Source organism: Taudactylus pleione, unplaced genomic scaffold (genome assembly GCF_031769625.1).
Source record: "Taudactylus pleione unplaced genomic scaffold, aTauple2 ptg000737l, whole genome shotgun sequence".
Taxonomy (NCBI): domain Eukaryota; kingdom Metazoa; phylum Chordata; class Amphibia; order Anura; family Myobatrachidae; genus Taudactylus; species Taudactylus pleione.
In genome coordinates, this window is record NW_028285139.1 from 289,476 (window position 1) to 361,564 (window position 72,089).

The following is a 72,089-nucleotide window of genomic DNA, read 5'->3' on the forward strand; positions in this document are numbered from 1 at the left end:
ATTTCTATCCAAATCTGGACAACAACTGTCTTGCCATATGTACCATTTGTAAAGGTGAAATAAGTAGGGGTAGGGACGTTAACCACCTAGGAACATCCTCCCTTATACGTCACCTGCAGTGCGTTCATAAAAAGTTACTGTCAAGTTCAGAAACTTTGGCTAAGACCGTAAGCAGTCCAGGGACACCTAAATTCCTTTGTCCTGTTGTATCCAAGTACCTGCAAACCACACCGTCAACTCCATCCTCGTCAATTTCCTCCTTAGTCAGGATTGGAAGTAGTCCTGCAGGCCATGTCACTGGCATGACTGACTCTCCTATCCAGGATTCCTCTGGAGGATCCTGCATTGCTACGCCTACTGCTGCCACTGCTGCTGTTGCTGCTGGGAGTCGTTCATCATCCCAGAGAGGAAGTAGGAACACCACTACTTTTACTAAACAATTGACCCTCCAACAGTCCTTAGCGAGGAGGATGAAGTACGACAGCAGTCATCCTGAAGCAAAACGTATAACTGAGGCCTTGACTGCTATGTTGGTGTTAGACGTCCATCCGGTATCCGCCATTAGTGCAGTGGGATTTAGACAACTGATGGAGGTAGTGTGTCCCCGGTTCCAAATCCCATCTAGATTACACTTCACTAGGCAGGCGATACTGAGACTGTACAGAAACGTCAGAAAAAGTTTCCTCAGTGTCCTGAAAAATGTGGTTGTACCCAATGTCCACTTAACAACGGACATGTGGACAAGTGGAACAGAGCAGACTAAGGACTATATGACTGTGACAGCCCACTGGGTAGATGTATCACCTTACACAGCAACAACAGCAGCGTCACCAGTAGCAGCATCTCAGAAACGCCAGCTCGTTCCAAGGCAGGCTATGCTGTGTATCACCGGTTTCAGTAAGAGGCACACCGCCGACAACCTCTTAGAGAAACTGAGGGAAATCATCGCCCAGTGGCTTACCCCACTTAGACTCTCCTGGGGATTTGTGATATCTGACAACACCACCAATATTGTGCGGGCATTACATCTGGGCAAATTCCAGCACGTCCCATGTTTTGCTCACACAATAAACTTGGTGGTGCAGAATTTTCTGAAAAGCGACAGGGGCATGCAGGAGGCGCTTTGGGAGGCCCAAAAAATTTCTGGACACTTTTGCCATTCAGCGACTGCGTGCCGAAGACTGGAGGACTAGCAAACACTCTTGAACCTGCCCCGCCATCACCTGAAGCAAGAGGTTGTGACGCGGTGGAACTCAACCCTCTATATGCTTCAGAGGATGGAGGAGCAGCAAAAGGCCATTCAAGCCTATACATCCACCTATGACATAGGCAAAGGAGGTGGTATGCACCTGACTCAAGCGCAGTGGAGAATGATTTCCGTGTTGTGCAAGGTTCTCCAGCCCTTCGAACTTGCCACATGTGAAGTCAGTTCAGACACTGCCAGCTTGAGTCAGGTCATTCCCCTCATCAGGCTTTTGCAGAAGCAGCTGGAGAAAGTGAAGGAGGAGCTAAGACGGAGCGATTCCGCTTGGCTTGTGGGACTTGTGGATGAAGCCCTTCATTCGCTTTGCCATGATTCCAAGGTTGTCAATCTGTTGAAATCAGACCACTACATTTTGGCCACCGTGCTCGATCCTAGGTTTAAAGCCTATGTGGTGTCTCTCTTTCCGGCCGACACAAGCCTGCAGAGGTGCAAAGACCTGCTGGTGAAAACACTGTCAGCTGAAGCGGAACGTGACACGTCAACAGCTCCTTCTTCATTTTCTCCCGCAACTGGGGCTGCCAGGAAAAAACTTAGGTATCCTAAGCAAACCACTGGCGGTGATGCAGGGCAGGCAGGACCAAGTTTGGACATCTGGTCCAGACTGAAGGACCTGGCGACAATTTCTGACATGTCTACTGTCACTGCATATGATACTGTCACCATTGACAGAATGGTGGAGGATTACATCGGTGACAGCATCCAAGTAGGCATGTCAGACAGTCCGTACCTGCACTGGCAGGAAAAAGAGGCAATTTGGAGGCCCCTGTACAAACTGGCTCTATTTTACCTGAGTTGCCCCCCCTCCAGTGTGTACTGCGAAAGAGTGTTTAGTGCAGCCGGGAACTTGTCAGCGAAAGGCGTAGGAGGTTGCTTCCACAAAATGTGGAGAAGATGATGTTTATAAAAATGAATTATCAACTCTTCCAGGGAGACCAGCCTCCAGAACGTACAGAGGGACCTGTGGTGGTGGATTCCAGCGGGGACGAATTAATACTCTGTGAGGATGAGGATGTACACAACACTGAAGAGGGTGAGGAATCGGTGGATGAGGAGGATGAGGACGACATCTTGCCTCCGTAGAGCCAGTTTGAGCAGGGACAGATTAATTGCCAGCTTGTTTTGTGGGGGCCCAAACGAACCAATTATTTCAGCCACAGTCGTGAGGCAGACCCTGGCGCTGAAATTATTGGTTTGTTAGAGTGTGCATGTCATGTTTATACAACATAAGGGTGGGTGGGAGGGCCCAAGGTCAATTCCATTTTGCACCACTTTTTTTTCTTTGCATTATGTACAGTTTGGGGCCTAGTTTTTCAAACTGCCATCCTGTCTGCCTCTGCAGTGTCACTCCTAGATGGGCCACGTGTTTGTGCCGCCCACTCTTGTCGCTTAGCATAGTCATCCAGCTACCTCGGTGCAACCTTTTGGACATAAAAACACTATTGTGAGGTGTGAGGTGTTCAGAATAGACTGGAAATGAGTGGAAATTAAGGTTATTGAGGTTAATAATAGCATAGGAACAGAAAAACCCACAAATTCTGTGATTTTAGCTGTTTTTATGCTTTTTAAAAAAAAAATACAGATCCAAAACACAAAACCCAGTATCCAAAACACGGAAGGGTGGTTTTGGCAAAACCAATCCAGATCCAAAATACGAAGAAAGATCCAGATCCAAAACAAAAAAACAAAACACGAAAAGTGGCAGGTGCACACCCCTAGTACTAACCAATAAACCTTTTACACCTAAATCCCGGGTCTGACCCGAGAATAGGAACATGGTTCCAAAGAAGGTCAGACCCGGGACAGACACCTTTGACACACTGGTGCCGACAGAGGTTATTTCTGGATCGGCACCGTTTACACTGCGCACGGGTGCAGTGGAACTCTTCTGCCAGCACTTGGAGATGACATAATCTCCAAGTGCAGGGAAATCCAGATCCAGGTTGGATGACGCAGGTTACACGTTTATATACACAGATCATTCCTGTGTTAAACCCTGCAAGCTACCAGGGTTGCTCAACCTGGGAATCCAACCCTGGCCCCTTTTACACAGAGCATCAACCCGGGTTAACAGGCAATAACCTGGGTTTTAACAGCAGTGTAAAATGGGTATAAATCAACCGTGCTCAATCATGGATATCCCCAAATCCTACACTATTAGGGTGCCTTGCTGTTGCGCACACAGGGGGGGTTTCTAAGCACCCAGAACCCCCCCAGACGGGCCACTTTATTACAGAGACGGAGAAAGCCTTGTCTCTGTCTCTGCACCAGCCGCGGGTCACCCACTATTTCCTTCAGCTACCGGTTAGGGTTAGCTGTCAGCGCTTCCGCATCAGGTGATATGAAAGCCACCTGACGGGGAAGCGTTAATAGCTGAACCGGCAGCGTCCGGGCAGCGAGCTGCAATCACAACTCAGTGATCCCAGAGTGAGCGTGGGAGAGCCTGAGGGAGGATCGCTATCGCCAGCAGCGCGGCACCTAGGAGGACCTCTGAAGCTAGCAGTAGGAAAAGCTGCTGTATGCTATGTGTGTGTATTTGTACTTTGTAAGTATGCTGTGTGTGTGTATGCTTCAGTATGTGTATGTATGTGGTGTGAATGCTATGTATGTCTGTACTGAATGCTGTGTGTGTATATGCTATGTGTACGTGTGTCTCACATATATATAACCTACACACACATAAACATGGTATATATATATATATATATATTGTGATAGGATCACTGGTAAAGTGGTCTGTGGCAGGTACATTTGTCCCAGATTCCTGTCTTTTGTGTTTTAAACCCCCAGGAGAAAGTCTGCAGTGTAGCAGGCTTGAGTTTCAGCTTTTTGAAAAGCCGGTTTGGGACCTGGGGGTTGTGGGTGAGAGGAGAGGGAGGGCTCCACCCACGGCCACTCCAGGTTTTGGTTCTCGCAGCCTGGTAACAGGATTGTTAGTTTTCCACCTGAGAGTGGCCAATATAAGCCTAGTTTGTTTAGGGCTGATTGTCTCACCTGGGAGAGCAGACAGGGAGTTTGCTCAGAGACACTTGGATACCTAACTGTGAGTGTTGTGCTGTGCTTTTGTTGCTGGCGAGGGCATTAGGCCCTGCCAGGTTCTGGTAGTGAGGGAACTACCTGTGAAGTTAGTGCCCCGACAGGGCTAGGATTTTTATTTAGATTTTCTTTATGTTTCTGACATTGTACAATAAAGACTGGCGCCGACCAGCTTGTACTTGCATCCAGACTGGTGTGCTGCTTCCCTGCTGCTGTGTGTGTGTGTAAGGAAGGAGTCCTCTACCCAGGAGAGGGACCCCCTAACCTAACTGTGTCACAATATGGTGGAGAATGCGGGCACCCACCCACACTGAAGTTGCAGCGAGAGGAAAACTTTCCGTTTAAAATTTAAAGGGACAGACACCCAATTTGTGAGTGTGGAAATAACCCTGTGTCCTTGGAGTCCCATAGAGGAGGCGTCAGCCAATGCTCAGAGAGGCAAGGTTCAGCTTCCAACCTACACCCCAGGACAAAATGGAGGACATTATTAAGGCCTTGCTTCAAGCTACAGCAGTTCAGCAGGAATCTACCAGAGCTCAGCAGGAGACTAACAGACTTCAACAGGTCGCCATTGAGGAAACCCGCCAGGCCTTAGCGGAAAACAGCCAGGCCATAAGAGAGGTGGTACAGCACCTGGTTGCCCGGCCCAGAGATGTTAATACTGGTCCTCCCACCACCACTCACTCCGTACGAGCCAGTCACTTCCTCCAAAAGATGACTTCGGGCGATGATGTGGAGGCCTATCTCGCCGCATTTGAAAGAACGGCCAAAAGGGAGAGTTGGCCCCAGGAGCAGTGGGCAAGTCTGGTGGCACCTTTTTTGTCTGGGGAGCCACAAAAAGCATATTTCGACTTATGCCTGGCTGATGCCAAGGACTATAAAAAACTAAAACAGGAGATCCTAACTCACTTGGGAGTCACCACCTTTGTTCATGCCCAACGGGTCCACCGCTGGGAGTTCCATAAGGACAAGCCTCCACGTTCACAGATGCATGACCTCGTCCATCTGTCCTCAAAATGGCTACAGCCCGAGACGCTGACGGGACCACAGATCGTGGAAAGGGTCGTGATGGACCGGTACCTGCGATCAGTACCTGTGACTCAGCGCAAGTGGGTGAGCCATGCAGACCCTAAGTCCGCGGACCAGTTGGTTGAGCTGGTGGAGAGGTATGTGGCGGCTGAGGAGCTGATGAGTATGCCCCACCGAGCCCCGATGGCGCACCGGCGAACTCCCAGAGACACTGGTAAGACTGTTCCAGGGGAGAAGGGTGCTGGGCGGTGGAATGTACCTAAGACTGAGGGTGTAGAACCTGGAGACAGGCCTGCCAGGCCAGGAAGGTTCTTGCCCCGTAAACGACTAGACATTAATATGACTCAGTGTTTCCAATGTGGTGGCTTCGGCCATATTGCCGCTAATTGTGCACTTACAACTGAACCTATGCAATGTGATACTGCTCATGTCTACCGCAGGGGGTCTTTCTTTGCACAGATAGCCTGTACGGCTGACCGGCAGGCTGTGACTGATAAGCACATGTGTGTACTCACTGTAGATGGCAACCGAGTAGAGGCACTGTTAGACTCTGGTAGCTTGGTGACACTTATAAAAACTGAGCTGGTGAACCCCTTGAGGCATACAGGGAAAACTGTTGGTGTGACCTGCATACATGGGGATACTCGATATTATGTTACGGCCGAGGTGAACATCGAGACACCATGTGGCTCTGCTATAGTTTCTGTGGGTTTGGTGCATGGTCTGGTGTACGATGCAATATTGGGGAGAGACTTTGCTCACTTCTGGAAGTTGTGGGAAAGCCGTTTTGTTCCAGAGGTGAACAACCCCGATCCATTTGAGAAGGTTGTCGATGTAGTGGAGGAGGGAGTTTCTTCTGAGTCAGAGTTATTCCCTTTTTCTACTATGGTTGGTGAACTAGAGAATGCGGAACATGATGGTGGCCCGCCAACTGATGTGCCTCCCATTGAGGTGGGAAGTGTTGTTGGGCCAGGTGATCGTCTGCCTGATTTAGAGGTCAGAAGAGAGGTCTTTGCCGTGGAGCAGTTGAATGACCCTACTTTGGTAAAAGCCAGGGAGAATGTAAAAGTAGTTGATGGTAAACCCGTAGACCCTGATAGTCCTTTGTCCTATCCCCACATGGCAATGTGTCAGGATTTGTTATATCAGGTGACTAAGAAGGGGGAAGATGTTGTGGAACAACTAATAGTTCCCAAAGCCTACAGAAGAACAGTGTTGGATCTGGCCCATGGTCATATAACGGCAGGCCATCTAGGGGTAGAGAAAACCACTGAGCGAATAATGCAGAGGTTTTTCTGGCCCGGGCTTCATAAAGAGGTATCTGCCTTGGCGCATCCTGCCCTGAGTGTCAGTATCATGCTCCCAGGCCACATTTTAAGGGTCCACTAGTTCCATTGCCTATCATAGAGGTGCCGTTTGAAAGAATAGCGATGGATTTGGTTGGACCCTTAATGAAGTCTGCCAGGGGACACCAGTATATTCTGGTCATAATGGATTACGCTACCAGGTACCCAGAAGCGATCCCGTTGCGCAATACGTCAACCAAGACCATTGCCAGAGAGCTAGTTCATATCTTTAGCAGGCTGGGTATACCTAAGGAGATACTAACTGACCAGGGTACACCGTTTATGTCCAAAGTCATGAAAGAGTTATGCCGCCTGTTCAAAATCGAACAGTTAAGAACTTCGGTTTATCACCCCCAAACCGATGGGCTGGTCGAGAGGTTTAACAAGACGTTAAAACACATGCTTAGGAAAGTGGTCGACAAGGATGGTAGGGATTGGGACTACTTATTGCCGTATTTATTGTTGGCCATAAGAGAAGTTCCCCAGTCCTCCACCGGGTTTTCACCCTTCGACTTGTTGTATGGGAGACACCCAAGGGATTTACTAGACATTGCCAAAGAGACATGGGAGGGGCAGTCTAGTCCTTACAAAACGATGATTGAGTATGTTTCTCAAATGCAGGAGAGAATTGCTACCGTAGTGCCGATAGTGAGAGAGCACCTGGAACAGGCTCAACAGACACAGCAGAGGGTATACAACCGCAATGCTCGGTTACGCAGCTTTGCTCCTGGGGACAGAGTGTTAGTATTGGTTCCCACTGTGGAAAATAAACTTTTGGCTAAATGGCAAGGGCCCTTTGAAATCTTAGAAAGAGTGGGGCAGGTCAATTACAAAGTTTACCAGCCGGGGAAAAGAAAGCTGGAACAGATATACCATATAAATCTGTTAAAGCCCTGGAAAGATAGAACGGTACTGTCGGCCGTCCGAGACCCTCCAGTAAGTCCAGGGCCCTTAGTTCCCGAAGTGACAGTGGCAAAAACCCTGTCGGCAATTCAACAACAAGAGGTCAAGGAGTTTCTGATTAGAAATAGGGTGCTGTTCTCTGACGTACCTGGGAAAACCTCGGTCATTAAACATGACATCAACACTGACCCAGGGGTTAAAGTTAATCTAAAGCCCTATAGGTTACCAGAAGCACAAAGAGAATCGGTGTCAAAAGAAATTAAAAATATGCTAGAGTTAGGGGTTATTGAAGAATCACATAGTGAATGGTCAAGTCCCATTGTGTTGATTCCAAAGCCCGACGGGAGTGTGCGTTTCTGCAACGACTTCCGAAAGTTGAACAGTGTTTCAAAATTCGATGCCTACCCGATGCCAAGAGTGGATGAACTGATTGAGAGACTAGGGATGGCAAGGTATTTAACCACTCTTGACCTAACCAAAGGGTATTGGCAAGTACCGTTAACCGAGAGCGCCAAACAAAAGACAGCTTTTTCAGCGCCAGAGGGCTTGTTTCAGTACAAGATGTTGCCCTTCGGGCTACATGGGGGACCTGCTACCTTCCAAAGAATGATGGACAGGATTCTAAGGCCCCATAGACTGTATGCGGCTGCTTATCTGGATGACGAGGTCGTTCATAGTCCTGATTGTCAGTCTCACTTACCCAGGGTGCAAGCAGTGTTGGACTCCATCTATAAGGCAGGTTTGACAGCCATCCCAAAAAAGTGTTGTCTAGGCATGGAGGAAGTAAAATATCTGGGATACGCCATTGGCAGAGGCCTGATAAAGCCTCAGCTCAATAAAGTTAATGCCATACAAAACTGGCCACGGCCTCTGAATAAGAAGCAGGTGAGAGCCTTCTTGGGAATTACGGGGTACTACAGGAGGTTTATAGCCAACTTTGCCACCATGGCAGTCCCACTGACTGACCTGACCAAAGGCAAACAAAAAGTCATGGTAGAATGGAGTCCTGAGGCAGAGAAAGCTTTTCAGGAGTTGAAAGTAGCGTTGTGTTCCCAACCAGTCCTGATGACTCCTAATTTTGAAAGGGAATTCATGGTACAAACCGATGCATCAGAAGTAGGTATAGGAGCGGTCCTGTCCCAGAACAAGAAGGGTGAGGAACACCCTATTTTCTATCTTAGCAGAAAGTTGAATGTACATGAGAGAAACTATGCCACAGTGGAGAAGGAGGCGTTGGCCATAAAGTGGGCGTTAGAGGCTCTCAGGTACTACTTGGTCGGAAGAAAGTTCAAATTGATCACTGACCATGCCCCTCTGAAGTAGATGTCTGAAAATAAGGACAGTAATGCGAGAATTACAAGATGGTTCTTGGCATTACAAACTTTTACATTTTCAGTGGAACACAGGCCAGGAAGCCAGCTGGCCAATGCTGACGCGTTGTCATGCGTTCATTGTTTGGGGGCTTCAGTTGTTCCGCCCCACAGGTCGAAACAAAGGGGGGGGATATGTGATAGGATCACTGGTAAAGTGGTCTGTGGCAGGTACATTTGTCCCAGATTCCTGTCTTTTGTGTTTTAAACCCCCAGGAGAAAGTCTGCAGTGTAGCAGGCTTGAGTTTTGGCTTTTTGAAAAGCCGGTTTGGGACCTGGGGGTTGTGGGTCAGAGGAGAGGGAGGGCTCCACCCACGGCCACTCCAGGTTTTGGTTCTCGCAGCCTGGTAACAGGATTGTTAGTTTTCCACCTGAGAGTGGCCAATATAAGCCTAGTTTGTTTAGGGCTGATTGTCTCACCTGGGAGAGCAGACAGGGAGTTTGCTCAGAGACACTTGGATACCTAACTGTGAGTGTTGTGCTGTGCTTTTGTTGCTGGCGAGGACATTAGGCCCTGCCAGGTTCTGGTAGTGAGGGAACTACCTGTGAAGTTAGTGCCCCGACAGGGCTAGGATTTATATTTATGTTTTCTTTATGTTTCTGACATTGTACAATAAAGACTGGCGCCGACCAGCTTGTACTTGCATCCAGACTGGTGTGCTGCTTCCCTGCTGTTGTGTGTGTGTGTAAGGAAGGAGTCCTCTACCCAGGAGAGGGACCCCCTAACCTAACTGTGTCACAATATATATATATATATATATATATATATATACACACATAAAAAGAACAAGTTGCTGATGCTTTATATACTTTAACGTACCCAAAATTCCAGGAAGTTTGCATTGCGTTTGGCAGATAACTACATGGGATGTAGTTACCAAGTCACCAAACTTAAAGCGGACAATGAGAACGGGGAACCTGACAGGTGGAAGATGCCATCATTATAAAGTTGCAAACAAAAAGTGTGGTGGTTGCTCAGATCAGCTTAATGACTTAGCACAGGTGCTTGTAAAGGGCGGGGTTTACACTGAACATAGAAAAAAGGGATTTGCCCTCCAGCACACTGTAGCAAAATCAAAACATACTTAAATCCTACATAATAATAGAGATTCAGAGGTATTAGTTACATACATTTGCAAATATATGAATAAGCGGCAGGCCAATTGTCAAGGCTCCTCTATACTGGCGTCCCTAACATTAAGGGGTTCACTTCAGAGAAGCAGGGTACCCCAAAAATTCCAGCCAAGGACCATCCCCAGGGCATCACACGAAAAGGGGAAAAAAGGTGATGGTGAAGTGTAAAGGATAGATGTGTAAGAATAAATCAATAAGTGTTAATGAAATGCGAAAGAATTAAAATGACATAAATAATAAATAAACAATTAGAAAAGTGATAAAAATATTCTATGTGAATTAAGTGGTGATGCCCTGATAAAGGTCCAGCCAGAACAACTCTGGAGGCCCCACTCCAAAATGCTCACCCCAAAATAATTATTGCTACATAATAGTAGCACCCACTCTGGGTCATATAATTACAAATTGGTGTACTGCATAATAACAGCACATGTATAAGCTGAGAGCTAACTCACCTTGGAGGTACCCCGGAAACCTCCACATGGCACTATAAGGACCAGCACCTCTTCCTAATGCTGACTCCCTTCATGCCTCTCAGAACTGCAACAAAAAGTGTGGTGGTTGCTCAGATCAGCTTAATGACTTAGCAGAGGTGCTTGTAAAGGGTGGGGTTTACACTGAACACAGAAAAAAGGGATTTGCCCTCCAGCACACTGTAGCAAAATAAAAAAATAATTAAATCCTACATAATAATAGAGATTCAGAGGTATTAGTTACATACATTTGCAAATATTTTTTGGGGTACTCTGCTTCTCGGACGTGAATTCCTTAATGTTAGGGACGCCAGTATAGAGGAGCCTTGACGATTGGCCTGGCGCCTATTCATATATTTGCAAATGTATGTAACTAATACCTCTGAATCTCTATTATCATGTAGGATTTAAGTATTTTTTGATTTTGCTACAGTGTGCTGGAGGGCAAATCCCTTTTTTCTGTGATCATTATAAAGTTGTAAAGCCAGCACTGTTGAAATGTTTTAACTTGTTATTAGCATATCGGCATGCTGTCTATGACCTATCAGGGTCCCTATTCTTATTGTGGACCTTATGATAGGCGACAACACATAACAAACATGTTTACATGGAAAGCTGAAAGGAATCATGAACAAAAATGTGACTATAAATGTTTTATGTTTAAAGGGGAACTATCATTACTGTGCTTTGCCTTTTAATATTCTTCAACCATAAAATGAACACTAGACATTTGCACTGCTCCCCGCACCAGAAATCCTCTCTTACAGCTGTTGTTTATTTCTATGGGGTCCATCCATCATCGGGGCCGGAAGGGAGAGAATTTAGTTACCATGGCCCCCATTTACTAACAAGTTTTATCACCAAAACGAGTGATAAATTTCTCTATGTATGATAAATGATGCTCCAGCCAATCAGCTCCCAACTGTCAACTGTTAGAAAAATGACAGTTGGGTGCTGATTGGCTGGAGCACCATTTATCATACATAGTGAAATTTATCACTCTTTTTGGTGATAAAACTTGTTAGTAAATGAGGCCCCGTGTCTGCCGGGCTGCCCTGACGTCAGTGTGCAGAGTCCGGCATCCGCGTTGGCCTATGGGTGGAGCTGCTGCGGCTGAGCACACACAACAGCTCCATCTCAGCCATTTTAGTATTCAGTGCTGAGAGAAGTGTCTGCGGTGCTCTCTCTGCAGAGGAAACAGAAAAGTTTCAGGCTGTACGTGGTGAGGAGGGTGATTTCAGGTTGCCAAGCATGTCTTCACGTAGGCTGAATTGCAGCAGGTGGTGGGTCACTTTAGGACTAACCCCAACACCCTCTTTATTTTCCTAAAACTCAAATTTCCATTGACAGTGGGCTTTTTAAAATGTTTTTATATACAATATCAATTTTAGTCATTACATATAAAGCAGCTCTGTTCAAAAATGGAGCATACCTAACTTCCATCAAGATGTGACAGAGGATTTTTGGGCATTAATACAGGGGGGAGAGCAAAGCAACATGCTGCATGGTGAACAATAATCTCATTACTATGCATTTACGTCCACCCCAGGCTGTACGTCCTCCCCAGGCTGTACGTCCTCCCCAGGCTGTACGTCCTCCCCAGGCTGTACGTCCTCCCCACGCTGCAACTCCCGCTATGAGCACATCCCCAGCAACCAGCTGAGCAAAGCGCCCAAGAGCATGAAAATATTTAGCAATGATTGGAAATACTGGGATTTTTCCTCCATATTGTCATAATACACAGATTGATGAGCAGACTGACATCTTAAAACATCATTCTAAATCAGGGGTTCCCAACTACGGTCCTCAAGGCACACTAAGTCCAGGATTTAAGGATAGCCATACTTCAGCACAGGTGACTTAATTAGTTCCTCAATTACTTTGATTTAAAAATCTGTGCTCAACCATGGATATCACTAAAACCAGGACTCTGCCTTGAGGACAGAGGTTGGGAATCACTGTTCTAAATAGTAGAGAATTGTGCTACTGCACCAGCCCCATAAGTAACTGCTATTGCAGATAGTAATACAGTAAGTCCAGTTTACTACAGATCTATTAGTAATAAAAATAGGATAGACCTATATAATTCACTAATTACTCCTAAAGGTGGGTACACACTAGACCATATGTTGCCCGATCCGGCAGATCGAGCCATCATATCGTCCATATCGACAAATGTGTACCCAGTAGGGGTGTGCACCGGCCACTTTTCGTGTTTTGTGTTTTGGTTTTGGATCTGGATCTTTCTTCGTGTTTTGGATCTGGATTGGTTTTGCCAAAACCACCCTTCCGTGTTTTGGGTTCTGGGTTTTGGATCTGTATTTTTTTGAAAAAAAGCATAAAAACAGCTAAAATCACAGAATTTGTAGGTTTTTCTGCTCCTATGCTATTATTAACCTCAATAACCTTAATTTCCACTCATTTCCAGTCTATTCTGAACACCTCACACCTCACAATAGTGTTTTTATGTCCAAAAGGTTGCACCGAGGTAGCTGGATGACTATGCTAAGCGACACGAGTGGGCGGCACAAACACGTGACCCATCTAGGAGTGACACTGCAGTGGCAGACAGGATGGCAGTTAGAAAAACTAGGCCCCAAACTGTACATAATGCAAAGAAAAAAAAGAGGTGCAAGATGGAATTGTCCTTGGGCCCTCCCACCCACCCTTATGTTGTATAAACAGGACATGCACACTTTAACAAATCAATCATTTCAGCGCCAGGGTCTGCCACACAACTGTGGCTGAAATGATTGGTTTGTTTGGGCCCCCACAAAACAAGCTGGCAATTAATGTGTCCCTGCACAAACTGGCTCTACGGAGGCAAGATGTCATCCTCATCCTCCTCATCCACCGATTCCTCACCCTCTTCAGTGTGTACATCCTCATCCTCACAAAGTATTAACTCGTCCCCACTTGAATCCACCACCACAGGTCCCTCTGTACCTTCTGGAGGCTGGTCTCCCTGGAAGAGCTGATAATTCATTTTGATGAACATCATCTTCTCCACATTCTGTGGAAGCAACCTCCTACGCCTTTCGCTGACAAGGTTCCCGGCTGCACTAAACACTCTTTCGGAGTACACACTGGAGGGGGGGCAACTCAGGTAAAATAGAGCCAGTTTGTACAGGGGCCTCCAAATTGCCTCTTTTTCCTGCCAGTACAGGTATGGACTGTCTGACATGCCTACTTGGATGCTGTCACCGATGTAATCCTCCACCATTCTGTCAATGGTGACAGTATCATATGCAGTGACAGTAGACATGTCAGAAATTGTTGCCAGGTCCTTCAGTCTGGACCAGATGTCCAAACTTGGTCCTGCCTGCCCTGCATCACCGCCAGAGGGTTGCTTAGGATACCTAAGTTTTTTCCTGGCAGCCCCAGTTGCGGGAGAAAATGAAGGAGCCGTTGACGTGTCATGTTCCGCTTCAGCTGACAGTGTGTTCACCAGCAGGTCTTTGCACCTCTGCAGGCTTGTGTCGGCCGGGAAGAGAGACACCACATAGGCTTTAAACCTAGGATCGAGCACGGTGGCCAAAATGTAGTGGTCTGATTTCAACAGATTGACCACCCTGGAATCCTGGCAAAGCGAATGAAGGGCTTCATCCACAAGTCCCACATGCCGAGCGGAATCGCTCCGTCTTAGCTCCTCCTTCACTTTCTCCAGCTGCTTCTGCAAAAGCCTGATGAGGGGAATGACCTGACTCAAGCTGGCAGTGTCTGAACTGACTTCACATGTGGCAAGTTCGAAGGGCTGGAGAACCTTGCACAACACGGAAATCATTCTCCACTGCGCTTGAGTCAGGTGCATACCCCCTCCTTTGCCTATGTCATAGGTGGATGTATAGGCTTGTATGGCCTTTTGCTGCTCCTCCATCCTCTGAAGCATATAGAGGGTTGAGTTCCACCGCGTCACAACCTCTTGCTTCAGGTGATGGCGGGGCAGGTTCAAGAGTGTTTGCTGGCGCTCCAGTCTTCGGCACGCAGTCGCTGAATGGCGAAAGTGGCCAGAAATTTTTCGGGCCACCCAAAGCGCCTCCAGCACGCCCCTGTCGCTTTTCAGAAAATTCTGCACCACCAAGTTTATTGTGTGAGCAAAACATGGGACGTGCTGGAATTTGCCCAGATGTAATGCCCGCACAATATTGGTGGCGTTGTCAGATATCACAAATCCCCAGGAGAGTCTAAGTGGGGTAAGCCACTGGGCGATGATTTCCCTCAGTTTCTCTAAGAGGTTGTCGGCGGTGTGCCTCTTACTGAAACCGGTGATACACAGCGTAGCCTGCCTTGTAACGAGCTGGCGTTTCTGAGATGCTGCTACTGGTGACGCTGCTGCTGTTGCTGCGTAAGGTGATACATCTACCCAGTGGGCTGCCCTGTTCCACTTGTCCACATGTCCGTGGTTAAGTGGACATTGTGTACAACGGCATTTTTCAGGACACTGAGGACACTTTTTCTGACGTTTCTGTACAGTCTCGGTATCGCCTGCCTAGTGAAGTGGAATCTAGACGGGATTTGGAACCGGGGACACACTACCTCCATCAATTGTCTAAATCCCACTGCACTAATGGCGGATACCGGACGCACGTCTAACACCAACATAGCAGTCAAGGCCTCAGTTATACGTTTTGCTTCAGGATGACTGCTGTCGTACTTCATCCTCCTCGCTAAGGACTGTTGGAGGGTCAATTGTTTAGTAAAAGTAGTAGTGTTCCTACTTCCTCTCTGGGATGATGAACGACTCCCAGCAGCAGCAACAGCAGCAGCGACAGCAGTAGGCGTAGCAATGCAGGATCCTCCGGAGGAATCCCGGATAGGAGAGTCAGTCATGCCAGTGACGTGGCCTGCAGGACTACTTCCGATCCTAAGGAGGAAATTGACGAGGAGGGAGTTGACGGTGTGGTTTGCAGGCGCTTGGATACAACAGGACAACGGGATTTAGGTGTCCCTGGACTGCTTACGGTCTTAGCCAAAGTTTCTGAACTTGACAGTAACTTTTTATGAACGCGCTGCAGGTGACGTATAAGGGAGGATGTTCCTAGGTGGTTGACGTCCCTACCCCTACTTATTTCACCTTTACATATGGTACATATGGCAAGACAGTTGTTGTCCGGATTTGGATAGAAATATTGCCAGACCAAAGAGGTGGAATGTTTGGTCTTCTGCCCAGGCATGACCGTGATGGGCTTTTTCATCCCACGGACAACAACTGTCTCCCCCGGAGCCTGATTTAAACAAACCACATCACCATCAGAATCCTCCTCGCCAACTTCCTCCTCAGCGCCAGCTACACCAGTATCCTCATCCTGTTGTACTTCAACAGTGACATCTTCAATTTGCATATCAGCAAGTGGACTGTGGGTGCTCCTTTCAGCACTTGCAGGGGGCGTGCAAATGGTGGAAAGAGCCACCTCTTCCCGTCCAGTGCTGGGAAGGTCAGGCATCGCAACCACCACCACACTTGGACTCTCCTTGGGGATTTGTGATATCTTCTTAGAAAGCACAGTTCTTCGCTGTGCTTTTGCCAGCTTAACTCTTTTGATTTTTTTAGTGGGAGGAGGGCTTCCATCGTCATGTGAAGCTGAACCACTAGTCATGAACATACTAGGGATCGACCTTAGCCGTTCCTTGCCACTCCGTGTCGTAAATGGCATATTGGCAAGTTTACGTTTCTCTTCAGCTGATTTAAATGTCTTTTTCAAGGTCATTTTCCTGAACTTTGCCATTTGGGATTGTATGTGCCCTCTACTATGACATTGGGCATCGGCCTTGGCAGACGACTTTGATGGCATGTTATCGTCTATGTCATGACTAGTGGCAGCAGCTTCAGCACTAGGAGGAAGTGGTTCTTGATCTTTCTCTATTTTATTTTTATCGGAGAAAGTTTGGTTCTCCATTTATGTTATATCAATTTGATATATACGTGCGGCTAAACACAGAAAATATTTTTTTTTTTGGTTTGGACTGGAGTGTACTTTCGGGGGTTACAGCACCCTTAACGGTCAAGCCAGCCGGCCCTTTACTTATGACACAGGCGCACGCTTGGCACTACTTTGTTGATGCACGTGCGGCTACTGCGCACACAATTCACACAGAAAAATTTTTTTTTTTTGGTTTGGACTGGAGTGTACTTTGGGGGTTACAGCACCCTTTAACGGTCAAGCCAGCTGGCCCTTTACTTATGACACAGGCGCACGCTTGGCACTACTTTGTTGATGCACGTGCGGCTACTGCGCACACAATTCACAAACACAGAAAATAATTTTTTTTTTTGGTTTGGACTGGAGTGTACTTTCGGGGGTTACAGCACCCTTAACGGTCAAGCCAGCCGGCCCTTTACTTATGACACAGGCGCACGCTTGGCACTACTTTGTTGATGCACGTGCGGCTACTGCGCACACAATTCACAAACACAGAAAATAATTTTTTTTTTGGTTTGGACTGGAGTGTACTTTCGGGGGTTACAGCACCCTTAATGGTCAAGCCAGCTGGCCCTTTACTTATGACACAGGCGCACGCTTGGCACTACTTTGTTGATGCACGTGCGGCTACTGCGCACACAATTCACAAACACAGAAAATAATTTTTTTTTTGGTTTGGACTGGAGTGTACTTTGGGGGTTACAGCACCCTTTAACGGTCAAGCCAGCCGGCCCTTTACTTATGACACAGACGCACGCTTGGCACTACTTTGTTGATGCACGTGCGACTACTGCGCACACAATTCACAAACACAGAAAATAATTTTTTTTTTGGTTTGGACTGGAGTGTACTTTCGGGGGTTACAGCACCCTTTAACGGTCAAGCCAGCCGGCCCTTTACTTATGACACAGGCGCACGCTTGGCACTACTTTGTTGATGCACGTGCGGCTACTGCGCACACAATTCACAAACACAGAAAATAATTTTTTTTTTGGTTTGGACTGGAGTGTACTTTCGGGGGTTACAGCACCCTTAACGGTCAAGCCAGCCGGCCCTTTACTTATGACACAGGCGCACGCTTGGCACTACTTTGTTGATGCACGTGCGGCTACTGCGCACACAATTCACATACACAGAAAATAATTTTTTTTTTGGTTTGGACTGGAGTGTACTTTGGGGGTTACAGCACCCTTTAACGGTCAAGCCAGCCGGCCCTTTACTTATGACACAGACGCACGCTTGGCACTACTTTGTTGATGCACGTGCGACTACTGCGCACACAATTCACAAACACAGAAAATATATTTTTTTTTGGTTTGGACTGGAGTGTACTTTCGGGGGTTACAGCACCCTTTAACGGTCAAGCCAGCCGGCCCTTTACTTATGACACAGGCGCACGCTTGGCACTACTTTGTTGATGCACGTGCGGCTACTGCGCACACAATTCACAAACACAGAAAATAATTTTTTTTTTGGTTTGGACTGGAGTGTACTTTCGGGGGTTACAGCACCCTTTAATGGTCAAGCCAGCCGGCCCTTTACTTATGACACAGGCGCATGCTTGGCACTACTTTGTTGATGCACGTGCGGCTACTGCGCACACAATTCACAAACACAGAAAATAATTATTTTTTTGGTTTGGACTGGAGTGTACTTTGGGGGTTACAGCACCCTTTAACGGTCAAGCCAGCCGGCCCTTTACTTATGACACAGGCGCACGCTTGTCACTACTTTGTTGATGCACGTGCGGCTACTGCGCACACAATTCACAAACACAGAAAATATATTATTTTTTTAGCACTTGGGGGGAGCACCCCTGATGGACAGAGCACCCCCTGGACAACACTACAGCACCCCTTTAGGACTGGGACACTGCACAGGACTTTGGAGTGGACACAGCCCCTATGGAGAACTGACTGCACAACACAGTCCAGCCAGCCCCTATGGATTTTGAAGTAGTGGACACAGCCCCTATTAACAACAGCAGCACAGCACAACACAGCCAGCCCCTATGGACTTTGAAGTAGTGGACAACAGCAGCACTACACTACACTACACTACACAGCCCTAACTCCCACCCTCCCTCTTCACTGTCCACAGCCGAGTGAGAAAATGGCGCCGACGCGGGTACCTTATATAGGATCCAAAACCCGCGAGACTCGGAAGGCGGGATGATGACGTTTTGCCTCGATTTCAGATCCGAGTCAGGCGGGAAAAGTCGAGCCTGACTCGGATCGGACTCGGATCGGGGGGGTTCGGATTTCAGAAATCCGAACCCGCTCACCCCTAGTACCCAGCAATGGCCGACCATGCACTCTCGCAAGCTGTCCATCAGAGTCGCTCTGCCAGCCTGCATGCAGGCCGCCTGATTGACCCAGCTGCCGACGCCAGGCAGGTGAATAGAGGCGGTGCCCGACATATCGGGCGGTCGTGTAATGTGTACCGGCCACCAGATAAGTCGGCCCTTCGGGCGTCACATTGTTAGGTGTTTACCCAGCTTAAGGTCTCCCTTGATATTAATGCCTTCCTCTGTGTAGTCCATACATCACCACCGGCTGCACTAGCCGCATCACCTTCTGTGGGTGGCACTATCTTCCCAGTGGTATTCGGGAAGAAGGAACATGCACAGAAGATAGCAAAGTCTGACACAGTGCCAGATTCGTTGGTTTCAATGTGAGGTGCCTATGTGCACCGTACACCCTACATCTATAAGCGCTACACCTATACCCCTGATGTAAACAATACAAAAAAGCAGTATGTGAACATTACATTGAGAAGGATGGAAAAGTGGTAATTTCATATTTCTAGCAAATAGCCTCTTTATCTGCAAGTGATATATTTCTCTTTTGCCTAAGATGAAGACTGACTGTATTGATTAACAATGTTTGGAATGTGGGATAGTAAATGGAAATGCTCCAAAAAAAAAAAAACAGTTTTAAATTTCTGTGGAGTTTGGTTCAAGGGTTTTGATCAAAATCGAACAGTTCAATCTGGTTTGACAGCTGCAGGAGACCTGCCCGCAATCAGTGACCTTCCAACTTTGTGTTTGAGGTTTAAATGTTGCAGTTGCTACAGACATTAAAATAAGCTATAAACCTATAGAGCCTTAAATGGCTACATTTTACAGTGTTTTTAAAAGTAGTTTTTTTTTAACTGCTAACAATACTGTGTTTGATTTTGAAGTTTGCTGTTGACATGGAAAACTATTAAAACCTCCCCCACTGTGACGGCATACGCAACTTGAGTACTCATTGCATGCGACGACACTTGCAATTTCTGAGACAGGTCAGACCTGCTGTAATTCTGCTTGAGGGTTCGATGTTATTCGATGTTGCCGATGTATACGCAGGACTGCGAGGTATTACTGATGTGAGATAGCGGTAGTGAGCGTCTCTATGCTGGCTGAACGGTTGCAAACATTATCATATTTTCGCAGCAGAACTGGGTGTGTAATCACAGCTGTGATCGCAATAGCTATCCATGCTGAATCAGGCCCTATGTATGTAGTCATTAAGCTTGAACCAGCTTCAACATGGTCAATTCTAAAATGTACTGCAAATTTGCAAACTTTAGAACCAGTTGGAGAACTACTTTGAAACAATTACAAGCATCTTTAATGGCAAATATGTGCTATTTTATTAATAAGCTATTTATTTTTGTTTGTTTGTTTAAAGGGGTGACGTTATATCTTTAGTTACAATAGTTCCTTTTTTTTCTACTCCATACACATTGGTTAGTAGCCTTGTTGGTCTCTTGTCAATATCTTAAAAGCATAGATAAAGACACGAGGGGCCCAAGAAGTGATTTTATTTTTGATATTTCTTAATAGTCCATAAGTGGCCTGCACAAGAGGGGAAAATGGAGCACTCTATTGCCACCTACTGGGTACATGTGACATGAACAGTTCTCTTTTCAAAAATGCGGCCAGTCATTTTACTTGCATGATCAAGGTAGTCAAACACATATAATAAAGTACACAGATGCATGTGTATGCTCATTAGTTACAGTATATTTTCTTTGTAGTGTATTGGTCATTGCAATGCACTAACAATCAATATCACTTTTTTATATGTAATCTACAAATACGGTGTTCTTTCCAGCGATTTTACTATGTATACTTATTTTATAACAATAATTGTGGGGCTAATTCAGCTTAGGACAGAATTGCAAAGCTGCACACAGGCAGCTTTGCAATTCCATCCTTGCTAATATGCAAATGCAGCAGTAGGTCTATGACACCGAGGTCGCAGGCTGGGGTCACCATGCAATGGTAGCAAAGCAATGGTCGCAATGGTAGACGGCACCAGGCCGCCGGCTAGCTGAGCAAGCCTCAGCTTACTGAGGCTGACCGGGCTGTGAGGCCAGGAAACTGCGGCCTTTCCACTACTGTAAAATGGGACAGACACCCCCGTTTCCGGGAACGCCGGCTGCCTCTGCCCAGCCCCTTAAATGATTCTGCCTGTCAATTAGGCAGAGGCATAGAAGGGCCTGCGTGCGTTCACACTGGACTCGTTCTGCACAGTCGCAGAATTGGTCCTGCGCACGTGCAAATTCCCGATAATCTGGAATCTGTGATCAGCATTGCACATACGTGTAATGCTGAATTATCTCCTGTGTGCTCAATGCAGATCATGAGAGGGATGTTTAAATGATTACCAGAAACTTATGGCACGAATCTTTGCAAACTGTGTCTGTTTTTAAGTGTGTTCTTGCAGGCTACAAGCCTGTATCTGTGGACCAGCATTGAGAGTACATGCATTCATGTAAGTGCTTATGTTTGAGAATGCTGATGGCACTGTCAACAAGATGTGTGGGGAGTCTGCTCAATGGGCTTTTCATATTCTGTTAAGCACCAGGCTTTGGGAAATGGGGGAGGTTTAGCTTTCAGATGCTGATCATGTTTTCCTAGGGAAAAACTGAGGACACTTTCTGTGAATGCTGCTGGCGAGAAAAGTGTGGGTAGCAGTTTAGATAAATTCAAGTTATTTTTAATTTTTTTTTTGCTCATCACAAATATGCAGCTTTCCACCTGAAAGCCTAGCACCCTGCTGGGCTTTAATCCAGCCCAATTCACCCAGCCGCACTGGAAGTGCTGTACTTCCACTCTCAGTACACTGATTACCCTTACTCTGAATGCCACCACCTGCAAGAAAGGCTGTTTTTTCGTCTCTCTGCTGTTCTTGAGTAGGAAGTAAAAGATGATAATTTATGGCAAACATTAATTAATTGTTTATAAAATGAGTTTTTTTCACTCCCCCCCCTCCATCTATCCTCTATTCCAGTATTCCAGAGTCCAGGTTTGAATGAGTGAAGCTGAGATCTTCTCATAGTGAAGTGTTTTGAGATTAACACTATCAAAGCTAAAATGGACACTCTGCTACTTCAGATTATTGTTAGAATGCTTAGTCATTGAGGGCCCATTTAACAATGAAGCTGCATACACACACAACGATGTTAGTAACCAACCATTTTAGTGCATGATTTTCGTTCAGATTTTCCCTTGAAAAAGTGACAGAAAATCGATCACTAAAAATCGTTGGTCACTAAATTACTGAAAGATTTTCATAAACGATGAACGATTTTTTAATCATGAACAAAAATCGTTTGTTGGACAGTCAGAATGGCCGATGAACTACAAACTACAAACGTAAACGATTATCGTTCATCGTTCACCTTAACAAAGATGAACGTGGGATAAGCATTGCAGGGGGGCACCGGGCTGGAGATCCGTCCTCTCCGCTGCTTGCTTTCAGAGCACCTGCAATGGGTGCAAGGTGTGCAGTGCACACGAGCCCCTGAGTCCAGGGGAGTTCACACACCACACACCCTGCACCCAGCAGCCCGGCTGCAGAAATCACTGGGAAAATGGCCACCACGGCCATATCTCCGGTGATTTGCGCATGCACAGTAGAGATGTCCGGGAACACGGCGCGGGTGCTATGTTCCCGGAGGCATGCGCAGTAGACTCTGGTACAATGCCAGAGTCTACTGCTGCGTCGGAGAGAAGGTTGGTCCGATCGGAGCCTACACACGGGCCCCCTCTATCTTAAAGCGCCTCTGAGCCCGGACATAGTGTCCTGTGATTTCTGGGCATTCCCTGCCTTGAAAAAACAACTGTGCAGAAAAATGCCACAGCTGCAACACTGATACTGCGTTTCCACCTAAGTCCTTGGTCTTTTTCGAGATTTGGAACACAGGACCTCATTCAGACCCGCTCGATAGATGCATATGCAATTTTGAGAAGGCAGGCGATCGCACAGCAAGGCATTAGCACGCCCAGTATGTCTTAACGAGCGATCGCTCTGTGTATGCAGATGCCCACCAGCCTGTCTTAAGACGCCCACTTGCACACATCATCTCCAGGAAGTGTATGCAACCGCTGGTACATCGAGTACCATCGGATGTGATCACAGCACTTGTGGCTAGGGTCGGACTGGCCCACAGGGGCACAGGGGAAACCCCCGGTGGGCCCCACTGCCAAAGGGCCCACCCCTCCTCTAGGGATCAGGATCAAAACTGTGCACTTGAATTATCCATTATACATGCAGTATGTTACATTATACTCAGGGCCGCCATCAGGGGGGGACTGCCGGGACTTGAGTCCCGGGCCCAGACACCCGGACACCCTCAGGTACCGCAGTTGCACAGTAAAATGAATTTACTGACAGTGACAGGACCCGCCCACCCGCTCCACCTACCTCAACCGCGGCCAGACACTCAGGGGGGCTGCTAGCTTCTATACCTGTACTTTGAAAAAGTTACAGACACGGCCTGGGGGCCCTCCTTCCAGCACGCTGCGGCTGCCCTCTACTACCCCCAGAGGCTGCGTGGCTGGGCCAGAGGGCAGGATGCCACTCTCCCATCCCACGCCCCCCACGCCGGCCGGTATGACTTAACTGTGGGGTGGAGAGGGGCCGCCAGCTGTCTGCAGCCGCACAGACATGCAGGACCCGGCACTGTATAGGTGAATCTTGTTCTGATCTGAATGGAGAAGCTGAGCAACAATGGGGTGGGTCGGGGCCCGGCTGCCTGATGATTCCTCGGTTATTTAAGCCAGTGTTCCGAGGAGTCTGTGAGGTAATCTGTCTGCTTGTCTACTCCACTGGCTGAGAGAACCGATGAGTCATCAGGAAGCTCCGCCCTCACCCCTGTCTGTGTGGTCACTGGTCAGGTGTTCAGCTTCTCCAGTGAGTGACCCCGGCAGCCAGCGTCAGGCATGACAGCAGCATGCAGACTCAGAGGAGCCAACTTCCACTTCCAGGCAGAAGAAGCAGAAGAATGAAGACAGCCCTGGATGACTTTCCCTTTCTGGCCAGTGTTAATGTAGGTAAGTGACAGTGTTGTCCAGGGGGTGGAGGGGGAGCACAGTGTGGGTGAGAGGAGGTAAGGGGGGAGCACAGTGTGGGTGAGAGGAGGGAAGGGGGGGCACAGTGTGGGTGAGAGGAGGGAAGGGGGGGCATAGTGTGGGTGAGATGAGGGAAGGGGGGGCACAGTGTGGGTGAGATGAGGGAAGGGGGAGCACAGTGTGGGTAAGAGGAGGGAAGGGGGGCACAGTGTGGATGAGAGGAGGGAGTGGGGAGCACAGTGTGGGTGAGAGGAGGGAAGGGGGGGCACAGTGTGGGTGAGATGAGGGAAGGGGGAGCACAGTGTGGGTGAGAGGAGGGAAGGAGGGGCACAGTGTGTGTGAGATGAAAGAAGGGGGGGCACGGTGTGTGTGAGATGAGAGAAGGGGGGGCACGGTGTGTGTGAGATGAGGGAAGGGGGAGGCACGGTGTGGGTGAGAGGAGGGCAGGGGGGGCACAGTGTAGGTGAGAGGAGGGAAGGAGAGGGCACAGTGTGGGTGAGATGAGGGAAGGGGGGCATAGTGTGGGTGAGATGAGGGAAGGGGGGGCACAGTGTGGGTGAGATGAGGGAAGGGGAGGCATAGTGTGGGTGAGATGAGGGAAGGGGGAGCACAGTGTGGGTGAGATGAGGGAAGGGGGAGCACAGTGTGGGTGAGATGAGGGAAGGGGAGGCATAGTGTGGGTGTGATGAGGGAAAGGGAGGCATAGTGTGGGTGAGATGAAGAAAGGGGGAGCACAGTGCGGGATACGGGAAGGGATGCACAATGCAGGATGTGGAACACAGTGGGATATATATAGGGGGCATAATGCAGAACATATAGGGGGAGGTACATACAGACATATGACAGGACAAGACAAGGAAAAACAAATGGGAAGCATAATGTAAATATAAAATATTTTATGATGGCAATAGCATGTTAGTAAGACCTTATATCGGCTTCTTTGCTGTTCAAGTTGAGTCCGTAATGAAGTCAAGCTACCGCCCAGAGGCAAGTGAAGATCCAGCACTTGGGAAGCTGAGGAGCGGCGCTGACCCCTGCGGGGAAGGGCTGGTGTAGAGGGTACCCCTCTGTGCCCGCCAAGGTCAGCAGAGCAGGTAATGTCCCAGTGGGTCAACCCTTCCTCATTACCACCCTAGAACACCAGGGTATTGGGCCTTATTCCCTGGGCATGCAGTCGGGCGGTACGCTCATGGGCGAGTGCTAGGCCCATGGTTAGATGGGGGGGTTTAATGCTTAATAACTCACTTCCTTATTTATCCTTCATATATTAATATATAAATGTGCAGCCAGCCGCTGACTATTCCTCCCCCCCGCCATCGCACAATAGAGTGAGTCAAGTGATTAATGAGTCACTTCTCACCCAACCAAACTCCTGCTCCACCGCATACATACACCAAAATAAAGTTTATTTTGTGAGCCGGCACGGCGTAACGTCAAAGTGGGGTTGAGGGGGGGGGGGCCCTGCCTATTTTGTCAGTCCCGGGCCCCACAATTTCTAATGGCAGCCCTGATTATACTGCACAGTACTATGGTGTATATTCAACAATGCTTTGTTGTTATTAATCTATTATATATTGTATGCACTAGCAGTATTTACTAAATATATTTTTTAAGGGGCCCAGATCATGCACTCTGTAATGGTTAGCTAAGCCTCTGTGGAGGCTGGCCACACCCCTTCTGGATGCTGGCCACACCCCTAAATATGGGCCCCTATCACTGCATTACCCCGGTGGGTCCTTCATGCTCCAGTCCAGCACTGCTTGTGGCTGACCATACACTGCCGCAAGCACTGCGAGCACTTCAGTGTAAAAACCAGCCAGATGACGTGTACTATGATGCTGTCTCTAAATTATGCACACCACTGAAACGGCGTTGCGACGCTCTGGCACGCCTGCGTTCGTACCTCCACTCTTCCGTTTTAGCTCTGGTGTAAAAGGGGTATAAAAGTGATGTCACAACACAGTCCACTGCATGTCCTGGAATCGTTGTTGAAACGCTGCAAAAATGTATTGAATGTGAAAGACGCTACTTTGAAAGAGAAAAATGTTCAGATCCTGTGGAGTCATCTGATTCTGAATATAAAAAAAATCAGTCTCATTACTTTTTAACTGCTTTCATCGGGGACTCGGGTTAAGTCTGTGAATTGTCTTTGCAGCCTAATCTCCCTGTCTTTAATTGAAAAAAAGCACTTGCTTTTAATTACTTTATTTATTTATTTATTTTTACACTGTACTATTATGCTATTAATATGAGCCATTTATGTGTAGTTATTATGTGTTAAGGATTTTTAGACATTAAAAGGTTTTTATTTTCACATGAATACTTGAGACTATCTTTTTGGTTGACACTTGCGCAGTCTATATACTTTTAATTAGCTTTCTTGCGGAAATCTAGCCCGATTACCTTTGTATTAGACAGCTGCAGTGCCTGACCATTTAAACAACTCCTGACCAAGCGCCAGGTTCTGACTCCTTTCTGATTAATTCCTTTTAATTACTTTCACTGCAACAGAAATTATGAATATTTAGATATCACATATTGAAGTATATAGAACCAGAGAGTACTGGGCCGTACAGATATTAATAATAATTGTAAACGCAAGTTAATAAACTAGTTAATAAACAAGATAATAATATCTATACTGACATATTGGGCCTAATTCTGAGTCACACACAATAGCAATGTGCAGGGAGTTGAGCGATTTTTTTTTTGCGACAGCGCATGTGTCCCACGGTGTGTGAGCACAGAGGGACAGTAGCGATTGCATACTCGCCTACACTCCTGGGAGTCGCTGGAGGCTTCCGATTTTTCAAGTAACCCCCAGCACCCCAGAAAGAGTAAGCAAATCTCTCGCATCCCGCCCACTTCCTAGTGAAATGGGCAGGATGGGGAGATTTTCCGAGACATTTGCGGGTCCATATGGAGAGACATTTGCGGGTCCATATGGAGGGGGCGTGGCTAAATGATGCGTATCGCAGGGGTTTTTCTGTAAAGGGGACGGGGTCTAATGCCGGCTATTTTCTGCCCGCACCTTTTGAGGATGAAAGAAGCAGGTCCTCTCCAGCTGCTCCCGCAATGGTGCCCTGCAAAGTCAGTAAGCATTAGTGATTGAGACACACGATATCAGAAATGTATTGGAAATGCGCTGGGTATTCCCAAGCAGAGAGTGGGAGGTGGCTATTTGTATGCGTTGCATAACGTCATCTTCAGATGGCATTACCCTATAGAAGCCTGTGGGCTTCTATTCAGAGAGTGTTGTAAAAGGGATCCAATCGGATTCCTCCCAGCAACCCCTTGTGGCGCATTTGTGATTCTGCGCACCAGAAGTCCCTCATTCGCAAAGAACAGCTCTTATCAAGAGAGCTGTTTTTTGTGACTTTGTCCATGTATACCGGCATAACTAACGCAGGAATGCACGCGAAGAGTGGTGGGATGCGTCGTATCCCAAATGCGATGCGTCATGCAATCCCGCCCATAGAATTAAACCCAGGTACACTTGTATTGGCCATTATGCTGATGGTATAGTTTTTGGATTGCAGGTGTTGGTGCTTGTGACAGTTTGACTATAAAACACTCGGACATCACAGGTGTAACAGCGGTAGTCAATCTGTATGGAATATAGCAGCCTGGAGTTTATGGTAATGCTGGGCGTTGTAGTGCGCTGGGCATGAGCTTGGTGAAAGCACCGGCGGATGATAACCCCAAGGTCCCTCTGTGTATTGGTGGTTGTATAGGTGCCTGCGGTTATTGTTACTGGCATGTATTCTGGTGGGAGCCACTGGAGTCCCCCCTGTCCTCATGGACACTGGGGAGTAAAGACACGATGAGACGCTGCGCATGCACAGTAGCGCATGTCAGAGGCCGGAATCCTCCTGCGTGACTGCCGGCTCAGGTCTACCTACAGGAATTTGGAGAGAGGCAGCGCAGGAGTGCTCTTCTTCCAACAGATAGGAATTGTGGAGCCTAATACCCACATTAAATGGAGCAGGCCATGCCTCTATTATTGTGAACATTACCCAAAATTAAATAGACAAAATATAAAATAAAAGGATAAAACTAATCCCATTGTATGCAGTCCCATGCCAAGCACTGCCTTGTACAAATATCTCCGGAATCATTCCCTAACTTTCCCACTTTACAATAATCTCACATGTGGAATGTAGAATCCACATTTTACAGCTGAGGGTCCCTTGAACTTGGCTGACACCATGCAATGTTCACCATAGCATGACATTCGGAAATCAGTATTCGGACAAGCAAAAGGACACATTCATGAATGACTAGCTGGTCATCCACCATCCACATCTAATCATGTACAGTTCAATTTTAGTTATTTTCAGAAACCCAAATGTAGAAGATGATTTCTGATAAAAGAGCAGAATGCAGAGCCAGAACCACTTATCTATTTAGTGCACACATGGGCCCTGATTCAGAGCCGGACGCTCTGACCAGAGCGCTCGCTCTGAATCAGGGCCCACCTCCATAAATATGGAGCGTCCTCCTGGACGCTCGTATAGCTGTGGGTCACCACCCACAGCCTATACGAGCGTGCAGGATGATGGTCGCGATGGTCTTGACCATCGTGACCATCGCCAGTGCGACCAGAAGCCTGCGGTTGAGTTTCTCAACCGCAAGGCCAGGAGTGATTTTGGCTCTATCAGAGCCAAAATCACTCCCACTGACATCACTAGTGATGTCAGTGGGGCCGGCTTCTGACGGTAGGCGTTCCCTTGGGAACGCCTCCGTCTGGCTGGCACGCCCCCGGCACGCCCACCAAAGGGGGCGTGCTGTCAGTCAACATCGACAGCACGCCCCCTTTGATCAGACACAACGAGCGAAGGAAAGTCCTTCGCTCGTCGCGTCTCGCGCATGCGCACCATTGACCCACTTGCGAGCGGACAGCCGCTCGCGAGTGGGTCTGAATGAGGCCCATATTCCGCAGCGCTTTATAGAGAATATTTGGCCATTCACATCAATCACTGCCTTAGTGAAGCATACAATCTATGGGGTCTATTTACTAAGCCTTGGCTGGAGATAAAGCAAACACAGCCAATCAGCGCCTAACTGCCATGCCACAGGCTGTGTTTTAAAAATAACAGTTAGGAGCTGATTGGCTGGTACTTTATCTCCGTTGACTTTATCTACATCCAAGGCTTAGTAAACAGACCCCTATATTCCCTGCCACATGCACATACACACTAGGGTTATTTTTATTGTCAGGAGACAATTAACCCACGGGTATATTTTTGGAATGTTGGAGGAAACTGGAGTACCCGGAGGAAACCCACACAAGCATGGGGTGTAGGGCCATATTAACCCATGGCTGGGCCCCTAGGCTTTCATGTATTATGGACCCCTCCAAAACTTCAGTCTTTCACTCCACTACAGCTGACAGCCTGACCCTGGTGCAATAGACCACAGTACAGAGACGGCCGTAGGCATAGGCATTCCAGGGGTGCGGTATCTGTATACAATGGGAAGTGGGGGTTGTATGCAGTGGGGAGGGGGTGGTTTGGAATGTGTTTTAATAATGTCTGTGGTGGGGTGGTCTATTAATGTACTGTGGGCCTGATTCAGACCCGGTCGCAAGTGCTGAGCGAGACCCGGATAGCGACGGGCAATCCGTCGCTCCGGGTCTCGTACCAAAGGGGGCGTGCTGTCGATGTTGAGTGACAGCACGCCCCCTTTGGTGGGCGTGCCGGGGGAGTGGCTGCCCAAACGGAGGCGTTCCCATGTGAACACCTCCGTTTGGGGCCGGCCCCACTGACATCACAAGTGATGTCAGTGGGAGAGATTTCGGGTCTGTTAGAGCCGAAATCTCTCTGAGGCTTGCGGCAACGAGACCCTACCGCAAGGGTCTCATCGCAAGCCCGATGGTCGCGATGGTCTTGACCATCATGACCATCTTCCTGGCCGCTCACTATAGCTGTGGGTGGTCACCCACAGCTATGCGAGCGGCCAGGAAGCCGTTCTAAAAAAAAAAAAAGGTCCTGATTCAGAGCGAGCGCTCTGTCAGAGCAACCGGCTCTGAATCAGGGCCTGTGTGTGTTAGCGTGGGAAGGTGGAAAAGCAGCACTGGGTACCCAATGTGGTCCGCATCGCTCTTGCCATCTTTAGATGCTGTTACAAAAAGCAGAAATCTTAGATTACAGCTGTTTGTTGATTACAGAAAGGATGACATAACCCCTTTAGCGAGTGCTAAAGGGGTTATGCATTGTTGAAAAATGATGCCCTAAGTAAGTCAGCTGAGCTCTCAGCTGGTAGAGTGGTGCTGCTGGATGACTGAGAGGTGCTGACTGTGCTGGGAAAGGAGTGCATAGGGCCAGCCTGGCCAGGGGCACTGACTGTGCTGGATAACTGAGGGATGCTGTGCTGGGAAAGGAGTGCATAGAGGCCAGCCTGGCCAGGGGCACTGACGGTGCTGGATGACTGAGGGATGCTGTGCTGGGAAAGGGGAGCATAATTAATGAGACCAGGGGTACTGTGCTGAATGAGGGGTGCTGACTGTACTGGATGTATAATAAGGCCCAGTGGCAAACGCAGGATTTTGAATGGGGGGTTTCCAAATAATTGGTTACAGAACCAATGACAAATGTCTAACCAGAATAAGCCTGTACACATACATCCCCCTTCCCTGATCCATCTGTACACACACAGCCCCCTTCCCTGCTCCATCTGTATACACAGCCCCTTTCCTCCTCCATCTGTGCAAACACCAGTCCCCTTCCCTCCTCCATCTGTGCACATACAGCCCCCTCCCCTCCTCCACACAGCCCCCTTCCCTCCACCACACAGCCCCTCCCCTCCTTTATCTGTGCACATACAGTCCCCTCCCCTCCTCCACACAGCCCCCTCCCCTCCTCCACACACTACCCTTTCCTCCTCTAACTGTGCACATACAGTCCCCTCCCATCCACACAGCCCCCTCTCCTCCTCCACACTCTACCCTTTCCTCCTCTATCTGTGCACATACAGCCCACTCCCCTCCTCCACACACTACCCTTCCCTCCTCTATCTGTGCACATTTTCCTTCCCTCCACCACACAGCCCCCTTTCCTCCACCACACAGCCCCCTTTCCTCCTCCACACAGCCCCCTTTCCTCCACCACACAGCCCACTTTCCTCCTCCACACAGCCCCCTTCCCTCCTCCACACAGTCCCCTTCCCTCCTCCACACAGCCCCCTTACCTCCTCGTTGTGAACATAGTTGCGCACATCATGGCCCCGCATCACTCGCCTGATCGCCTGCAGCGCTGAGCCGTGCTCCCTCTCCATCTGGGTTCCCGGTGAACAATGCTGGTCGCGCGGACTGACAGCCAATTAGGGGCGGCATCGTGGCCGCCCCTGATTGGCTGCTGGTCCGCGAGCCGTGATTGGCTCACGCAACCAGCCAGATTTAAAGGACAGTTATATTGCCAGATGCCGAAGTGAAGTGACCTTCGAGCACTGGTCAGCTGCAATAGATCGGCGGCCAGGGGGGGTTTCTAGGTACTCGGAAACCATCCCTGCGTGCGCGAGTGAGGCCAGGGGTGCAGTGCTGGATGAGGGGCGCAATGAAGGGAGTAGTATGTGGTTCTGTGAAGTGGGTAGTAACTGGGGGGGGGGGTCAATTATTCAATTATGTGTCCTCTGCCAGACTCCTAAAGGAATAAAGATGCAGAAGAAAGAAAAGGGAGGAACACCTAAGAGGTAAGTTAAAACTGAGCATCATGTATGAAGAGGTGGGGGAGAGTGTCTGAAGAGTGCAGTGTGGTGGGATTATCTGCTAGGGGGCACCAGCCAGAATCTTGCCTAGGGCACCAAACTGGTTAGGGCAGGCTCTGCATAGCCCTATATCCATTTTGAGGGTCTGCTCAAGAAGTTTTGTGTAATCTCTTGTGCCTGTGTGTGCTGAGATCTGGAGAGAGAGAACTTCCTCCAGGTAATGGTGGTGACAGCAGCTGTGATGGTGGCAGTCACATGTCCTCTCATGGAGGTGTAACAACATTGATGCTAGTGCACTACTGGTCTGCTGTCTCTCCATTGTCTCACAACAAACCTTAGCTGACAACGAGTGTGCCTTCTCCCTGCGGGGCCCCAAGCCTTATGAATAATATGGCACTGTTTGGCCTGGCTGCAGTAAAGACGAGTGAGGGCACATCTGTATATGCTGTTTACACAGCTAAAGATATGAGTGGGTGACTGACTGACTGAAAGTGCATAGTTATAAAGGCTGCAATGTTTGTTTGTGTTCTCATCTGTAGTTTAATTTACAGTTGTATGCAAAATTTTGGCCACCCTTGGTGAAATTACATTTTTAATATGAAAAGAAGTAGAGATGTGAGCCTACCCCCTTGTTTTGGTTTTGGATCTGTATTAACTTCGTGTTTTGGTTTTGCCAAAACCACCCACATGTGTTTTAGTTTTAAATCTGTATCATGTTAAAAAAAAATTATAAAAACAGCTAAAATCATATAATATGGGCCTGTTTTTGTTCCAACAGTATTATTAAACTTAATAAGATTAATTTCCAGTAATTTCCAGTCAATTTAGACCACCTCACTGCTCACAATATTGTTTTCATCCAGTTTAGGCAAAAAGGTTACACCGAGCTAGCTGGCTGACTAAACTAAGCGACAGCAGTGGGCGGCACAAATATGTGGCAGTTCAACTTCCAACATGGCACATCTAGGAAACAGAGTGGCACTGCAGTTTTCATTGATCAATAGGCCTGAGGGAGATGGAGTATGTATGCAGTTAAAGGCAGGGGAAGGAAGGATTGATTAGTTTATAAATGTAATAAATTTTTTTGATTCTGAAGCAAATTTATGAGGGAGGAGGGGAGAGTATTATGACAGCTGAGTGAACGTCCATGTTTTGCCCACAAAATAAACTTGGTGATTCAGATTTTTTTTTATTTTAAAGGGGCATGCAGAAGATGCTGTCTTTGGCCATAAACATTTCTGGACATTTTTCGGCATTCAGAAACTGGATGTCAAAGATTTCAGTGGCTGCGACAGTTTAACTTTCATCATGGCACATCTAAAACTCAGAGTGGCACTGCAGTGGCAGACAGGATGGAAGTTTCATAAACTATACGATCCCATATTACAAACCAAAAATGTTTAACTTTTTATTATTGTAGAACTAGATCAGTGGCCTGAGGGAGGTATAGTATGTATGTAGTGCAAAGCAGGGAAAGGAAGGATTGATTCGCTGGTAAATTTAATTGAATTTTTTTTTTTTTATGAGGGAGGTAGGGTATCTGATGGGATCCAAGCCCCAGATGGGGGTTTCCTGCCAGGCTCGGATTTAAAATTGAGACAAAACGTCATCATCCCGGGGTTGGATTTCATGAGTTTTGGATTCAATATAAGTCCCTCTCGCAGTGATTTGGGCTCCATTTCACACAGGACCACTAGAAGGAGAAAACACACTAGACTGCCAGGGAAGAAATTAATTAATAATCACAACTGGGTAAAAATGTCCCATGTTTTGCCCAGAAAATAAACTTGGTGGTTCAGATTTTTTTTAAATTAAAGGGGCATGTAGGAGATGCTGTCTGTGGCCATATATATTTCTGGACATTTTCACAATTCAGCCACCACATGTCAAAGATTTCAGTAGCTGTGGCAGTTCAACTTCCGACATGTCACATCTAGGAAATAGAGTGACACTGAAGTGGCAGACAGGATGGCAGTTTGATAAACTATAAAAATGTTTCTCGTCTATGCAAAAAGACAGTCAGCAATGCCCTAAATGGGGCATAATGCAAAGAAAAGAGGTGCATGATGGAATTGTTCTTGGACCATCCCACCCACCCTTATGTTGTTTACATTAAACAGAACATGCACAGTTTAACAAACCAATCACTTAAGCGACATGGACTGCCACTTGTGGCTGAAGTGATTGGTTTGCTTGGACCCCCACAAAACAGGCTACCAATGGGCAGCTGACATTGCTGGCAATGATCTCTATGTACAAACTGGCTCTTTGCATCTCTTCAGATCTGTGTCCATTGGAAAGAAAAATACGATGTATGTCTTAAACCTAGGATCGAGCACAGTCACCAAAATGTATTGATCCAATTTTAAGATGCCGACAATCCTTGGATCCTGGTGAAGCGAATAAAGGACTTGTTATACAAGTCCGACATACTTAGCAGAATCACTTTGATGCAGTTCCTCCTTCAGCTTCTCTAGCTGCTTTTCCAAAAGTCTGATTAGGGGAATTACCTAACTCAAGCTGGCAGTGTCTGAACTCACTTTACAGGTGGCAACTTCAAAGGGTTTCAGCACAACACAGAAAGTTTTGTCCACTGCGCTGGAGTAAGGTACATTCTCCCTATGTCATAACTCTTTTGGATAGCTTTTTGCTGTTCCTCCATCCACTGAAGTATATAAAGGGTGGAATTCCACCTTGTTACTAACTCTTGCTTCAGCTGGTGGCAGGATAAATGAAACTGTTCTTGCAGATGCTACAATCTTCTACATTCAGCTGCTGAATGCCGAAAATGTCCTGAATTTTTTCGGGCCACAGACAGCATCTCCCGCTAAGCTCTGTCATATTTTTAAAGAATTCTGCACCACCAAATTGATAGTGTGAGCAAAGCATGGGACATCTTCGAAATCACCAAGCTATAATGCTCTCACAATATTTGTGGCATTGTCAGAAATCACAAATTCAGAGGAGAGTCCAAGCAGGGTATTCCATTTTGCAATGACTTCCCTGAGTTTCTATAAGAGGTTGACACTGGTATGCCTCTTAGTAAAGGCAGTGATACACAGAGTATCCTGCCTCTGAATGAGCTGGTGTTTGTTAGATGCTGCTGCTGCTGTTGGTGCTGCCGAAGGCAATACACCCACCCAGTGGGCTGTCACAGTCATGTAATCCAATATACGATTGGTATCTGATCAGTGCAAATTCATCAATGAGGAAGTATCTTTTGCTTCATATATTGGGTTATTTAATACCTATAAATAACCCAATATATGAAGCAAAATATGCTTCCTCATTGATGAATTTGCACTGATCAGATACCAATCGTATAAAAATCGGATATACACCTAATCATGCACAATCTCTAACTACTAATTAAAATTGCCATCAGAAACCTCTCATGAGTGAAACAGACAGCTGAAGGCAATATAAGCCCTTTGAACAATACAGAAGGTAAATCCATAGCTGACAAAATGTATCAACAAACAGTGGGCCTGATTCAGACCCGCTCGCAAGCGGGTCGATGGTGGCTCAGTGCGCACGCGCGGTGTGTGCACTGAGCGTGCGCGAACACCGGAGCGAGCGCAAAAAGCGTTCGCTCCGGGACTCACTACAAAAGGGGCAGCTGTCGATGTTGATCGACAGCTCGCCCCATTTTGTAGGTGTGGCGGGGGGGTGGCTTCACAAACGGAGGCGGTCCCATGCGAACGCCTGCCGTTTGTGGGCGGCCCCACTGACATCACCAGCAATGTCAATGGGAGAGCTTCCGGCTCAATTTGAGCCAGAAGCTCTCTGGGGCTTGCGGCCACATGACCCTACCACAAGGGTCTCGTCGCAAACCCGATGGTCACGATGGTCTTGACCATCGCGACCATCATCATGGCCGCTCGCTATAGCTGTGGGTGGTCACCCACAGCTATGTGAGCGGTCAGGAGGCCGCTCCTAAAAAACCAGTGCCCGCCCTGATTCAGAGTGAGCGCTCGCTTTTTGCGAGCACCTCTGAATCAGGCCCAATATCTGCAACAACTCAAGTGATCGATTCATTGTTATAATACATTTTGTTACTTTTCTTTATCCTAATTCAAAGTGAATAATGTAATAATAAACACAGCAGTGATAACATCAAATTGCAATATTTGCAACGTACAACAATTGTATGGGGAGGGAAGCATGTTCTGAATAATAAAGAAGGGTGATATCCCTCATGAATTTCACACACAGTGACTCTCCTCTTCTCATAAGATTAGGACATATATAGATGATGACATAACTTGCACTATTGTCTGACAGAGGAATCCTGACAGGAGAGTCAGTACCCTGATATACAGCGATCATATAATTGTTAAACGGAGCAACTGCTATTATAGTATATGTTGCATTATTATATGACAAAGTGTTTTGACATTTAGGGCTCTATTTACTACAATCCGCATATTGAATGCGGATTGTAGTGTGATATTACCGAGTGAATTTGCATTGCGAAATCAGGCAATATCACAGGGATTTACTATAAATCCCTTGCAGGGACAGAGCTTGGGATAAAGCTCTGTCCCTGCGGATCCCATCCGCACTCTAGTCACGGTATTTTCGGAAAAAATACCGCGACTAAGAGCCCGTGCATGCACCGGCCGACCATCGCTGCTACCCCCCACCGACGCTAAGCCCCACCCCCCGCGATCGCGGACCCCTGCGACCCCCCCTCCCTTCATTACACTTACCTGCATCCTCCTGGCCACCGGTTATCTTCTCCGGGCTTCCCGATCAGGTGATCTCCCGTACTGCACTGGGACCCGATCACCTGATGACCGGGCCGCAGTACACTATGGGAGACAAGCTGACCGGAGAGGAGCCATCACCGGAGGCCCGATCACTGGTCCCTGGATTCAGGTAAGTAAAAAAAAAGTTTCAATTTTTTTTTTCTTTTTTTTACAGCAATCAGCTTGCGGTCTGTTTAGACCACATAGCTGATTACTGGTACCGGCTCCCGCCTCTGCTCTCCCCGTTAGAGCAGAGTGGGAGTCCGGTAACCGGGGGAGACCATGGATAACGCCACCTCCAGGTAAGTAATTTTGTATATATAACACATTGTATGGATTTACATAACCTGTACTACAATCTGACAGGGGAGTCCTGACAGGAGACAACTACTAGACTGATATACAGTGATCACATAACTGCTAAACAGAGCAACTACTATTATACTGCATGTTGCATTATTATATGACAAAGTGTTTGGATATAATATAGTGTATGGAATTACATAGCCCTAGTGATGGCAACAAATAGATAGAAGCCAGATAATTACGGAATCATGATTCAACCAATCACATCACGGGGGACTCACTGGATAAGCGAATCAGGAAGAAAGAGAGACACACATACATACTAATTTCTGGATTTCAAACTGTATGTGTGTTTTTTCATAGGTATGTTTAACTGAGATAATCGCCCAATACAGTGTGTCCCACCATTTGTTCTATATGTTTATTAACTTGAACGACAAACAAAATATAATTGAGAGGCAACAGATTGGTGTTACAAAGTTATTTATTTATTAGAACATATCTCTTGTATTTTTTTTTTGATAGGGTAGACAGTGGTTGAATAATAGGTTATTCTTAGGAGTCCATATACATGAGTAATAAGATCCATGGTACATATTTTTAAATCACACTACTTTTCTTTCCATTCACTCTATATTGTTTTAATACTTAGGGAATTTAATTTTTAGTTATTACTCAATAAAGGTTAATTTTTATTTCTCATTATTATTATTCTTTGACTTGTGCACCACAACATTACCTCTTTTCCTTTTTCTGTTTAACTATGACAAATGGTAGCAGGTAGCACATCCCCTAGATACATATATATAATAAGACATATTGGGGATTGTGGAAATGAACCAGTGCCGTAGTTTTCTTTTGTTGCGTTTGACACGAAAAGTGGGTAAGCCATTTTGCTATGACATACCTTAGTTTATCTAAGAGGATGTCAGCAGTATGCCTCTTAGTTTAGCCAGGGATACACAGAGTAGCCTACCTCTAAATGAGCTGGCGTGGTTTGTTAGATACTGCTGCTACTGCTAAAGATGATTCACTCACCCAGTGGGCTGTCACAGTCAAGTAATCTTTAGTTTGCCCACTACTTCTTGTCCACATATCTGTTGATAGGTGGACAGTGGGTACATTGGCATTTTGAAGGCCAATAATTAGGTTTTTTTGTAACGTCCTGGTACAGCCGAGGAATGGCTTTTCGGGTAATGTGGAATCGAGATGAAATTTGGTACCGGGGGGACAGGACCTCAATTAACTGTGTGAAACCCACTGCATTAATGGTGGATATTGGATGCAGATCTAATAATAGCATATACATGATGACATCAGTGATCCGCTGTGTGACTGGGTGAGAGCTGTAATACTTGCTTTCCTTTGCAAAGGATTGTTTCACAGTCAGCTGTTTTTCAGAAATAGTAGTCTTCTTGGTCCCTATCTGGGATGAAGATCCACCCCCAGCAGCAGCAGCAGGCCTAGCACTGAAGGAATCCTGGATAGGGGAGGAGTCACCTATCCTTAACAAATTGGATAGAGGACTACCTCCGATCATTACTATAAATATTGAGGATGAAGGTGTTGGCGGTAGAGATTGCAGGTGCTGGTATCTAGTTGAACTTGAGAGAAGGGGCAAAGCTGAAGCTGGAATTCTTGTTGTTATTTTTTAGCCCCAGTTTCTGATATTGTCAAAAACTTTTTATGAGTTCATTGCAAATGATGTTACACAAAGGAGGTTTCTAGATGGTTAATGTTCCAACCTCTACTTACCATGGTTTAACAAACGCTATAGATGGCTTGAGAATTGTCAGGATTTGGGTAAAAATAATTCCACACGTAAGAGGTGCATTTGTTGGTCCTATGTCCAGGCATGGCAATGGCCTTCCTCTTATCATGACCACGAGCTGCTTCCATTGGTAGCTGACTTACACAGACAACATCCTCATGCTCAACATCCTCATTAACGCTGGTGTCAGCTACACAAATATCCATCTCATCCTCTTGCACTTCCTCAGTGGCATCCTCAATTTTATGTCATTAGCTATATTTGTGCTGCTCATTCCCACATTTGCAGAGGGAGCAGAAATGGTGAAAGGAGGCTTCTCTGCGAGTACAACAGTATCAGAAAGGTCAAGCTCACACATAGCACTCATGGACACTTAGCACACTTAGACTCTCCTCAGGGATTTGTGACTTGTCTGTTTCTAGATGCATAGTTTGTTCTACTGCCTAAGTGGTTTTCATTTTATTACACCTCTTCTACACTCTGGGGCATATTTACTAAAGTGAGAGTTTTTAGAAGTGGAGATGTTGCCCATAGCAAACAATCATATTCTACTTAACATCTATCTAGAACCTTCTAGATCTAGAAGATAATAGCTACAATCTGATTGGTTGCTATGGGCAACATCTCCACTTCTAAAAACTTTCACTTTAATAAATTTACCCCTCTGAGTGATAAGGTCTTCCATTGTCATGAGAGGAGGAGGAAGATGTTTCACTGACACTTGCAGAACCACCACTCATAAATAAAGGCTACGGCCTTAGGCCCTGATTCAGAGCCGGACGCTCTGACCAGAGCGCTCGCTCTGAATCAGGGCCCACCTCCATTAATCACCACCCACAGCATATACGAGCATGCAGGATGATGGTCGCGATGGTCTTGACCATCGCGACCATCGAAACTGCGAGCAACAGCCTGCGGTTGAGTTTTTCAACCGCAAGGCCAGGAGTGATTTTGGCTCTATCAGAGCCAAAATCACACCCACTGACATCACTAGCGATGTCAGTGGGGCCGGCTTCAGATGGTAGGCGTGCCCTTGGGAACGCCTCCGTCTGGCAGGCACGCCCCCGGCACACCCACCAAAGGGGGCGTGCTGTCAGTCAACATCGACAGCACGCCCCCTTTGATGAGACACTCCGAGCGAAGGAAAGTCCTTTGCTCGTCGCGTCTCGCGCATGCGCACGACGGAGCTCCCTCCGTCGTGCGCATGCGCAGTGCAGACCATCGACCCACTTGCGAGCGGACAGCCGCTCGCGAGTGGGTCTGAATGAGGGCCTTAGTCTTTCCTTGCCACTGCGTGTGGTGAATGGTATGTTGGCAATTTTATGTTTTTCTGCACCACACTTTCTCTTTATTAGATGTGTTTTTTTCTTTAGCACTTTACATTGTTTTTTTTTTATTTTAGATGCCCTGACTTAGACCCTCTATGTCCTTGAGCATCAACTTTAGTAGATGACATTGAAGGACTAGCATCATCATCATAACTGGTGGCAGCAGCTGCAGTGATAGTATTTGGTTGCTCTTCTCTAAACTGAACGTTATCTATTTTTCAATTTGCAAATCAGTGCGTGGCTTATATATGCACGTGAATAAAGTGCACTAGAGTAAAGCACACCAAACAGTACAAACAATAGAATTTAATTCATTTTGGCAATTTTTTGATGTTGCAGCTCTATTCATAGTGCGTGGAGCCACAGGGTTTATATATGCACTATAACAAAGCGCACTTGGGTAAAATGCACCAAACAGTACAAACAATACAATTTAATTTATTATTTCGATTTTTTGATGTCACAGCGCTACTTACACTGCATGGAGCCACAGGTCTTATATATGCATGTCAACAAAGCATCTAGGGTAAAACGCATAAAACAGTACAATAGAATTTAATTTATTTTTTTTACTTTTTAATGACGCAGCTTCGGGCTTATATATGCAAGAGAACAAAGGCCCTCATTCAGACCCGCTCGCAAGTGGGTCGATGGTGAGGGCCTGCGTATGCGCAGTGCTCGCACTGCGTTTGCGCAAGCCCTGGAGCGAGTGACAAATGCACTCGCTCCGGGGCTCGCTACAAAAGGGGTGGCTGTCGATGTTGATTGACAGCTCGCCACGTTTTGTAGGCGGGGTGGGGGGATGGCATTCCTGTGATGTCAGTAGGGAGCTTCCTGCTCTTTTAAAGCAGGAAGCTACCTGGGACTTGCGGTAGATGAGACCCTACCCCAAGGGTCTCGTCGCAAGCCCCGATGGTCGCGATGGTCTAGACCATCGCGACCATCACCTAGTCACTCGCTAAAGCTGTGGGTGGTAACTCACAGCTTAGCGAGCGGCCAGGAGGCCGCCTTTCAAAAGAAAAGCGGCCACCCTCATTCAGAGCGAGCGCTCGCTTTTTGCGAGCGGTTCTGAATGAGGGGCAAAGTGCACTAGGGTAAAGTGCACCAAACAGTACAAACAGTAGAATTTAATAAATTTTTTTGATTTTTTTATGTTGCAGCTGTATTCAAACTGCGTGGAGCCACAGGGCTTATATATGCACATGAACAAAGCGCACCGGGGTAAAGCGCACCAAACAGTACAAACATAAGGGCATATCCAATTGGGCGCGAGGTTTAGCAAGTCAAAAATCTCGTGCCCAATTTAGAAATACAGCGGGTATGTGCACTCCCGATACCCGCGGTATTCAATTTCCAAAATACTGGTCGCGGGGTTTTCTGTTCTTACACTTTTTACACTTCACCTTTTTCACTAGAGTGATGCCCTGGGGTGGCTCAGCAGGGCTGGTTAGGGGGTGTCCCGTATCCTGGATTTTAAACCCAGTATGTTAGGGACCTATTCTAAGAGGTTACCTGGATGTGGTGGGTATGCCCATAATCTTGGCCATGATTATGCTAAAACCTCTATTTATTGCAAAATTTTATTGCAAAATGTATGTAAATTGTACCGTTGGAGTTGTGCACTTGTAATTTTTCCTTTTGTGTCTGCAACATTAGTCTCAACAGGTGGAACCTCCCATTATTTATATTCAGGTGTGCAGTCTATGGCCCTTCTCCATATATACAGCAGAATACAGCACAGCATACAGCAGTGTGCACCCCATATACACATTGACTAAGATCAGCACAGCCACGTGTGAATCAGGACACAGAACAGTCTATATACAGCAGAGTACAGCACACAGCATAGAGCAGCGTGCACCCCTATACACATTGACTAAGAGCAGCAGAGCCACTTGTGAGTTTGGACACAGCACAGTCACAGAGTACAGTGCAGCATACAGCACCATGCATCCCCTATACACATTAACTAAGAGCAGCACAGCACAGCCTTTACTGAGTCTGGACACAGCATAGCCAATACAGCAGAGTAAAGTGCAGCATACAGCAGCGTGCCTGACAAGAAAATGGCGCTGAGAGCTCGATTCAGACCTTCTTGCTAGATGCATATGCTCACCAGATGCATATGCAAATTCGTCTAAGTGACAGTAAGGCAGGCGATTGCACGGTAAGGCATAAGCACGGCCACTAAGTCTTGGCGTGCGATCGCTCTGTGTATGCAGACGCCCAGCAGCCTGTTTTAAGACGCCAACTTGTGCACGTCATCTCCAGGATGTGTATTCAACCATCGGTACCATCGAAAGCGAACGTAGTGCTTGTAGATGTCCAACCTTGACTTTATATATATATATATATATATATATATATGTTCAAGGAAAATTTTTTAGATTGGTCTTTACAGTATGTGTCTCAACCATGTGTATAATAAAGCTATTTTATTATGTGAAACACAGAGTGGTTATAATGCCTGCATTCCATTTCTACATGAAGCCTGTAAAGCCCCAGAGCTGAAAAACAGTGAGTGGAATACAGGAGTGGCACAAGCAGGTCGGTAATGGGGGTATATTGATTACTTAAAGAAAGTTAGAGTAAAAGCTATTTTTTTCCCAATATCCCTAGCAAAGCAGTCCCTGGTCCATCCACTCAGATCTAAAAAAGCGTTTCTTGCAGCTAATCAGGTTTCAGCTATCTCCCTTCCTTGGCCAAGCCTCTCACCTCTCAGCCCTCTTCAAGAGCTTCTTTAATTAACCATAATACCACAGATGCTATTGATTTTTTTTTCTTTTAAATCTGTTATTTTTTTACAATAAAAAATCTCATTGCACAGAAGCCGTGCCAAAAGCCAAGCTGGGATTCTTTTCTGCTGTGTGCTTTTTCTTTTACACTCTCTGCATAGCAGATGAGTTTCCGTACCTATATACGCAATCTCTAGTCTTATCTTGGAAAATAGAATTGATTTTTTTCCCTTGTGCTGTGCTCCACATATTTCATTAAAGCTAAAAAATTGCAGAGGTGAAAACTAAATAAACAGTATCTCAAACACATTGCATTAAAACTCACAAATATGACAAACTGAACTACAGTATGTTGCATGGGTTAGGTGAACATACTGTTCTATCTATCTATCTATCTATCTATCTATCTATCTATCTATCTATCTATCTATCCAGTGCTTAAAGTGGTCCTAGAAAAATGGTGAAACTCACCGCCCCCCCTCGGTGCAATGTCAATAAAGTGACAGCGTGCCACCCCCTGTAGTTGTGCCCCCTGTGTAATGCCCCCTGTGTAATGCCCCCTGTAGTTATGTCCCCTATTGTGAAGCCGCTTACACAAAAAAAACCTAATACTTACCTTAAGCCCCGCTCCCGCATCCGCCTGGTCTGGTCTGCCTGGCTGCTCCTCAGTGTGAACTATGGGAGAGACATCATGACGCCTCTCCCATAGTGCACTGCACACAGCGGGACCCGGAAGCCGGAGTTCATGAGTGAGCTCCAGCCTCCGGCTGCCGCTGGCACTGCGGGTAGGGAGCAGGGCGCCCGCTGGTAACAAAATCTCAGCGGGCGCCCCTGGCAAATGGAGCCTCCCTGCTGCGCCAGGGTTAGGTGGGTCGGAAAAAGCGGGAACTGGTTCCGTCTACAAATAGAAGTGACGGAACGCAGTTCTACCCCGTTCTGGCCCACTTTAACCCCTGTATCTATCTATCTACCTATCTAATGCATATATATATATATATATATATATATAGGGTTTACAAACTATGGGCCTGATTCATTAAGGATTGCTATTGCGATCGCAACTTCGTATCGCATGCAGGTCTGCTGCGAAAATAAGCTAATGAAGGCAATCGCAATGCCGTCGCACGACAGCATAGAGACGCCCACTGCCTCCCACTACCGCTATCTCACATCCGTAATACCTTGCTGCGTATATATCGGTAACATCGAGTACCATCGGCTCCTCGAGCATAATTACAGCAGCCCTAACCTTACTTAGAAATTGCTAACCTCATTGCACGCAGCAAGCACTCAAGCTGCGTATGCCGTTGCAATGGCTAATTTATGCACGCCCATACAATGGCGTTCAAATGGACAGGTACGCCTGCGTTTCTCCAACCACTCCTCCATCGCCACCCCCAAACGCTGATTACCTGTCACTCACTCTGCGATGGCTTACCATGCTCTGCTTAATCGCAGTACGATCGCAGTGTGTTGTTGTCTGGGGCTGGCACTGAGGAAGGTGTGCAGGTTTCAGGACTGTGGGCAGTGTGCAAAATACAGTATTCACACCGGGGTGATCGGCAGATCTGTATTTCTTACCCTGACTTCAACCCTGCCAATATTATATTGGCCTGAGTTCCGGGGTGGTCACCTTTGTCCCAGGAGTATGTCCTTAGCTCTACTGGCTTTTTCTGGTCAAAGGGCCGGTCAGGAAAACGTGTGTTCATTCCCCTTGGCTCCAGGTACGTATCCCAGCATCACGCCAGTCTGTGGTTTCTATTCCAGTCATTAGTATACCTCACTACCTGTCTGATTATTGAGCAGGGGTTACATACAACCTCCACGTCTCACCTGTACTGTACTTCAGATCGACCCAAGGTGCCTGGGCCAGATCTACAGACAGGTTACTGAAAGTTTATGCTGGCGCAGGCTGCGTTTTAGCCACCAGCAAGTCAAGCCCAGCGCTGCCCGGGCCAGACTAAAAGGGAGCTGGGTGACGGATATGGGTACCGGCGGCCGCGACCCACCAGCTGGAGCACTGAGTCTGCTGTCCACGCTGTACTTTGTGCCTGTCTGGGCCTCGGGGCCCAGTATGGGTGTACCCTTGGTCCCCCCCTATCACCAGGCCTGCTGCTATGGCTGTGGCAGGCTGAAGGGCTGTGGGCTGCAACACTAAGACTGTGGGCCTGATTCAGAGCCGCTCGTAAGCGGCCGCTCGTTCGGTCCGACCGATGTTCGCACAACTGCGCATGTATACGGATTTTAATACGCATGCGCGAACCAGTCAGTGCGACCGAAAATCGTTTGTTCGCTAAATAGCAAATGCCTGCTATTTTGAGTTACAGGAGGAGGCGTATGTGGGTGATAACAAGGGAAGGTGCTTGAAAACTGGGAGTGGAAATCAGAACGCAGGCGTGCTTAAAGGTCAAAACGGGCATTTTATGGGTGTGCATAATTAATACAGGAGCTTCATTAACCACATCACTTGGTTGATTTATAGTCAGAACTGCTCGCAAGATTGTGGTAGGAAAAACCAACCACAAGAATAGCGAGTAGTTCATACGCTGTTCGATGTACTCGATTAATCTATTAAATAGCGGACATGACGTATGGTGCGAGCGGCCAGGGGGCTTCTTTTTCAAAATTACGACCGCAAGTTTTGTTCGCTCGTTCAGACATAGAGGCGTGAACAGACCGCAAAGTGCGAACGGTTCATTTGAATAGCCACCCCTTTTTAATGAACGAGCGAGCGCAAATAGCGTCCGTCTCTGAATCAGGCCCTGTGTTAGTGAAGGGCTAGGGGGTGCAAGCACTACCGTGGCACTACTGCTGTTGATGTGTCAGACTGTGAATGGCTGTGGGATACAGCACTACTGTGGCACAACTGCTGTGTGCTGTGACTGTGTCAGACTGTGAAGGGCTGTGGGTGCAGCACTGTTGGGCACTGTGTGGTTCAGTGTAGGTATCATGTTAATAAAAATTAACTGAGTCAAAGCAGTGTGTAAAAATAAACTTCTGTGTGTTGTTCGGGTTCAGGCATTTTGTTGTGAAATAATAACAGTACAATAAGTGTCAGTGTGCCACCATTAATAGAAGCGCTGTGAGTTGCAGCAGTGTATAAAAAAAAGAAAAAGAAAGCAACTTGTGTGTTGTTCAGGTTCAGGCATTGTGTTGTAAAATAATAATGTTCATTAGGTGCCAGTGTGCCACCATTAATAGAAGTGCCATGAGTTGCAGCAGTGTGTAAAAAACAAAAAAAATTATGTGTATGTTGTTCAGGTTCAGGCATTGTGTTGTAAAATAGTAACGTTCATGAGATGCCAGTGTGCTTACATTAATAGCAATGGCACTTTGTTAAATAAACTGTGCAGTAGGTTTCATGCCACCGTCCATTACTTGAAGCACCGTGAGTCGATATGGATCACAATCAGTTGAAACAAGAGCAGGAGCATCAACCCAATACTAGTGCTGCGGCTGCTGCCAGTCATGATAGTACTTCAACATCTACAAAAGGTTACAAAAAGGGCACTTGACATCAAAGTATTTCATGATGTTAAAGAAAACATCACCTCTAATAAGAAAGGGAAAAATTACTGCCAAAAACATAAAATTTCCAACATGCCATACACCACACGCAGTGGCAAGGAAAAGTTCAGGCCACTGCCTTTGTTTGCAAGTGGAGGTCCTACTAGTGCTACTGCTGTTTCATGCACAGAAGAATGCCTATTCTGGAAATAGGGAGGCTGCGATGCAGGGATTATGGCCCTCATTCAGAGGCGGTCGCTCTCTCTGAATGAGGGCGGCCTCTTCTTTTTTTTTAGTGCGGCCTCCTGGTTGCTAGCTAAGCTGTGGGTTACCACCTACAGCTTAGCGACCGACCAGGGTGATAGTCGCGATGGTCAAGACCATCGTGAACATCGGGGCTTGCGACGAGACCTTAAGGTTGGGTCTCGGCAACCGCAAGCCCCAGGGAGCTTCCTAGGGCTTGCGGCCCTTTTGTAGTGAGCTCCGGAGCAAGAGAGTTTCTCTCTCGCTCCGGGGCTTGCGCACGTGCAGTGTGGCCACTGCGCATGCGCAGGGCCTAACCATCGACCCAGTTGCGGTCTGAATGAGGTCCTATGTATCTGTGCCATTCAATCTGCTCCAGCAGTGTGAATTGTAGGCAGGTTTTTGGAGGATTCCCCAGAGCGTACCTGATGTTCCTGTCCCGTGTTTCAGAGCCGTAAGGTGTAGAGTAAAATACGTCCTTCCAGCTCTCACGTTACCGGATTCTCTGTGTGAGCAGGAGGCGTGGCGGTCGGCACTTGGTTACTTGTGTAGCAAGGTACAAAGCAGGAGCCATCGCCAGGTCTTAGTGAGCCAAAGTCAGGCAGCTGAGGTGAGCCTCCCTATTTCCAGAATTTATTCATTTAAGTCACTCCCCGTTTGTCGGGTTGAGCGCAGTACCAGTCAGGTACTAGGGTGTCATCACCCTCCTTAACTTTATGCTGCAAAGGATTGGAGCTCGCAGGTAATAATATCAGGACTTACTGTCCATTCAGCCCATATAACATCCAGGGGCCCGCATTATAAAAGACTACAAACACCATATATATTTCCATCTCTTTAAGGAAAGATCTTAGGGCCTAATTCGGACCCGCTCGCGAGCGAAGAACGCTCACAAGCGGGTCGATGGTGCCCGAATGCGCATGCGCACGATGGTGGGAGCTCCGTCGTGCGCATGCACGAGACCCGGCGAGTGACGAGGAATCCGTCGCTCGGGGTCTCGCACCAAAGGGGGCGTGCTGTCGATGGTGAGTGACAGCACGCCCCCTTTGGTGGGCGTGCCAGGGGCGTGGCTGCCAGATGGAGGCGTTCCCATGGGAACGCCTACCGTCTGGGGCCGGCCCCACTGACATCAGTAGTGATGTCAGTGGGAGTGATTTTGGCTCTGATAGAGCCAAAATCACTCCAGGGCTTGCGGCAGCGAGACCCTACCGCAGGGTCTCGTCGCAAGCCCGATGGTCGCGATGGGTTTGACCATCGCGACCATCATTTTGGCTGCTCGCTGTAGCTGTGGGTAGTAACCCACAGCTATGCAAGCGTCCAAGAGGCCGCTCCAGTTTTAGGGAGGAGGGCCCTGATTCAGAGTGAGCGCTCTGGTCAGAGTGTTCGGCTCTGAATCAGGCCCTTAATTCTGAGCCTTCTCCTGAGTTCAGTACTGCATTTTTTTATAAACTCAAGCTTAGATGTGTGTTTAGTTGTATATTGGCTTACTATTACTAATATATATCAAACATTTTTTATTGTGTGTTATGCAAAATCACATGTGTGATTCTTTTATAAATACTGTAAACATTATGTATTATTAATATTTTGATTTATTGCCTTGAGTTTTATAATTAGTATCTTTCAATCCCTGCGACTGCCTTCCTATATATATCTATTTCCATTATGAGGCTGACTACCTCATTCAGTCGCATAGAGGGCCTGATTCAGACCCGCTCGCGAGTGCTGAGCGCTCGCAAGTGGGTCGATGTTGCCCAAGGGTGCATGCGCACGACGGAGGCGGCTCCGTCGTGCGCATGTGCGAGACCCGAATAACGACGGCCAAGCCGTCGTTATGGGTCTCGCACCAAAGGGGGTGTGCTGTCGATAGTGATTGACAGCACGCCCCCTTTGGTGGGCGTGCCAGGGGCATGGCTGCCCAGACGGAGGCGTTCCCATGGGAACGCCTTCCGTCTGGGGCCGGCCCCACTGACATCACTAGTGATGTCAGTGGGAGTGCTTTTGGCTCTGATAGAGCCAAAAGCACTCCAGGGCTTGTGGCAGCGAGACCGTACCGCAAGGGTCTCGTCGCAAGCCCGATGGTCGCGATGGGTTTGACCATCGCGACCATCATTTTGGCTGCTCGCTGTAGCTGTGGGTGGTCACCCACAGCTATGCGAGTGGCCAGGAGGCCGCTCCAAAAAGTAGGGGGGACGGCCCTGATTCAGAGCGAACGCTCTGTCAGAGCGTCCAGCTGTGAATCAGGGCCAGAGATTGAAAGGATTTTTTAACTCTAACAAGCGCCTGGGTTTTTTTTCCTATCTCTCTCTGTAAGAGCTGTCCTTTGCTAGTGAGGGACTTTTCGGTCTATGATCCATATGCCCCTCTGGATTCCATATGTGCATGTGCAGAAGAACGCGCAACATGGGGGGTGCTGGGAGAGATCTGATTGGATCCATCCCAGGGGAGCATTGTGAATAGAAGCCCATAGGCTTCTATTGGGCAAAGCCATCTGAAGATGGTGTTGCCCACCGCATCAAAGCCCATGAATATATCGCATTCTGGGGCTTGATGTATATGAGAATTGCGGACAGAACCCCAAAAACTGAATTTTCAGGGGAGTCTGGTAGAGGTGTCACCTTTAAAACAGCCAAATCAGTGCCCAATAAAAGGAAGAACCAGGGGCATTTTAAGAGAGGAGGGGGCCCGTGTGCACTCCCTGTGTGGGGCCCCCTCCTCTCTCCTCGGTGGCCGGCAGCCGACTGACGCGGCTAGCCAGCCACCGGAGCCTTAGTAGACTCCGGGCACTAGAGTGTGCCCTGAGTCTACTGCGCATGCGCAGAACACCGGAAAAATGGCCATTTTCCGGTGTTCTGAGCAGCGCAGACACATGACGTGGGACCATGGACAGGTAAGTCTAAAATAATATGGGTGCAGTGTGTGCGTTGCGGGCCCCCCTAGACCCGGGGGGCCCGTGTGCCCTGCACACACTGCACCCATTATAGATACGCCACTGGGAAGAACACTAAAGCCGGCCATAGATGGTGCGATATAGTAGCCGTTCCGAAGGATATAGCTGCCATATCGTACCATGTATGGGTATGATATCGTCCCATGCGCGCTCCCGTGGGGTCATACATTGCATCCCCAGATCTTACGGAAAATTCACTCGATCAGGGGATGCGATGTACGACCCCATGTTGCGCTATGCGGGTGATGGAGGGAGGTTCCGGCATATCGGGCGGTCAGCCACCACTTTGCTCTGTGTGTGGGGACTGCCCGATATGTCAGGCATAGGATCGTCCGTCATCATACATGGTGCTTATCGCACCATTTACGGGCCGCATAAGGGGTAAATTTACTAAGATTTGAGTTTTATCAAGATTGCAATTACGGGTGTGTTTGCCCATTTTTTAACACTTGCAAATGTACTAAAGGCAAACTCAGGTGAGAAATCATGAAACTCTCTGCAAAACTCAGGTGAAAACACAAATAGAAATAAATACACCATCGGCCAAACTCGCAGGTACTTTCCATAGATAGGAATATAACTTGGGAATTTACCAAGAATCGTGATTATAATCAAGGGTGTAATTTTAGCAAACTTGGTCCTAAATAGAAGTTTCAAATAGACTACCTCCTGAGCTATGTGTTTAGCAGAAACATACACAGATCAATGTGATCCGCAGGGGCGGGCTGGGCGGGGGGCAGGGTGCCATATGCCCCCCGGGCCGGTACACATTTGCTTTAGTGAGGGCCGCAGTCACACACTGCACATGCAGCAGGACTGACAGCCGGGTGACAGGCAGAAAGTGCTCTCAGTCGCTCTGACTATAGCACCATCAGAGCGCATGGGCAGCATTCTCTGCCTGTTACATCCATGCAGCGTGTGGCTCCTTCTGAGTCCACTACGTTGTAAGGGCTGTGCAGTGTGCACTGGTACCTGGCTTCCTGTCTGCGTCTGTCCCCCTCAGAGTCTCCGCCCCTGGCCACTCCTCTACACTCTCTGACTGTTTTAAACTCTTTTAAACTCTTTCCTGTCCCTGGCTAAGATCCCGCCCCCTCACCAGGAGGCCCCGCCCCCTCCTGCCCTGTCTGACTAATCTACCTCTTCTTGTCCCTGCCAAAGATCCCGCATTCTCATCTCAAGTCTCCGCCCCTTCTCTAGTCTATTCCTGTCTCTCATCTTTTCCTGTACCCTGGAGATCCGCAGGGACCAGACAGATCTCCCTTCTAGACAGGTAAGTGCCAGTGGAGGTGTGAAATAGTTTAAATTATATTTAAGGGGGGGATACTTATGCAATGGGGAGGGGGTGTAGTTTTTTTCTTGGGGGGTGGGGTGGGTTTTATTACTGTCTGTCCTGGGGGGTGAAATAATGTATGTGTATGTGAGGGGTATATTATTATTGTGTGTGAGGGGTATATTCATAATATATGTGTTATATGTGGGTCACTGATGGTCTCTGCATTATCTGGCGATTACTGCGATGCTCTGCATTATCTGGCAGCCACTGCAATGCTCCCTGATCTGGTGATCACTGCAAACCTCTCTGCACCATATACAGTAACTGCGACGCTCCCTGATCTGGTGATCACTGCAAACCTCTCTGCAATATATACAGTCCCTGCGATGCTCTCTGATATGGCGATCACTGCGGACCTCTCTGCATTGTCTGGCAGCCACTATGATGCTCCCTGATCTGATGGTCACTGCGAACCCCTCTGCATTATATACAGTCAATGTGATACTCTCTGATATGGCGATCACTGCGAACCTCTCTGCATTATCTGGTAGACTCTGCGACGCTCCCTAATCTGGTGGTCACAGCAAACCTCTCTGCATTATCCAGTGGTCACTGCGATGTTGTCTTAATTTTATGGTGGACACTGCAAACCTCCCTGCATTATATGGCAGTCACTGCAATGCTATCTGCATTATATGGCAGTCACTGCGATGCTCTCTGAACCGGCGATCATAATTGATGATCACTGCGGTGTTCACTGTATTATGGTAGTCACTGTATTATATGGCGGTCACTGCAATGCTATCCGTATTATATGACAATCACTGCGACACTCTCTACATTATATGTTGGTCACTGAGATGCTCTCTGTATTATAAGGTAGTGACTGCAATATTCTCTGTGTTATATGGCGGTCACTGCGATGCTCTCTGCATTTTCAGAATTTTCACTGTATTGTATATTGGTCACAAGAAAAATACCTGTATTGTATAATGGTCACAGGAATGGTCCCTGTATTGTATCATGGTAAGTAGAATGGTTCCTGCATTGTATATCCATCACTAGAGTGCTGTGTGCATTATGTAGGGGTCACTAGAATGGTTTCTGGTTCGGGATGGGGCTGGTCATTGTAGTTGTTTATAGCTCTTTGACATAACAATTTTTCATGTATTTAATTGGCTATTTAAAGCACACCCACATAAGACAAACCTTACCTACAGAGGCTGTTATCATGTGTCTTTCCCCATTGCAATGCGCTGGTGGAAAAACCAGGCCACTTACTTGTGTCTGCCCCAGGCTAAAAGATGCCAGCCTGCCCCTGGTGATCCATGTATGTTTCTGCCTGTAATTAACACAAAAAAGGGTTAAATGTTAAAAATGATCTATTTCCCCCACCCCCCAAAAGCATATCCAGCCCAGGGCTCTGGGAGCCAGTCCGGATTTTAAAAAAACAGGGATTAAAATGTGTAGGGGTCCCCCCTATTTAATAAACTAGCACTAGGTTTTGTTGTTTTCCCCACAAAAGTCAATCTAAAATGGTGTAACAATTATCTTTTTCAAACATACATTTTTAATAAATTAATTACACTAAAATTAGAAAAAAAAAATGTTTATGTATTTTCAAAATATTTTGCAACAAAAACATTTTGCTATCACATTTGTGATTACACCAAATATGGAAAGATGTAATTTGTACAATGTAATTTTCTAAATTTAACATCATAACAAACCAAAAAACACACACAGTAAAGAAAGTGTGTAATTTTGAACAAACATTTGCCATAGTTGACCTTTGAATTTTGTAACGCTTTCAATGACTCCCCTTAGCTTCACCACTGCCATCCCAGGGCAATTGTGACCCACCTCTGGTGCGGGCTGTCTGTTGTGGTGGTGTGGGAAGTGGGCTACTGTTTTGGGACTGGCTACGTCTAGATGTAGTGTCACTTGCTTGAGATAACCGTCCCAATATTTGAGGGGCTAAATATTGCAATGTGCCATTATGGTCACAGATAGCCTTATTGAGGCTGTCAGAAGGACTTATAAAGTTGTCTTGAAATCTGTTGTGTGATTCGTGCATCATCATAAAGCAGTCTTGAAACCAAGAGTTTTGATCACTCATCTGTTCCATTCTGTTGGCAATTCTTGTCAATTCCACTGTTTGGACAGACATGTTGCGCCTGATCCTATCCACGGGCAACATGTGTTTGTTTTTGCCTGCATCTTATAGGCTGTGCCGAAGATGGACCTAAAGTGGCAAAATATGTTTAAAAAATCAGCAATTCAAAAACAAGGGTGGATCCAAGAGTCCTAGTCCTGACGTAGTAGTAGATGTTGCTCGATATTGAATACAGGTATGTATGTACTAGAGGTCTAGATAGAACATTGTTGAAAATTACAGCACAATTCTTCTTTTCTTTTTGTAGATATTTAATTTAAAATGAAACAACATCACTAAAATTTACAAAATGGATAATACTGAAAAAAGGAGAAAACAGAAATTGAAGCCATCATTAAATAACTGCAAATGGTGAAGATGACGTCCTACTGAAATTCACACTCAAGCTCAAGGAACAAATTTGTGAAAAGAGTTTTGCATCTGATGACGATGTCATGGCTGCAGTACAGGACTGGTTTGTGGATCAATCACCGGACTTTTTCTTGAATTTAATCAAGAGGTTGGAGCATTGATGGGAGAAGTGTATAGAAGTAAATGGAAACTATGTTGAAAAATAAATGATATTTGAAATTCAATTTCTCAGTTATTCATGGTCAGGACACTGATTTTCAGATCCACGGTTGTAATGCTTGAAAGAGAAAGAAAACTTGGTACATTTATTTACCGGCCTGATCAGAATCTACACTCTCTTCTTGGGCTCAGCTTCATTTTTTAGATGCTGTGGCTTGTGCTGCTAATATATAGTGTGAGAATGCTTAGTATGGATAGGGCATATGGTTTTTGATCGCAGGTGCAAGTGAGAGGTGTATTTTTAACATTTGTTTAAAATGCACTTTAAGACACAAAAACATGCTTACACCCAATTTAATGTACCCCCAATTTTAATACAGCTTTTTACTATTCAAAATGCTTTCTTGCATTTTAACAGCGTTAAATGCATATAACAGCCATTTGACACAAATAACCCCAATCCATTTCATTATGTCACTTACTAAACTTGTATACTGTTAACTAGTGTTAATTAGATTTTTTGGGGGGTTCCAGGTTGATTTTCACCCGTATTTATGTGACATTACACCATGAAACGCTTTCATCCGAATGTTGCTTTGCATCTTTTACAATAGCATAGGGCAACAAGTGTGGAGGCGCATACGTGGGAAAAGTGACATATTCAGTTGAAAGTGGGTAAAATTTGACACATGTAAAAACGGTTTGCAACTGATTGAATATGAACATATTTTTACTTTGGTTTGTTGGAAAAATGACAATTAATAGAAACAGTGTTTTTTTTACTTTGCAGTAGCTTGATAGTGATGTATGAAAAAACAACTTTGTATGTCCAAACAAAAAAAAAAAAATCCTTACCAGGGAGCCTGGTGGCATTGGTATCCTTGACGTGCATCTGCTGGACTACCTCTGGTGCAATAATAGCCTTTACTGGCTCTTCAAATTCAAGGTAGTCTGGACCTCATTCAGAGTCGGTCGAAGCGGCCGCACGGTCGTACGGAAAAAGGGGCCGGATATTCAAATGATTCCTTCGCAAGTTGCGTCCCTAAGTTCGGATCGGTAGTTGGCCGACCAAGGGGAGGAAGCGGTCGGAAGACAAAAAAATACGCCCCCTTCTCGTACGCATTGCACGTCATCTCCGGGCATAAAAGGATTAATCGAGACCATCGGGAACCATCAAAACTGGTCGTAGAGCTTAAGGTTGACCAGACCCTCTCTTAAGCTCTACGATTATGTCAGTGTAAAAACCTACCATGTCACATGTGCCATGACGCTATTTTGTTAATTATGCACTCCCATAATCCGTATGCACTCCCACAAAATGCCGTTCGCATAATGAGGCACGCCTGCGTTCGGATCTCCACTCCCCCGTTTTCAAGCACCTTCCCCTGTTACCACCCACAAACGCCTCCATCTGTCACTCAAACTACCGACCTGGCTGTGTTCAAGGAGAGAGAAATTTCTGATCGTAGCGGCTAGTTTGCGCACGCGCATTGCGAACTTTACGCATGCGCAGTATAGCGAACATCGGTGGCGTACGACCGTGCGGCCGCTTAAACCAACTCTGAATGAGGTCCTCTGTGTGATAGGCTGACCCTCTGCCCGTCTGACAAACTGCCTTTGCCTCATCTGCCATTTTGGCTTTCACATGACGTTTGATATCAGACAGACGTTTTTTGTCAACAGTATGCCTAACATGCCCACCTCCACTGCCACCACTGCCACACTCTCCACCCGCCCTGACACTGGCCTTGACATGCTCAACATCTCACAAAGAACACAAAAAACAAAGAAAAAATAAAGACTAACAAACAGAAAACTCCACCTCCACCACTACACAAACAATACACAGACACACAACACACACACACACACAAATAAACCAGAGACAGAAAAAAAACACAAAGACAAAATAATTAGACAGAATAATAATAAACAATACAACAAAGATGACAAGACTACTTACACTCAACTATATCTACTCAGAAATCGCTAAAGCACCTTAAGCAATCCACCAACGCCTAAACTGAACCTCTCTCCACTAACTAATCCCATGAGGTGCGGGCGGGTCTGTTTGGGGCGTATTTACAGTATATACCTTACACATGTCTGTCACACTGTTACATGTAATCCAAAACCTAGACAATCCTTCACAGAATTCTCACATGTAATAACGCTAAAGTCCTATCTTTTACTGATATAGCTTTCTAATTATAATCTGTCATAGTATTCATTATTCTTATATTATTGCATTATTGTTATGCGATATGGGGCCTGATTCAGACCCGCTCAAAAGCGCTATGCACTTGCAAGCAGGTCCATGGCCGGGCAGTGCGCACAGCCCCGCAGCGAGTGAGAAATCACTCGCTGCGGGACTCACTACATTTTGATCGACAGCTCGCCTCGTTTTGTAGGCGGGGAGGGGTGGTGCCTGGCCAAACTGAGTTATTCCCGAAGGAACGCCTGCCATTTGGGGGCGGTCCTACTGACATCACGAGTGATGTCAGTAGTGAGCTTCCTGCTCTAATAGAGCAAGAGGCTCACTGGGGCTTGCGGAAGACGAGACCCTACTACAAGGGTCTCGTCATAAGCCCGATGGTCGAAACCATCGCGACCATCTACTCACCACTCGCTAAAGCTGTGGTTGGTCACCCACAGCTTAGCGAGCAGCCAGGAGGCCAGCTAAAAAAAAAAAAAGCGTCCGCCCTCATTCAGAGCGAGCACTCGCTTTTTGCGAGCGGCTCTGAATGAGGTCCATGGTGCCACCAAACTCATTTGGATAGAATATCAAAATACAGAAAAAAGAAATGAGATTCTTTGGTGCACTCTAGGAATTATTGTACCAATTTTATTTTTAAATAATATGATGTATTTTATTGTTTTTAAAACTTAACCTTTAATGTTAGTAATTTAAAAAAATAACTTTTATATCATAAATCATTGTTGGCAAAATATAATAAAATTAGAAAGAAAGTGAAAAGAGATAAGAAAAAATTGGAATTAAAAAATATATTAAACAGTTTGTTTCTTATCCACTGTGTGTGTGTCTTTTATTAATGAATACCTATCTTGGTCATATATAATTAATCCTGTTGTTGCTATTACAGTACACTATATTGCTGGCTGAATGGATGTGCTGACTTATTATGTATCAGATAGTTTGCTACAATCTAAATTAGTATATTCAGAGATATATGTAGCATGTGGTTTAAAACCGTAATCTTTGTGTCTAAGGAATTGACTCTATGGGCCAAATGTAAAAGGGTGTGTTTTTTAGTTGTGAGTATTACACTAAAATCGCATATGTAATAGGTCGCGATATTTCAGCCACATACGCTGTTTGCATGCGACGTCTCGCAAGGAAACTGCCGGGAAAAGGTGCACATTTTAGACCAACCAGTATGCGAAATTCATTTCAGGAAGCATACTGACACAAAGAGAATAACCCATTGGAGAGGCAAAGTCCCATGAAATCTAAATCAAATCAATATTTTGTGTGACCACCCTTTGACTTCAAAACAGCATCAATTCTTCATTTCTTTTAGGTACACTTGTAAACAGTTTTTGAAGGAACTCAGCAGGGAGGTTGTTCCAAACATCTTGGAGAACTAACCACAGATCTTCTGTGGATGTAGGCTTGCTCAAATCCTTCTGTCTCTTCATGTAATCCCAGACAAACTCGATGATGTTGAGATAAGGGCTCTGTGGGGGTCATATCATCACTTTCAGGACTCCTTGATCTTCTTTACACTGAAGATAGTTCTTAATGACATTGGCTGTATATTTGGTGTCGTTGTCCTGCTGCAGAATAAGTGCTATACATAATGTATAGCACTTTTAAATACCACGGTTACTTGAGGGAGGGGTGAAGCTCTGAAATATTGTATACTTTGTCTGTTCTGGTATATAACTACTCCTATGCTAGAGTTTGTTGTGGATTGGAATATGTCAATGCTACATCAACCTGGAATAGTGATATTCTGTGTTGCTTGTTTGTTTTTCTTGAGCAATAGAGAGGGAACAAGCAAGTTTGTATTACCAAAGGTGTCAGCAGCAGTGACATAACTAGAGGGGTAGGCTGGGGCATGTGCCCTGGGCACCGGTGGAGCGACAGCAGAGGGAGGGGCACCACCTGTTGCTGTCCAGGTCTGTGTTTTCCATGTGTGGTGCGGACCACACTGAATGCGGTCCGCACTACACAGTAAAGCAAACACATTGCCGGCGGAGGCTGTGTGTTTGTTTTAGCAGACAAACTCTCATTGGCTGCTGCACCGACGGCCGGAGCTGGGCTGGAGCTACTCAAAGTGCAGAGTGGGAGGAGTGGATTGCGGCAGGTGCAGGAGTGGGGATCCGGTTAAGTATTGTGTTGGATGTGTCTGTGTGTTATATATGTAAGGGGCACTACTGGGGGCACTGTATAAGGGGCATTGTATAAGGGGCACTACTGTTGGCACTGTATAAGGGGCACTACTGAGGGCACTGTATAAGGGGCACTTCTGGCAGCACTGTATAAGGGGCACTAATGGGGGCACTGCTTAAGGGGTGCAACTGGGGGCACACCATAAGGAGCACTACTGGGGTACTGTATAAGGGGCACTGTATAAGGGGCATTACTGGGAGTACTGCATAAGGGGCACTACTGGGGGCACTGTATAAGGGGTACTAATGGGAGCACTGCACATGGGGCACTGTATAAGGGGCATTACTGGGAGAACTGCATAAGGGGCACTATTGGGGCACTGTATAAGGTGCACTACTGGGGGCACTGTATAAGGGGTACTAATGGGGCACTGCATAAGGGGCACTACTGAGGGCACTGCATAAGAGGCACTACTAAGGGCACTGTATAAGGGGAACTACTGGGGGCACTGTATAAAGGGCACTACTGGGGGCACTGCACAAGGGGCACTACTGAGGGCACTGTATAAGGGGCACTACTGGGGGCACTGTATAAGGAGCACTACTAGGGCACTGCATAATGTGCACACAACGGGACACTTCATAAGGGGCAGTACTACTGGGGAAAATGTATAATGTGCACTACAATGAGGGCATTGCATAAGGGGCACTACAACTGGATGCACTGCACAAGGGGCACTTCTACAGTCGGCATTGCATAAGGGGCACTGCTACTGAGTACATTGCATAAGAGGCACTACTACAGTGGGCATTGCATGAGGGGCACTACTACTAGGGGCATTGCGTAAGGGGTCCTACTATAGTGGGGATTGCATAAGGGCACTACTACTGGGATCATTAAGGTGCATATGGAATGGAAAGGAATGTTCCCAGAGTGACGAGAAACAGTGGTGTGTCATGTTGACACACCAGCAATTCTCAGTGGCCATGCCCCAGCGGCATTGGCCATGTCCACTTTTTTGGCACGCGCTTCTTTAGCTCGGGCACATACTTGAGGGGACTCCATTTTTCATCTTGCCCTGGGCTCCACATAACCTAGTTACCCCACTGGTCAGCAGAGAGAACTTTAGGTCTTCTGTACATAGTCATTGTAGATTACTATACAACAGAAAAAAAGACCTAGGGTGATCTTTATAATAAACTAATATACAAACTAATATAAATTATATAATTTAAAGACTGCATGTAGAAGAGGTCTGTACCAAATTGACCTCTCCAGAATGGATGCGGTCATCATACCGACCGCAGGGATTCCGACACTTAGAATGCCACCGCCGGAATCCTGACACGTGCCAGAAACCCGTCATCAGCATCCAGAAAGTAAGTAGCATCCAGTAGGTAAGTAGTGGGAGGGTTAGGGGTTGAGTTAGGCACTATGGGGAGGGTTAGGGTTAGGCACTAATAGGGGAGGGTTAGGTTTAAGGTGCAGGGAGGGGGAGGTTAGGTTTAGGCACTAGGAGGGAGGGGTAGGGATACGGAGAGAGGATGGGTTAGGATACCAACCAACAGATGTCGATATCCTAACCCTCTTGAGATGCCGGCATCGGGATTTTGACCGCCGGGAGTGTCGGCATCCCATACCCAACCCCTCCAGAAGATATAAAAACAAGGAATAGATAGTTACTGGACAGTGCATTTGCTACTAACTAATAATTATACTATTAGCTCTAAAATACTATCAAATCAAAGCAAAGTCAGATGCAATGCCAATGTCGGGCACAAATGTGCAATTTGTTTTATTACTGTGCATGTATTTAAGTCAGTCAAAAGTGGGTATCTCTGTATACCAAGGAAGGGCTTGTAGTGGTCATTGCATAAAGTCGCGGACAGGCAAAAGATGCAGATGTGGATGCTGCTGCATATAAATTTAGAATCAGGCTCGTAGGGTGAGATGCTGCAAACCTTGGAGAGAGATAAAGTGGGGAGAGATAAAGTACCAACCAATCAGCGCCTAACTGTTATGCTACAGGCTGTGTATGAAAAACGACAGTTAGTAGCTGATCGGTTGGTACATTGGACCTCATTCAGAGGCGGTCGTTAGATGCAAGCGATCGCTCTGAATCAGGGCGGCCGCTTGCATCCTGAACGGCCGCCTCCTTGTTGATCGTTAAGCTGTGGGTTACCACCCACAGCTTAACGACCGACCAGGTTGATGGTCGCGATGGTGATCACCATCGCGACCATCGGGGCTTACGACCAGATCCTAAGGTTGGATCTGGGCACTCGTAAGCCCCAGGGAGCTTTCTGCTCTGAAAGAGCAGGAATCTGCCCACTGACATCACTCCTGATGTCAGTGCGGCCACCCACAAAACGGCAAGCGTTCCTTAAGGAACGCCTACATTTAGCAAACCACCCCCCCGGCCCGCCTACCAAACGGGGTGAGCTGTCAATAAAAATCGACAGCCGCCCCTTTGATAACGAGCTCCAAAGCGACAGAGTTTCTCTGACGCTCCGGGACTCGCGCACGTGCAGTGCGGCCGCTGCGCGTGCGCAGGACTAACCATCAAGTCGGTTACGAGCGCATCGGCGCTCGCGACCGACTCTGAATAAGGTCCTTTATCTCTCTCCAAGCTTTGATACATCTCCCCTATAGTGTTTTAAGGGGCATACACATGTAACAATTTTGTAACCAACGATTTTCTGGCAGATTTTCCCTTGAAAAAGTGAACGATTTTTTGAAGTGTAATGAACGATTTTTTGAACGATGAACGAATAATGGGCCTGATTCAGACCCGGTCGCAAGCGCTGAGCGCTCGCAACCGGGTCGATGGTAGCCCACAGCCCATGCGCACGACGAAGTCGGCTCCGCCGTGCACATGCACGAGACCCGGCTAGCGACGGGCACTCTGTCGCTCCGGGTCTTGCACCAAAGGGGACGAGCTGTCGTTGTTGAGTGACAGCTCGCCCCCTTTGGTGGCCGGGGGAGTGGCTGCCCAAACGGAGGTGTTCCCGAGGGAATGCTTGCCGGTTGGGGGCGGCCCCACTGACTTCACGAGTGATGTTAGTGGAGAGCTTCCGGCTCTGTTAGAGCCGAAAGCTCTCTGGGGCTTGCGATGAACGAGACCCTACCACAAGGGTCTCATCGCAAGCCCGATGGTCACGATGGTCTTGACCATCGCGACCATCATCATGGCCGCTCGCTATAGCTGTGGGTGGTCACCCACAGCTATGCGAGCGGCCAAGAGGCTGCTCCAAAAAATAAAAAGCCCGGCCCTGATTCAGAGCGAGCACTCTGTCAGAGCGAGCGGCTCTGAATCAGGCCCAATGTTCCTTCCCTTAATGAAAATCGTCATGTCGGACATTCTGAAATGGACGATGAACGATAACTACAAACGGGAGTGTGCATTTGTGATTATCGTTCATCATTATAACTAGGGGTAAGCGGGTTTGGATTTCTGAAATCCGAACCCCCCCTGAGCCCCCCCGATCCGAGGCCAATCCGAGTCAGGCTCGACTTTTCCCGCCTGGTTCGGATCTGAAATCGAGGCAAAACGTCATCATCCCGCCTTCCGGGTCTCGCGGGTTTTGGATTCTATATAAGGTACCCACCGAGCCATTTTGTCACTCGGCTGTGGACAGTGAAGAGGGAGGGTGGGAGTTAGGGCAGGCTGGGCTGTGTAGTGTAGGGTTGTGCTGCGCTGTGCTGCTGTTGTCCATAGGGGCTGTGTCCACTCCTCCAAAGTCCATAGGGGCTGGCCGTGTTGTGCTGTGCTATTGTTGTCCATAGGGGCTGTGTCCACTCCTGCAAAGTCCATAGGGGCTGGCTGGACTGTGTTGTGCAGTCAGTTGTCCATAGGGGCTGTGTCCACTCCAAAGTCCTGTGCAGTGTCCCAGTCCTAAAGGGGTGCTGTAGTGTTGTCCAGTGGGTGCTCTGTCCATCAGGGGTGCTCCCCACAAGTGCAAAAAAAATTAATATTTTTTCTGTGTTTGTGAATTGTGTGCGCAGTAGCCGCACGTGCATCAACAAAGTAGTACCAAGCGTGCGCCTGTGTCATAAGTAAAGGGCCTGCTGGCTTGACTGTTAAAGGGTGCTGTAACCCCCAAAGTGCACTCCAAACAAAATAAAAATATATTTTCTGTGTTTGTGAATTGTGTGCACTGTGGCTGCACGTGCATCAACAAAGGAGCAGCGCCAAGCGTGCGCCTGTGTCCCATAAGTAAAGGGCCGGCTGGCTTGTCCGTTAAAGGGTGCTGTAACCCCCAAAGTACACTCCAAACAAAATAAAAATAAAAATATTTTTGTGTTTGTGAATTGTGTGCACAGTAGCCGCACGTGCATCAACAAAGTAGCTCCAAGCGTGCGCCTGTGTCATAGGTAAAGGGCTGGCTGGCTTGACCATTAAAGGGTGCTGTAATCCCCAAAGTGCACCCCAAAAAAAATAAATTTTTTTTTTTTTCTGTTTGTGAATTGTGTGCGCAGTAGCAGCACGTGCATCAACAAAGGAGCAGCGCCAAGCGTGCGCCTGTGTCCCATAAGTAAAGGGCCGGCTGGCTCATTTCTTAAAGGGTGGTGTAACCCACAAAGTGCACTAGTGTCCAACATAAATTAAAAAAAAAATTCTGTGTTTGTGTGCGCCGTAGCCGCACGTACCACTTCCTCCTAGTGCTGTTGCTGCTGCTGGGAGTTGTTCATCATCCCAGAGAGGAAGTAGGAACACCACTACTTTTACTAAACAATTGACCCTCCAACAGTCCCTAGCGAGGAGGATGAAGTACGACAGCAGTCATCCTGAAGCAAAACGTATAACTGAGGCCTTGACTGCTATGTTGGTGTTAGACGTGCGTCCGGTATCCACCATTAGTGCAGTGGGATTTAGACAATTGATGGAGGTAGTGTGTCCCCGGTTCCAAATCCTGTCTAGATTCCACCTGCATCCTCAAAGCAGCAGTGACAAGCGTGCATCTGTCTGTTAAAGGGTGGTGTAACCCTCAAAGTGCGCTCCACAAACATTAAAAAAAATATTTTTTTTCTGTCTTTGTGAATTGTGTGGGCTGTAGCCGCACCTGCATCCTCAAAGCAGCAGTGACAAGCGTGCATCTGTCTGTTAAAGGGTGGTGTAACCCTCAAAGTGCGCTCCACAAAAAATAAATAAATCCTTTTTTTTCTGTCTTTGTGAATTATGTGGGCTGTAGCCGCACCTGCATCCTCAAAGCAGCAGCGACAAGCGTGCATCTGTCTGATGTGCAAGCCCCGGAGTTAAGGAACGCCTGCCGTTTTGTGGGCGGCCACACTGACATCAGCAGTGATGTCAGTGGGGAGCTTCCTGCTCGGTCAGAGCAGGAAGCTCCCTGGGGCTTGCAGTTGCCGAGACCCAACCTTAGGGTCTCATCGCAAGCCCCGATTGTCGCAATGGTCTTGACCATCGCGACCATCACCCTGGTCGGTCGCTAAAGCTGTGGGTGGTAACCCACAGCTTAGCTAGCGACCAGGAGGCCGCACTTGAAAAGGCAAGCGGCCGCCCTCATTCAGAGCGAGCGGTGGCTTCTTGCGACCGCCTCTGAATGAGGGCCATAATCTCTTTATACCATTTATGTCCCTAACCCTTTGCTGTTGGTTTGACTAGCAGTGCTATTGAAAGCCTATCAAAGTGAAGCCTTATTAAGGCGCTTAGTACCAGGGGTCCACAGCCCTTTTATTGTCACATTTGCCAGAAATAAGATTTCTCCAAAACATACTCAACACCCACAAAATGCAGTTGCCCTACTCACATTTGCCAAGTTATTCTTGTTTCATGCAACAGATTTCCCCTTTCAGGCTGGTTACATGTGTATGGACTGTCAAAACTGGATTATTGGCTGAGACAAGATCAGTTTAAAATTGAAGCGTGCGCGACGCCATCTTGCAAATGGCAGCTAGACTTCATTTTAGAAACAAGAATCTGCAAGACGCCATTTTGCGACCATCGTCACTTTAAGTTACAACTCAGGAGCTAAGAACAGATGGCAATGTTTTTGATAATCTACCAAGGGCAACTGGAAGAGCAAGCTTCCTGAGTAAAAGTAAATAGAATAGACAATGGGTATTTTTACATACAAATTGGGAATCCCTGGATGCAGACAAAGTATAGTTGTGGCAATTGTAATATAATCCAGGCATTGATCTACACAATTGGATTTGTCTGAATCCTAAACAGGTCTTAGCCCCACACACAGACAGGATGGCCCCAACTTCACAGCTTGAGGTGGTAACACAGTTGCATTCACACAAGAGTCTGGGAGAACAAAAGAGCTTTTTCCTTTGAACACAGGAAAGGTGGGGGCCTGCTGACAGAGGGCATGTGGAACTACCATGCTCAGCAATCCACACTGCTAGATGTTCACTTCATGTATGAGAAATGATGCACTTAAATCTCACTCATTAATAACTAGCGTCCTTATATCAAACCCCGAATACTCACACATTACATATTCACACATAAGGTTTAATAAGCTTTAAAGTATATGATTTAAGTTGGTTCAGTTAGTTTAAATGCTGTGAAATAAAGATATTTGATAACTAAGGTTCTATACATGTTAAGACAGCAGTGTTTGGGTTCATACTGATGCATACTCTTTCAACAGAATTCTGGTACTATCGGTGTGGAGATCGCATCATGCATTCTCGAGTTATGGATCGCAGAGGCTACAAGCAACAAAATGTATATTTTAGGAACAACTGTTAGGATGCAGCATGGGGAGGTGGGAGGGAAAAGACCCTCAGTTGTTAGAGGCTGGGTGAGTCTGTTTGAACCAGCCTGTTAAATGCACTGTAACATATGCTTCTCCCCTAGGAACCAATGGCATAAGCAAGAAACTTCCCTATTGTCCTATCTATTCTGGGGCGGTAAAAACATGTGTGCTCAAACACTGGGTCTTTAGTCTTCTTGCTAAATGCTGAATGACGACGGGGTCTCTTGTTGATGCCTATCACCGGGTCCGGAAGCGCGGCGTATGTATACTGTACTTGGGGGTCTGTATAATTCCTTTGCATCTAATTGTGTCTGGATCAATAGCATGTAACTGACTGTACTTTTTCTTGAATAATACATTGTGCTTTGGAACCACATGTTCTAAGTCTGGAGTCTCTATTTACTGTATGACTGCGTACGCAAATTAAGCGTCATCCTTAGAGGTTTATAGGTAGGATTTTAGAAGGTACAGGCAGGGGTATATAGAGGTTCATTTTAATATTAACAGGACCTTTTTCTTTTTTCTATACAAGTAGAAATACCGATGGATCTGGCAGATTACTGAAACTTCTCATGGGCCAAAGGCAGCAGTCGCCGACAGCACGTGTGCCTCACCATGCTTATGCACACAGATGTCGATTGCAAAAGCGGACAGACTTAACCATCTGTTGGTGGACTACTCATTCTGTGAAATGGGCGGTAACTGGGTTGCGGCTATGAGACCGCACACAACTGATTGGTTGTGGGCATGTAAGGTGACGGAGATGGGACTCCTGTTGCAGACAGATGGAGTGTATACCAGTCCGGTTGCTAATGACAGTCTCGGATGAAAAAACAGTAGGTGGGCCGGCCTTCTGCATGCAGAAACACAGATAACTCGCCACACACGGGTAGATATTACATTACATTAGCAAAGAGGCAGGGTTGTTTTAAGAAAGCAGTGACTCCATGAGGGCCTCCTCCTCTCTGTGGTGCAGACTGTAGATTCTGGCATTGGGCCAGAGTCTACTACGCTTGCACAGATCTCCGGTAACATGGCGTCTGCGCCTTGGTACCGGGGACACCTCTACTGCAGCCACCATGCCATTTTCCCAGTGAATTGCACTGCTACTGCAGCACTGAAGCGGGACTCCAAGTAGGGATGTGTAGGCTCGGATACGTTCGAATTTTCCTGCCAAGTTCGGATTTTTCCCGCCAACAATCGTGTCTCAGAAAGAGGCAAAACATCCTCTTTCATGGACAAGCATCATCTTCCATGGACTGTTGATCAGGAATGATGATGTTTGTCCATGAAAGATGACATTTTGCCTCTTTCTGAGACCCAATTTTTGCCGGGAAATATCCGAACTTGGCGGGAAAATTCGAACCTATCCGAGCCTGCACATCCCTACTCCGGAGAGGTAAATGCACCCATTATAGATACACCAATGGGCAGCCATATGGAAGGTCTCAGAACTTTAACCTACATGTAGTAATGACAGTTTTTAATCTCATAGTAAAATTGAGTTTGCTGGCTGCACTCTGCCTTTGGTTTCATAGCTGGACAGCATGAAGATGGTCCACATGACCATATTTAGAATTTTCTGCATTTTAGTATACAAACCTCTGACATGGTTATGTTAATATTATTATAATATATATGATAAATTGTATTGCTATTACCATACCCCCATATCTAATGCTACTTTAGTACAGATATGACTGTAACAATGTTGCGACCCTCGCCACTATTGCAATTTCAAGTGCAAGTACATACATCTAACAAATATTCCCAGAATATGCACATATCTCACAAAAGACACTGCAAAAATTTTCATATATGAACTAATCTGTCTCCAGTGGTGTCACAAGGGGGGTGCGGGCCGCACACAGGTGGCACCCGGGTGCAGACTCCCCCTCAGTGACAGGTGCCGGGTGCTGCACTGTAGTATTAAGTGCAGCACTTGACTCCTGACACCGTGAGGGAGTCGGCACTGCACACAGGACACGGCAGTTTGCACCTCCTGCACCCCCCACTCGGACCCCCGGTAAAAAGCACAAGACAACGGGGTTCAGGCCGTGAGGTCATGGTCCTTACCGTGAGGACACGCCTCCTTACTGCATGGACACGCCCCCTTTTCAGGGGTGCGCAGCAGCAGCATCCCTCCCCGCACCGGGTGACAACGCGAGGATTGCAGTAGCCTCCTTACTGGTCTTCCCCTTAAAAGATTATCACCCCTGCAATCTATTTAGACTTATTTTCCTCACAAAACGTTCTTCTGCTGCTCCGCTCTATTAGTCCTTACATTGACTGCCTGTATTTACTGTTTTTAATATGAAATATTTCTACTAACATACAAAGCCATAAGCAAGACTACATCAACATATATTTTTCTCTGCACAACGTCTGCATCTCTAATCCACACTCAGGAGCTCATTCAGACCCACTCGCAAGATGCGGTCGCTCGCAGGAAAAAAAGGGACGGATATTTAAATTAAGAGCTCACACTACGTCGCGCAAGGAAGCCCTCTATTTTTTAGCGAGCATGTCATCTCCGGAAATTGTAGGATTAATCAGTAACATCGAGAGCCATCAGAGCTGCTCGCAGCCCTTGAGGTAGCCTTTCCCCGCCGCAAGCAATGCGATCAGTGCGGCCTGAAATCCATGCAATTGACGTGTACATTGAAGCTACTTTGCTAATTATGCATGCCCTTTAAATGGTGTTTTGGCGGCCTGACACGCCTGCGTTTGCACATCCACTCCCCCGTTCACAAGCACCTTCCCCTGTTACCACCCACAAACGGCACTATCTGTCACTCAAAGCAGTGACCTGATAGTGGCTTACGAGCAACCAAAATCAGATCGCAAAGACTGGCTTGCGCACGCGCACTGTGAATTATACGCATGCGCAGATTGGCGAAAATCGCTCAGAGCGAGCGAGCACAATTTAGCGACTGGGTCTGAATCATGTCCTCATTACCTGCTCCCATTTCCAATTACAGGACCTTTTTTGGGCTGCACCCACTCTATGGAATGCCCTTCCGTATATAACGAGATTTTCCTGTAGCCTTCAAACTTTGAAGCATTTCCTGAAAACACACCTCTTAAGGCAAGTTTATAATATTCCAGAACCACCCACTTAACCTCAATGAGCAATTCTACCTAATCCCCTCTCCTGTACAAAGTTCAAACAAAATTGACATCTTTGCTCTTTCGATATTCAAACAACCCTTTGATCCCAAGCCAAAATGGCTGCTATTATTGTTGTATGGCTGGATCAATTAGCCCACGAAGAACTTTCTATACAGTAAATATAGCATGTAACTTCATGAATCACATGAGATGTAGTCAAAACCCAATGGTCAGGATGCCGACAGTCACAATACTGACAGCCCCTGGCATCTAAATAGAGGAGGGGGCCCGTGTGCATTCCACATCCTGGGTCCCCTCCTCTCTCCCCGGCGACTGGCAGCCGGGTGACGCGGCTGGCCGGCCACCTGGGCATACTACAATGTGCCCAGAGTCTACTGCTCATGCGCAGATCGCCAGAAAAATGGTGCGGGCGCCATTTTCCCAGCGATTTCTACACTGCGCATGCGCAAAATGCTGGTAAAATGGCCACGGCAGCCATCTTTCTGCATTCTGAGCAGGGCTGAGACACCCGATGCGGGACCTCGGAGAGATAAGTTTTAGATAATATGGGTGCAGGGTGTTCAGTGTGGGCCCCCCTGCACCTATTATAGATACACCCCTGTTGACCGCACCTGGCGGTCAGTATCTCAACACATTCTGGCGGTAAGTATTAGGGTTAGTGGGAGGAGTAGAGTTATGCTGCGGGAGGGGAGGGTTCGGGGGAGGGTTAGGGTGTCGATATTCTGACCGTCGGGATCACATACCCAACCCGAATCACACAGTAGGGTCATTTACTTTGTTTTGGTTGTATGAATTTATACACAGTGTAGAGAAAATATCCATAAAACAAAGTGACGACAGAGTGGTAATAAGGTTTAGAGTTTTTAATGTTTTTTATGCGAAGGCACCTATATTCCTCTTACAATAAGTTTTCTTTATTCAAACAGAGTAATACAATTGCATTTTTTTTTCATTCTACATATAAGGACATACTCAAGGAAATCCAGAAGAGAGAGATACTGTATAAACAGTTAAGTGTATGTATGCTCATTGCTGGTATGCATTGTATTTGGAAAAATTCAACATAAGCACTTATCAAATGCCTTTTAAAACAGTAAGTGTCCTTTCACTTGATACTTGTGTGTATATATATATATATATATATATATATATACACACATGTGTATGTGTATGTGAAAAGAATCACATAGACCACAGTAAAATCCAACAGAGGTTTATTTTTCTCATCACAGGCAGATATACAGGTCGCGATCGGTATGATTCAACGGTCGACTAATTCACTGTCAGGATCATTGTGGATTTGCGCTGACACAGCTTTAAAGACAGATTAACAGGTGCTGCTAATGGTTTACAACTGACCCCAGGTAAACCTGGACTGGATCTCACTCAGGTGCTGGCTGGCTGGCAACTTTTAGACTGGGGGGCAAATGCATGCAGGTGGCCCTGGCAGAGGAGTAACGTGTAGCCAGGTTGCCCGGAGCACGTGCTATGGCGCCCACCCCCCTCAAGTGTTCCAGGGAGGAGGCGGGTCCATATGGAATTAATGTAAAGTAAAAATAAAGATTAGGGGCAGCCCCCTGTAGTTGTGCCCATATGCAGTGCCCCCTGTGCCCCAGGAGAGGACCCCCTTATGCAGGCCTCCAGTAGTGCCCCCAGTAGTGATCCTCCTATGCAGTGCCCCTTATACAGTGCTCCCAGTAGTGGTCCTTCCTGTGCAGTGCCCCTTGTGCCCCCAGTAGTAAGCTTGTTATATAGTGCCCCCAGTAGTGGTCCCCCCTGTGCAGTGTCCCTTGTGCCCCCAGTAGTAAGCCCCTTATATAGTGTCCCCAGTAGTGGTACCCCCTATGCAGTGCCCCCAGTAGTGGTCCCCCCTTGTAGTGCTCCCTGTAGTGGTCTCCCCCTTGTAGTGTCCCCAGTAGTAGTCCCGCCTCTTGTAGTGCCCCCAGTAGTAGCCCCCCTTTGTAGTGCCCCCAGTAGTAACCCCCCCTTGTAGTGCCCCTCGTAGCAATCCCCCCTTGTAGTTCCCCCAGTAGTAGCCCCCCCTTGTTGTGCCCCCAGTAGAGCTTCATCTTGTAGTGCCCCCAGTAGAGCTCTCCCTTGTAGTGCCCCCAGTAGTGTTCCCCCTTGTAGTGCCCCCAGTAGTGTTCCCCCTTGTAGTGCCCCCAGTAGTGCTCCCCCTTGTAGTGCCCCCAATAGTGCTCTCCCCCAGTAGTGCTCTCCCCCTTGTAGTGCCCCCAGTAGTAGCCTCCCCATTGTAGTGCCCCCAGTAGTGATCTCCCCCTTGTAGTGCCCCCAGTAGTGCTCTCCCCCTTTTAGTGCCCCCAGCAGTGCACTCCCCCTTTTAGTGCCTCCAGTAGTGTCATCCCCCTGTAGTGCCACACATATTAAAAAAAAAAACACTTACCTGAATCCCGCCATCGCCATCCGCTCCTCCATTCATCCTCCCAGGCCGGGCCACTCTGCATTATGGGAGAGACGTCATGACATCATGACGTCGCTCCCATTAACTACTGCAGGAGTCGGAAGATGGAGCGGCTCCTGCAGTGGGCGCAGCAGCAGTCAGTGAGAGTCTGACAGACTTTCATTGGCTCCCACTCAAAACAAACATATAGTTGCCGGCGCTGGCGGCTGTGTGTTAGTCACTGTGTAGCGCTGACCGAACTCCGTCCGGTCAGTGCTACACGCGCGGTGCAGCCTGTGTCACAGAGACGCAGACTGCCCATGGCCAGCGGCCTGCATGGCGCTGCGGCCCAGAGGGCACATGGCACCCTGCTCTCCGGCCCAGCCCGCCACTGATCTCACTATAAATATATACATATATATATATATACATATATATACATATATATATTGTCAAAGTCGGATAATTGGCAGGATCAGTTTAAAATTAAATCTGCGCAACGCCATTTTGCGAATGGCATTAAGACACCATTTTGTGACTGGATGCCCAGCGCCATTTTAGTGAATCTCGCCCATTATAAGTACATATGGCGATGCTATTATTTAGCGTCGTGCGATTCCCACACAATAGAAAGAAGTTAAAAGTCCACTAGAAGTTAAATACAGTCACTAAAACATATAATATGTCAAATACGAGCGCTAATAAAGATATATAAATGGTTCTGTAGTGACTAGTATGCTGTAAAAATTGCATGCTTTACATCATCATATTTTTATGATGCTGATATCTGTGTGCACTGATTAATTTATAAATCAAAAAACTGTATCTGTATGTACTGATTAGTTTATAAAAACACTTAAAATATTGGTAACAATGGTATGATAGTTTAAGTATGTGAGTTGTTAGCTACTATGTAAGTTATGTAACACTGTATCTTGTATTGAATAGTCAGTGGTCTATTATGTTAACATGTGAAGTGGGAGCATTCGATAGCACTAAAAATGGTTCCGGAACACAAGGACCATTAAAACAAAATTACTTGAATGTTTATAGCTCTTATGAGGTATATTTTTAAGAGAGTCCGTCAGTCCGTGCCCGGCTGATAGCCGCCGATGATTGCCGCACCTGACAGCGAGGTCAAACAAATGGAGGTAGTGTGTTACTCTAACTATCCCTATCTTACCTCCTAGGCTTCTTCTGTTGGTGCGGCAGGTCTTCTCCTTGCTGCTGCCGTGGGCGGATGCGAGATGGAAGCCGCTGGTGGTGTCGCTCTGCCGGGACGGGTGGTATGACGTCACCCGCTTCCGTGCACAGTGCGTCTCCTCTATAGTCGGGCTGTGGATCTCTCTTTACCTTCTCCAACGCGTTTCGTACCGCAGCGGGTACTTTTTCAAGGATAGGGTGTCTCTGGACTGTTGCTCAATTTATACGATATTTTTAAAATAAACTTTATTGTTCCTATTAAAATTTGAGCAGGAAGTTCAGGTTAAAAAAGCGGTAACCTTGTGTTCCTGTTAAAGAAGTGCTCCCATGTTAATGAAAATGCAGAAATATATAGAACCAGTAAGATGATATAGTTACTGTTTATGTGGTGTATTATGTGCTCTAATTTATATGTCGGTATTTGATGCGACTTAAAATGAAATGTAAAGCTTTTAGAATTTTTTTTTTTTTTTTAAACATTATTACAAAAATTCCTTTTAAAGGTAAAAAATGTGGAAATTGTAATAATTTCAAGGTTCTTCCAGAAAGGCATTCAATTCTATATCGATATTTAGCGCTCTTGGTGTGAGGGTTCTTAATGTGTGAATCCATTTTGTTTCACATTTTATTAAGTTTATACTGATGCTTCCTCCTCTCCAATTTTGTAGAATGTTTTGGATGCCTATAAATTTGAGACCCCTTGGATTTTTTCCATGCTTTTCCGAGAAATGCTGAGACACACTATGTGAATCGATTCCTTTTTTTATGTTGTTGATGTGTTCCATAATTCTAGTTATTAGTTTTCTTTTCGTCTGTCCTATATATTGTTTGCCACAGGGGCATTCTAGAAGATATATGACCCCTTCAGTTTCGCATGTAATGTGCTCTTTAATTTTAAACTCTTGCTCTGTATTATTTGATTTAAATTTCTCAATTTTCTTTGTATTGTTAAAGTTTTCATTTTTGCACGCTTTACACTGTAGGCAATGGTAAAAGCCTGTATTTAGCTTATTTCTCTCCTCTTTTTCGATTGGTACGAAGCTTTTAGTAAGTTCTTGTTTCAGATTCTTAGCTCTAGTGTATATTATCTTTGGCCTTGTTCCAACCATTCCTTTGAGATCTTGATCCAATTGTAAAATGTGCCAATGTTTGCGATATATATTTTCAATAATATTATGGTTTCCATTGTATTGTGT

At 46.8% G+C, this 72,089-nt stretch overlaps 1 long non-coding RNA gene across 1 annotated transcript; it reads left to right on the forward strand.

Moving 5' to 3' along the window:
- Window positions 1-23,685: 23,685 nt before the first annotated feature.
- On the forward strand, window positions 23,686-53,089 carry LOC148477193 (uncharacterized). The gene is made up of 3 exons (XR_015872534.1): window positions 23,686-23,800; window positions 24,771-24,912; window positions 52,810-53,089. It is a non-coding gene; the product is annotated as an uncharacterized LOC148477193 (long non-coding RNA).
- The last annotated feature ends 19,000 nt before the right edge of the window (window positions 53,090-72,089 follow it).